The sequence below is a fragment of the Nycticebus coucang genome, chromosome 3 (genome assembly GCF_027406575.1).
Source record: "Nycticebus coucang isolate mNycCou1 chromosome 3, mNycCou1.pri, whole genome shotgun sequence".
Classification (NCBI taxonomy): domain Eukaryota; kingdom Metazoa; phylum Chordata; class Mammalia; order Primates; family Lorisidae; genus Nycticebus; species Nycticebus coucang.
In genome coordinates, this window is record NC_069782.1 from 102,909,131 (window position 1) to 102,981,219 (window position 72,089).

Consider the following 72,089-nt stretch of genomic DNA (forward strand, 5'->3'; position numbering starts at 1 on the left):
CTTATCACTTGGTCCTCCTTTTTTTCATCCCTTTTTTGCTCTTCAACCTTCTCACCCTTCTGGTCCTGTAACCCTTAGTCCACAGGCACGAGAACTTAAAGAGCAAGAGGAAGTGAAAGGAAAATTAGGGCAAGGAAACAGATAAAAGAAATCACCCAGGAGGAAGAATCAGCAGAAAACTCCAGGCAACATGAAGAACCAGTCCAGAACAACCCCACCAAGGGACCATGAGGTAGCTACTGCAGAGGATTCCACCTATACAGAAATGTTAGGAATGACAGAAAGGGAATTTAGAATACACATGTTGAAAACAATGAAAGAAATGATGGAAACAATGAAGGAAACTGCTAATAAAGTGGAAATAAACCAAAAGGAATTTCAAAAACAGAATCAAATAAGAGATGAATGATATGAAGAATATAAAAAGGATATTACAGAGCTGAAGGAAATGAAACAGTCAATCAGGGAACTTAAAGATGCAATGGAAAGTATCAGCAACAGGTTAGACCATGCAGAAGAAAGAATTTCAGAGGTAGAAGACAAAGTTTTTGAGATAACTCAGATAGTAAAAGAGGCAGAAAAGAAGAGAGAGAAAGCAGAACGTTCACTGTCAGAAATATGGGACTTTTGAAGCGTTCCAACATACGAGTTATAGGAATTCCAGAAGGGGAAGAAGAATGCCCCAGAGGAATGGAAGCCATACTAGAGAATATTATAAAAGAAAATTTCCCAAATATCACCAAAGATTCTGACACACTGCTTTCAGAGGGCTATCGGACCCCAGGTCGCCTCAACTTTAACCGAGCTTCTCCAAGACACATTGTGATGAACCTGTCCAAAGTCAAGACAAAAGTAAAGATTCTGCAAGCTGCCAGGAGTAAGCGCCAGTTGACCTACAGGGACAAATCCATCAGAGTGACCACAGACTTCTCTAATGAAACTTTACAAGCAAGAAGACAATGGTCATCTACCTTTAATCTACTTAAACAGAACAATTTCCAGCCCAGAATTCTGTACCCTGCTAAGCTAAGCTTAAAAATTGATGGAGAAATCAAATCATTTACGGATATACAAACATTGAGGAAATTCGCCACAACAAGACCAGCTCTACAGGAAATACTTCAACCTGTTCTGCACAATGACCACCACAATGGATCAGCAGCAAAGTAAGAACTCAGAAATTAAAGGACAGAACCAAACCTCCACACTGATGCATAAGATAAAACTAAGCAATGGAGTCTCACAAAATGAGACGAATAGAATACTACCACACTTATCAATTATCTCAATAAATGTGAATGGCTTGAATTCCCCACTGAAGAGACATAGATTGGTTGACTGGATTAAAAAACACAAGCCATCAATTTTCTGTCTGCAAGAAACACACCTGGCTTCAAAAGACAAATTAAAGCTCCGAGTCAAGGGTTGGAAGACAATTTTTCAGGCAAATGGAATTCAGAAGAAAAGAGGTGTTGCAATCTTATTTTCAGATACTGTGGATTTAAAGCAACTAAAGTCAAAAAAGACAAAGATGGTCACTTTATATTGGTCAAGGGAAAAATACAACAAGAAATTTCAATTCTAAATATCTATGCACCCAATTTAAATGCTCCCAGATTCTTGAAACAGACCTTACTCAGTCTGAGCAATATGATATCTGATAATACCATAATAACAGCGGACCTTAACACTCCTCTTACAGAGATGGACAGATCCTCTAAACAGAAATTAAACAAGGACATAAGAGATTTAAATGAGACCCTAGAACAACTGTGCTTGATAGACGCATATAGAACACTCCATCCCAAAGATAAAGAATATACATTCTTCTCATCACCCCATGGAACAGTCTCCAAAATTGAACATATCCTGGGACACAAAACAAATATCAACAGAATCAAAAGAATTGAAATTTTACCTTGTATCTTCTCAGACCATAAGGCACTACAGGTGGAACTCAACTCTAACAAAAATGCTCGACCCCACCCAAAGGCATGGAAATTAAACAATCTTCTGTTGAATAACAGATGGGTGCAGGAAGAAATAAAACAGGAAATCATGAACTTCCTTGAGCATAACAACAATGAAGACACAAGCTACCAAAACCTGTGGGATACTGCAAATGCAGTTTTGAGAGGAAAATTCATCGCTTTAGATGCCTACATTCGAAAAACAGAAAGAGACCACATCAACAATCTCACAAGAGATCTTATGGAATTGGAAAAAGAAGAACAATCTAAGCCTAAACTCAGTACAAGAAAAGAAATATCCAAAATCAAATCAGAGATCAATGAAATTGAAAACAAAAGAATCATTCAGAAAATTAATGAAACAGGAGTTGGTTTTTTGAAAAAATAAATAAAATAGATAAACCATTGGCCAGACTAATGAGGAATAGAAAAGTAAAATCTCTAGTAACCTCAATCAGAAATGATAAAGGGGAAATAACAACTGATCCCACAGACACACAAGAGATCATCTCTGAATAATACCAGAAACTCTATGCCCAGAAATTTGACAATGTGAAAGAAATGGATCAATATTTGGAATCACACCCTCTCCCTAGACTCAGCCAGGAAGAACTAGAGCTCCTGAAATGACCAATTTCAAGCACTGAGATCAAAGAAACAATAAAAAATCTTCCAACCAAAAAATGCCCTGGTCCAGATGGCTTCACTCCAGAATTCTATCAAACCTTCAAGGAAGAGCTTATTCCTGTACTGCAGAAATTATTCCAAAAAATTGAGGAAGAAGGAATCTTCCCCAACACATTCTATGAAGCAAACATCACCCTGATACCAAAACCAGGAAAAGACCAAAACATAAAGGAGAATTTCAGACCCATCTCATTCATGAATATAGACGCAAAAATTCTCAACAAAATCCTAGCCAATAGATTACAGCTTATCATCAAAAAAGTCATTCATCATGATCAAGTAGGCTTCATCCCAGGGATGCAAGGCTGGTTTAACATACGCAAGTCTATAAACGTTATCCACCAAATTAACAGAGGCAAAAATAAAGATTACATGATCCTCTCAATAGATGCAGAAAAAGCATTTGATAAAATCCAGCATCCTTTTCTAATTAGAACACTGAAGAGTATAGGCATAGGTGGCACATTTCTAAAAGTGATTGAAAATATCTATGACAAACCCACAGGCAATATTTTACTGAATGGAATAAAACTGAAAGCTTTTCCTCTTAGAACTGGAACCAGACAAGGTTGTCCTCTGTCACCTTTACTATTCAGCGTATTGCCGGAAGTTCTAGCCAATACAATTAGGCAAGACAAGGAAATAAAGGGAATCCAAATGGGAGCAGAGGAGGTCAAACTCTCCCTCTTTGCTGATGACATGATCTTATACTTAGAGAACCCCAAAGACTCAACCACAAGACTCCTAGAACTCATCAAAAAATACAGTAATGTTTCAGGATATAAAATCAATGTTCACAAGTCAGTAGCCTTTGTGTACACCAATAACAGTCAAGATGAGAAGCTAATTAAGGACACAACTCCTTCACCATAGTTTCAAAGAAAATGAAATACCTAGGAGTATACCTAACGAAGGAGGTGAAGGACCTCTATAAAGAAAACTATGAAATCCTCAGAAAGGAAATAGCAGAGGATATTAACAAATGGAAGAACATACCATGCTCATGGATGGGAAGAATCAACATTTTTAAAATGTCTATACTTCTCAAAGCAATCTACCTATTCAATGCCATTCCTATCAAAATACCAACATCGTACTTTCAAGATTTGGAAAAAATGATTCTGCGTTTTGTATGGAACCAGAAAAAACCCCGTATAGCTAAGGCAGTTCTCTGTAACAAAAATAAAGCTGGGGGCATCAGCATACCATATTTTAGTCTGTACTACAAAGCCATAGTGCTCAAGACAGCATGGTACTGGCACAAAAACAGAGACATAGACACTTGGAATCGAATTGAAAACCAAGAAATGAAACTAACATCTTACAACCACCTAATCTTTGATAAACCAAACAAGAACATACCTTGGGGGAAAGACTCCCTATTCAATAAATGGTGTTGGAAGAACTGGATGTCTACATGTAAAAGACTGAAACTGGACCCACACCTTTCCCCACTCACAAAAATTGATTCAAGATGGATAAAGGACTTAAATTTAAAAATAAATTTAAAAATTTAATAAAAATCCTCAAGGAAAGCATAGGAAAAAAATAAAAATCCTCAAGGAAAGCATAGGAAAAACACTGGAAGATATTCGCCTGGGGAAAGACTTCATGAAGAAGACTGCCATGGCAATTGCAACAACAACAAAAATAAACAAATAGGACTTTATTTATTTCATTTTATTAAACTGAAAAGCTTCTGTACAGCTAAGGAGACAATAACCAAAGCAAAGAGACAACCTACGCAATGGGAAAGGATATTTGCATATTTTCAATCAGACAAAAGCTTGATAACTAGGATCTATAGAGAACTCAAATTAATCCACATGAAAAAAGCCAACAATCCCATATATCGATGGGCAAGAGACATGAATAGAACTTTCTCTAAAGACGACAGACGAATGGCTAACAAACACATGAAAAAATGTTCATCATCTCTATATATTAGAGAAATGCAAATCAAAACAACCCTGAGATATCATCTAACCCCAGTGAGAATGGCCCACATCACAAAATCTCAAAACTGCAGATGCTGGCATGGATGTGGAGAGAAGGGAACACTTTTACACTGCTGGTGGGACTGCAAACTAGTACAACCTTTCTGGAAGGAAGTATGGAGAAACCTCAAAGCACTCAAGCTAGACCTCCCATTTGATCCTGCAATCCCATTACTGGGCATCTACCCAGAAGGAAAAAAATCCTTTTATCACAAGGACACTTGTACTAGACTGTTTATTGCAGATCAATTTACAATCGCCAAAATGTGGAAACAGCCTAAATGCCCACCAACCCAGGAATGGATTAACAAGCTGTGGTATATGTATACCATGGAATACTATTCAGCCATTAAAAAAAATGGAGACTTTACATCCTTTGTATTAACCTGGATGGACGTGGAAGACATTATTCTTAGTAAAGCATCACAAGAATGGAGAAGCATGAATCCTATGTACTCAATTTTGATATGAGGACAATTAATGACAATTATGGTTATGGTGGGGCCTTGGTGTGTGTCACACTTTATGGGGCCAAGACATGATTGCAAGAGGGACTTTACCTAACAATTGCAATCAGTGTAACCTGGGTTATTGTACCCTCAATGAATCCCCAACAATAAAAAAAAAAAGGTGTATAAAGCTACCAATAGGAAGATACCCTTTATATAAAGTTTATAAAGTGGTATAGTTAAGTCTTCTAATATTTAAATTTGTGATGGAAGTTAAATGTGCATTAGAAGAATAAAAAAAAGAAAATATTAAAAAAAAAGAAAATCATGAGTCAGCATTGATTTTCTAATAGTAGTAATTTTTTTTTTTTTTTACTTCAGTTCACTTTATAATAGTATTTTGTCATTGGGAGACATTTTCTGAAATGAAAATTAAAACCCATCAATTCTTTTGGGCTGATTCCAAATATCGACTATCTAATACTTTTTATTGTTCCAAAGAAAATTGCCATTCACCATATATGAGAGAATAAAACACTTGTTGATATGAAGAAAATCCAGATGACTTTGGGGTGTGTGTGACAATTTAGGGATATCTAAAAATTGATCACAAATATAATCTGTATAATATTTTCAGAATTTAAGAGCTGGATAAGACTTTAGCAATCGTGCAGTTTCTCAGTGTAGTTTCTCTGTATGCCTAGTCATAAAAATTACCTCGGCTAGCAATTAATACAATGATTACTAAGCATCTCCTCTGAAGCCGAAGTTGTCAGATTTGGGTCCAGAAATTTTTATTTTTAAAACTACCTAGAACATTATTTCCTAAATTCCAGTAGTGATAAAAATCATCTTAAACATGCAAATATCCCAGAACCATGAAACTCATTACATCAGAAACTTTAGGGGAAAGGGGCCTCTGAAATTATATGTTTAATATGTTTCCTACATGTTTCCAATCATCAGGAAAGCTGGGAAATCCTGGTAAATTTAATAGATTTATTTCATAAGCTGAATAAACTGAGAACACAATGTTATCCAAAATAAATTTGGATAACACAATGAGGAAGTAGGAAAAAATTAGCATTTTTGTGAGGTAGATATTTTTTTCTTTATTGCTTTTTCAGAGTAAAGAGATCAGGCTCAGGAAGTTCAAGGCTTTCCAGCATAATGAAGCTAGAAAATAACAGAGCAAGGGTTTGTACTCAGGTTTTCTGGTTTTTTATAACTTATTCTTTCATAATGTATTTTCCCAGGGGAGACTGCATAGGCATAGGTTTTACAAATTTTTTGTTACCATTAATGGAGTGATGAACTAGAATTATTATAATACTCTGTCAATCAATAAAGTAGATAGAGTCAGAGCTAGAAGATTGACAATTGTGCAAATAAAACACAATGAGCATGCGTTGGGAGGGGGAAGGAACATAGAAAAATAGGTCCTCTCATGTTTTAACCTCTACCTATTAGGGAAAGGACACTTCCATGTTTGCATCATTCTCCATTCCTTATTCCACAATTTACTAATTCCTTTTCTAGGTTTTGTGAAAAAAACCTAGGAATTGGTCACAATGGAAATGTGACCAATATATTTGGTCAGAGTACAATATGTTTTTTGAACTACTTTTCATGATTGAATTATATTCCTATGAGGAAAGGAGCAAATCTGGGGGCTGGAGCCCTGCTTCAGCTCTCTTTGCCTGTTACTGGTTAACCAAGAAGGTGTGACTTTCTGCCCAGAGACCAGACTTTATAGTATAAATGAAAAGAGTAAGATGACTCCCTAACTAGTGTTGTCTACACTTGAGCTACTCAACTCGGTTATATGTTTGTGTATAAAACATACATGGTTTTATATGCACACCCTAGCACCTTATGCAAATAATATAATTTTCCATGTGTGCATTACAGGGGAAAGTTTAGTTTGAAAATAACCTGTGATAGACAAGCCATTGTTTTATGAGGCTGCAATCTACAATTCATTTTCCAGAGAGCTTTGATTGTTAAACAAGCAAATAAACAACAACAACAAAAAAAGGGTTTTCTTAATATTCCGAAATCTGCCTCGGCTTCCAAATTGGGTGCAAGTTTTATTTTTTGGAACTTTTGCCAATTATAACTTTGATAACTCTTGTAAGATGATATAAGCTAAAAATGTCATAATATGAAATTGCCACTTGTTTTCACTCAATACATGCATAGGTATATAGACATATTGGGTGGATAGGCTTTATAGGTTTAGACTAAATTTTCCTCTAAAAACATTCATGAGATATTTATATGATAATATCTTCCCTTCTTTTCCAAACTCCTTCAAAATTCAACTCAAATTTTACCTCAGTTTTATCTGGATGTTATATATATTTTTATGCTATTCTGTCACATAAGACATGAAGATAGAATCATTAAGTCAGTTATTCTAATATTAGACACTTTTAAAGAGTGAAGATTGTACATTTTTTTTTAATTTAAATTTCCCAGGTGCTCTCCAGTGGGGCACCTGCAAAATAAAATAGGCTTAACAAATGTTTGATGATAGCAGTATGATTGCCCAGAATGATGGCTAAGTCACTAGAAAAGTGAAACATATAGTCTTATACTTACTAAATTATACATGCAAACTGGAATGCTCAACTAAGAATTTGAAATAAGTCTAGGAACCAACACTGCATTTGAAACACACATGTAAAAGTGGTCAACGAATACTTTAAACACTCATAGATACCATACATAATTTATACTGTTTGATATTGCAAAGATGAGTAATACCCTTAGAGATCTTACAGGCTAGTAAGAGGGGAAAAAATGTAAACATAATGTAGGCAATATAATAGAAATCTGTATAGAGTAGACTTATGTGAAGGGAATGAGCACTGTCAATACTTTGGGAAGTGGTTGCAAAGGACAAATCAGAAGAAACTTCACAGAGAAGATACTGCTTGAACTTGATCCACAAGGGAAACTGAGGAAAGAGGATAAGACATTTCATAAAAAGGTAGCCATTGCTACATGAAAACATGTTTTGTTATAAATGAATGATATGTTGCATTCACGGAGGTAAGAAAATGAAAATGAAAGGGCTGGCAAAATAAAGAAGAATTATATTTACAAAGTGAGAAACTGGAGCATTTTTCAGTAGATAATGAAAAGCAACAAAGGGACATAAGCATGGAACTAACATAATCAGATTCACATTTGGAAAAGACTACCCTGGTGGGAGAACAGAAAGTGAACCAAAAGGTTACAAATCTCATTATGAGATTATGAGATATCAATGAAGCAACCGCATCAAAGTTGCACATGGAAAATGATAAGGACTTTACATAAAGGCCATCACAGGGTCTTTTGGAAGAGAAAATTTAATTATTTAAATTGTAGTCCATTTTAATAATTGTAAATCTATTATTTAATTAATATAATTGTAGAATTAACAGTTCGTGAATGCTAAGTGGAGGAATGAAATTAAGAAATAAATAAGATTATATCCACAGGATTTATTTTGATGACCAGATGAACAAAGAAGACTGAAATAGGAAATAGGATATAGAAGAAGTTTATATTTCCTATAAACTCTGGAATGATCACAGCTAGCACTCACTGAAGAGTTATCAAAGTATATTATTGGATTCAACCATATGGTTAATGTTTAGATTAAAACCTTGATTCTAATTGGTATGACCATATCGTTTGCTCTTAATAACTCTGATATATATTTTAATACCTCTTTCTTTCACAGTAAAAAATTTCCAAATTTGTATGACAAACCAAGGAAACAGGTCTTAATCAAGAACCATTTAGGCTGTCACCACAATTTCAGACTTCCCAGACTTCAGAATTATAAAATAAAAAATGTCTGTTTGTTTTTGCTCTTCATTTATGGTATCTTTGGAAGCAGACTGGAATGACTAAAACACTTCTTAAGCACTACTTCAAATGTCTTGTCTGCCCATCAAAGTATTTTTCATCCAGATATGGAATTTATTTCTTCTGTCATGAAAAGCAGAATTATCTAAAAAAATAAAAAATAGCTAACGCTATTCTAATATCAAATTAATCTAATGGTTACTATTCATATTTACATTTTTGCATATATGCATAGATATTGATAAATATATGTAAAGCTATGTGCTTTAAATACATTAGTGAATTATCACATTATTGTGCTATTTTATGTATAAAGAAAATAAAGTTTAGAAAGGTCACGTGTGTTACCCTGAAACTCATGTTAGCAAGGAGTTTAACTAAATTAGATCTCTGATCTAACTCAAGTCTTTGTTCTTGATAACTATGCTCTGTTACCTTTCAATTATAGGCCTTTTATTTTTACAGAAATGAATCTGGGACATTAAGATTCATGAATATATATTTGTTTGAACATATAAAAATAGCTAAGAGACATAAATATCATCAAAGATACTTTTTAAAAGTTTGTCAAATAACATCTTCTTTGAATAAATAATTTCCTGCCTTTGACAGTTTGATGTTTGATCTAAAAAAAAGACAAAATATTCAATTTTCTTATTTTTCTTTGACAATCAATCAAAATGGCATGGTTTTAGTTACCTTGGTTTTCCTCAAGCAATTAATTAGATTTATCAGTCAACACTTCAACTTAGCACTGTTTGAGGATTGACAATTGAAGACAGCTGAAGGCAAATAAATAATCTGAGATCTATGTTAAAATGGTTTTTATGACTTCTGCAACATGCATATCTGAAGTGATATAAAAGCATCATGGGTTTTTCTTTGAATTTTTCTCTTCATATACCATGTTTGTCACTTTCCTGAAGAATATTATTGTGAGTTATTTAATCATTCTGTAATTTGCTTATTGTCTTTTTAAAAAATACTAATATGAAGCCAACATATAAACAATTACCCACCCACATGAATGATAAAACATAAATATAGTCTAGCAAGGTTGGGGGTGTTTGGTGGGAGAAGGGAGGGCAATTGGCGGGCTGTCACTGAATGTCCACAAAGTGAAGGTGTTCTGTATGTCCCCTGGGTGAAGGGCTCTTCTACAATTTGAACTTGACCTTGGAAGTGAGAATAATGTAACCTACAAATTTGTACCCTCATATTAATTTGATTTTTTTTTTTTTTTTTGAGACAGAGCCTCAAGCTGTCGCCCTGGGTAGAGTGCCATGGCATCACAGCTCACAGCAACCTCCAACTCCTGGGCTCAAGCGATTCTCCTGCCTCTGCCTCCCAAGTAGCTGGGACTACAGGCACCTTCCACAATGCCTGGCTACTTTTTGGTTGCAGCCATCATTGTTGTTTGGCGGGCCCAGGCTGGATTTGAACCCGCCAGCTCAGGTGTATGTAGCTGGCGCCTTAGCCGCTTAAGCCACAAGCACGGAGCATTAATTTGAAATAAAAAAAAAATAAAAGTGAGTTTAAAGAGCTGAAGTAAATTAATTGTTCAATTGTTTTATAAATAATTATGGAGAACAATTATTATAGTATCAAATATTATAAAACATCAAAATTGATGGTAAATTTGGGCCACTAATTAACATAAAAATGAGAACAGCATTTTAAAGGCTTATTTCTAGACTCATAGGATTTTGGATTATTTTCTATTTCTAGTTAACTAAAGATAAAAATCCATCTATTCTTTCTTTCCCTTCACACAACAGAGACTGACCTCATATTTATACTACCATCTTCCCAGCTGATTTGCTGCAGTCAAACTGACTAAAAGAGTGAATCATTGGGTAAAGAAGGCACTATCTAGAATGGCACTAATGCCATTTTAATGTATTGTTTGGAAGAAATTACTGCTAAGACATAAAACTTGACTTTGGAATTGCAACACAAGGCTTCTGAAACTTCAAGGCAGACTCAACACAGAGGGAGTATGCCCTATAAATGGTAGCTGTTCCTGGACCATGTACCCTCTGTAGTAAGTACTCCCACAGGGGGGTCAACAGCAAAACACTGACATCTAGTCCCTGTAACAACTGCCACATCTACTTTTCCCACAAAGACCAAAGAATTAATAGGTAAATTATATTCATGAAGTCTTTTGGACAATCATTTTTGTTTTCTGAAATGTATGTGCTTCAAATCACAAATCAAGCTTCATTCATTGTCTTCTTTTATTTTTAAGAAGGACTTTTCTTCATCACTTAGGATAGTATTACCCTCAGGATAACAAATTTTTCAACTAACAGCTATTACTGGATAATAGTCATGACTAACACTTGAGGACACAGATTCCCAGGGCTTTTGCTAAAGGACTGAATATCTTAAAAGCCCCTATTCTTGGAATGAACTTAGGACCTTTCTAGGCTTTGGAGAGTTCTCTGAGACCTGAAGCAATTCTGCTGGGAGTAGAATTTCTGCTCTTGGCAGTCCATGGAGCAATGCAAGGCCTGGGCAACTGCTCCAAGTGACTACTGGTTCACAGTGATGAAGAGGCAGCAGCCATCACATAAAGGTGGTAAGATTCTGGGGCAGCCAGTGTCTGGTATGGCCCTGTGGGGCCTTCCAAAGAGCTAATGGTGTGAACAAACACTAATACAAAAACCGTAAAGCCAGAGTCCCTTCCCTAAGCCCAGCATGAGACTGAAATGTTAGCCAGGGACCCAGAAGCAGCAGTGGCTGTGACATGGTTAGGAAAAGAGAGCCCGAAAAGAACCCAGGAGATGTGTTTAGTAGTACATGTGCAACAAAATCTGTAAAGCTCTCAGAAGCACTTAGGAGCCCTTTTCAGAAAACTAATTTGCAGCAAATTGATTTATGGCAGTTTAATCTGTCATAAAAAATAAAAAGGAAGCTGTTGATCCTGCTTTTCATATCAAAAAGTATAGTTTATTTTGTTCAGGATTTTTCCCCCAAATAGATTTAGTGTTACAAAATTGTGAAAACCTGATTGGTTTAAAGTGTTCCTTACAAGTACAGAGTAAAAAGTAAACAGAGGAGGTGGCGCCTGTGGCTCATGGAGTAGGGCTCCAGCCCCATATGCTGAGGGTGGTGGGTTCGAGCCCAGCCCCAGACAAAAAAAAAAAAAAAAAACTTCAACAACAACAACTAAAAGTAAACAGAGGAAATTTACCAACATCATTTGAAGAATTTAAAAACTCCATTCATGGGTTGATGAGTACTTGGGCTTCTTCCATGACATGGAATACTATGCAGCCTTAAAAAGATGGAGACTTTACCTCTTTTATGTTTACAGGGAGAAACCTAGAACATATTCGCCTGAGTAAAGCGTCTCAAGAATAGAGGAAAAAATATCCAATGTACTCAGTACTTCTGTGAAACCAACTTATATTTACTCATACTTTCTTATGAAAGATAGAACACAAGTATAGCCCAGGATGAAGGAGAGAAATGGAGGGGGAAGGGAGGGGAGGAGAGAGGTTTGATAGAGGGAGGGTAAACAGCAGGACCACACATATTGCAAGGGTACAAGTCAAATCTGTCAAGTGTAGAACATAAATGTCTTAACACAATAATCAAGTAAATGAGGCGAAAGCTATATTAATTAGTTTGATGTAAGCATGTCAAATTGTATAAAAAAAATCAACACATTGTACCCCACATATGCATAAATGTATTCATGATCTATGTGTATATGACTTAATAAAAAAAAGAATTTAAAAACTCTGAAAACTTATTAAAAAGATGTATTCCTAGGAGTCACACCAAAACTACTGAACTATGATCACTAGGTATGGGGGCAAAAATCTTTTATTTTAATACGTTCTTCACAATTTTTTTGAAAATTTAAACAAAGTTCTTCATGTTGAAATCTGCCTAAGAACTAGCTATTGAAAACACCAGTAATATACCCCTGTTGAAATAGAAAAATATCTAAATTCACATCGAATCTATCATTTGGTGTCAAAGTAATATTTATTTCAACTGGAGATCAATTTTGATAATGCAATTTGCCAGAAAAGTAAAAGCTTTAATTATGTACAGTTTTCAAGAAAGTAAAGATCATTTATCTGAAAATGTTAAACACACATTATAGCATTCAAGGTGACATTGATGTAACATTTAGAAATAATTAAAAAAATGAATTATCAGTAGAATCTAATTCATATGGAGGAACATTTTCTATACTTATTAAAGACACTATTGTATCTTAAGGTTGGTATTTTAAATGGTGTTATGAAATACAGAGGTAATATAAGAGGCTGGGATGCAAAAGTGCTCTTTAGAATTCTATGCAATTTTCATAAATAAGATTATTATTCAGAATGGATTGAATATTTAACTAAACATAGTTGGCATAAAAAGAATATTTTAGATAGTCTTTGTTTTATTTAAGAAAAAGTATTTCTAATTTTCTCAGAGTGAAATAACATTTATACTTTCCAAGCAGTTACACTATTTTCAAAAAGCAAATTCTATAATAGACTGCTTTCATCATCTAAAATATTCATTCTTTAATAATTAAGAATTATTTTAAGATGCATACTAAGATACTAAGCATAAGAAATTACTGTTTTGATCCTCTGGCCTTCACTTTCTCTTGTGAACATTTCTGACAGTTTCAAATGTGATACAGGGAGATGGGGTTGCATTTAAGACTATGCTAAATCAATCAGTGTTATGCGTAATCTTCAAAAATCTGGGCATGGCTAGCTCATATTGTTGTGACAGCATTCATCACTTTGCCAAAGAGGACAAAATGTAATTTGTCAGCAAATTTCTCTTCGAAGAAGAAAACAACTGAGACCATTGGTTAAACTATAAGTAAGTTACTTATTAATACATATTTTGGCTTTGTGAATTGCAAAACAGAAACTCCTGTGATAAATATATGACATTCTTTATTTCCTATACACAAATTTAATTTCTTACCTCCAGGTTAATGGAAAATTCAACCAGAGTCTTTCATGAAGTAGACTCAGCACCCCAGATTCACTGGGTTTTGTCAGGATTCTGGAATCTCCAAGAGTATGAAGTCTTGGAGAAGAAACCTATGTATTTTTTTAGCAATCCATGTACATTGTCACCAGGTTGCAGCTAAGAAATACCGGTTTATATTAAAATTGGTGCCTACAGGTCCCTCACCTCAGAAACTTTCGTGCAATGCTAGGGAAACTGGAATCTTCCGAAAGGTTGAAAAGCCTGGTGCTTTAAAAACTTCTCTAAATATGTAGCAGAAACAGCTCTCTTTTAAGCCAAGCTTTTTTCTTTGGATGTTCCCTAGAAAAATGAATGGTCCAGTTCTCATTATTCAGGATTTGACAAAATTCTCTTCTCCATGTACTTGGGGAATCTTCTAATGTGAAGGAGACACTTTTCTCTCTCAAACCCTAATCTTCTAAAGAGGCTTAGGTTTGAGGCAAGAAAGCCAATAAGTAAGAAAGAAAGCCAGTAAGTACTTATATTCAAAGTGCCTTTTGCTTTTAGCACAAACATATTCCATAAGGAAATAAAGCACAGACTTACCTTCTTGAATGGGTATAAATGGAAGGGCAAACACACACCAAAAAAAGTACCTAAAATTAACTTATTCAAAATATTTTTGTTCAAATTTTAAATTTCAAGTATATGGTCAATATCATTAGTCATTGGGAAAATGCACCTTAAAGTCACAGTAAAATACTATCATTAGAATTGTATGTTAAAATCAAGAAAAAACTGATGATACCAAGAGCTGGTGAGAAGGCAGAGCAATTGGAACTTTCATGCAGTATTGGTTAAAATAAAATAAGTTAAAAAGACACAGTAACTTTAGGAAAAAGATCGGAATGTTCTTATACTTTCACAATCACACAGCATGCTCAATCCTGGATATTTATTCAAGTGAAATGAAAACCTATTTACACACACAAATCTGTACATATATGATTATTCTGGCCTTATTTGTAATTACAAATGATTGAAAAAAAAACCCAAATGTCCTTCACCAGATGTCTTTCAACTTGGGAATGAATAAATTGGCAATCCACACAATAAAATAATAAACAAAAATAAAAAGAAATGAAGTACTGCTACCGGAGATAACATAGATTGACCTCAAAACTTATGTTTAATGAAAGAAGACAGACTCAAAATAATGTACATTGTACATTGTTGTGATGCAAGATCCATGAGCTCTTGGAGAAAAGTTCAGGTCATTTCCATCTAACTTTACACACAGATTTTCAGCACTTCTAAATAATCAACTTGGTTAATTTTTTGTCCAGTTGGTAAAAATTCATAATGAATAATCCTTCTGACATCAAAACTGGTTAGCAATATCATTTTGACCTCTAATTTGATCTGACGGAACATTCGTGGTCATAGAGAATTGACTGATTTCCATTGTGCACTTTGATGCTTTGTTTCAGGGTCATATTGGTACACTTATATTTTATAACCAGTGATAAAATGGCACAAAACATCATCATGCCTCTCCAAAAGGTCTTGGCAAATGTCAACACTCCGTTGCTTTTGTTCGTCAGTGAGCTTCTGGAAGGCAATTTTTACACACACCTTTCTCATGCCAAGATTTTCAGTTAAGACTTTCCTAACCTTCTCTATCGATGTTTACTTGGTCTTCTATGCTTCTCACATTTGGCAGATGACTATGATGCACAATTCAACAGATTTTTGCAATGTTTTCATCAGTTCTACTTGTTATGAGCACCCTGAACTTTCTTCATCAGTGACTCTTTCTCTCCCCTCAGAAAAATATTTAATCCGTTTGTACACTGCCATTTTCTTCACCTGTAATCTTCGATTAACATGTCCCTGATTTCACTTCCACTCTTGCCAAATTAAACAAGAAATTTAATGGGGTTTTTTTGTTGCTCTAATTCAAGCTCTGACACTCTCACAATGGTACATAAAAACACACAACAAAAATAATAGATGCCACTCAGCAAGATGCCACCACACGTTAACACAAACACAGCTCTGAGACATTGATATACCAAGGTTCTGAGACCTTACCAAGCTTTCTGTACAGTGCTGCCAATGTAAGCTCACAGTGGCAAATTCAAACATAATTACCACATCTCATATGCTACGTGGCCTAGGTGTGTAGTAGTCTATCACATTTAGGTTTGCGTAAGTATACCCTATGATGTTTCCACAACAAAATTTCCTAACAATGAATTTTTCACAATGTATCCCCGTTGTTAAGTGACACATGACTATATATACTTTAAATAATGCCATATGATGCTTAAAAAAGATTTTTGGTTTATTTGTAAATTTCATTATTTTTCATAAATTGTATTCAGTTACCATTTAGTAGCAGAAAAATAGTTTATACCTTTTGTGGGATCAGTTACACACCCTTTATTTCAACTTTATACTATCTCTTCAGTCTTGCACAGTCTTTCAAAAACAATTACAGATGATTGAGTAAATTGATTCTCCTTCTACACTTACCCTGTTTGTTTTAATTTGCATATGCTCAAATATTCCAAATACTCTTTAACTTATATTTATAGTAGACAGCTAGTCAGGCTTTTATTATACTAATACTTCAATTACATTAATTTATCTCATGGTCAAGGAAGTTATAAAAAGTTAAGAATCATTCACTCCAATGCTATCATTACATTCATGAATCTCCTCACTTAGTAGCCAAGTTATTTTTCCCTCTGCATAGTAAAATTTTCATTGTTTTTTGACTTTTTAACAATGGCCATTTTTACTGAGTTAAGGTGTTATCTCACTGTGGTTTTAATTTCCATTTCTCTAATGATTAGTTATGTTGACCATTTTTTTGAAATGTTTATTGGCCATTTGAAGATCTTTTGAGAAATGTCTGCGTGTGTTGTTTTTCCACATTTTAAGGAAATTGTTTATTTTTTTCTTCCTGCATTGTCTGAATTCCTTGTAGATTACTCATTTGTCTTTGACTAATAGTTAAAAATATTTTCTCTCATTCTGTAGGTCATTTATTTACTGTTCATTGTTTCTTTTGCTATGCAAAAGATTTCTTAATATATAGCCCAGTGTAGTGGCAAGCATCTGTAGTCCAACCTACTTCGGAGACTGAGGAAAGAGAATCAATTAAGCCCAAGAGTTTGAGTTTGCTGTGAGCTGTGATGCCATAGCACACTACCGAGCAAAAACAAACAAACAAACAAAAAAAGGCGGCACCTGTGGCTCAGCGGGTAGGGAGCTGGCCCCATATTCTGAGGGTGGTAGGTTCAAACCCAGCCCCAGCCAAACTGCAATAAAAAAATAGACAGGCATTATGGCGGGCGCCTTTAGTCCCAGCTACTTGAGAGGCTGAGGCAAGAGAATTGCCCTAAGCCCAGGAGTTGGAGGTTGCTGTGAGCTGTGTGATGCCACAGCACTCTACCAAGGGTGATTAAGTGAGATGCTGTCTCTACAAAAAAAAAAAAAAAAATTCTTAATATAATTCTCAGTTATTTGTAATTGTTTTTATTGTTTTTGCTCTTAGTGTCTTAGTCGTAGATTTTTTGCCTAAGCCAATGTTCAGCAGAATTTTTTCTACATTTTCTTCTACGATGTTTCTGGTTTCTGGTTTATATTTTAGTGTTTAATCAATGTTGAATTAATTTTTGTATATCTTGAGAGAAAGAGGTTCATTTTCATTCTGCTGCATGTAGCCATCTATTTTCCCCACACAACTTATTGAAAGGGACGCACATTCCCAATATATGTTCTCATCTGCTTTGTCGAAAATTGGTTGGCTATAGGTATTTGGCTTTATTTCTGGGTTCCCTATGCTGTTCCATTCACCTATTTTTCTACTTTTATGCCACTATCCTGCTGTTTTGTTTACTATAGCTTTGCAGTATAATTTGAATTTGAGCAATGTGCTGCCTCCAGATGTATTCTTTCTGTTAAGATATCTTTGACTATTTGGGCTCTTTTTTGCTTCTACTTATGTTATATTTGGTTCTAATATATATATATATATTTCAGTAGATTTTTCTAATTTTGTGCAATTGGTATTTTGATAAGAATTGTATTGAATCTATAGATTGCTTTAGGCAGTGTGATCATTTTAACTATATTGATTTTTCTAGTCCATGAGCATCAGATGCTTTTCCATTTGTTTGTCATCTATGCTTTCACCAGTGTTTTGTATTTATCCTTATAGAGATAGCTCCCTTGTTGGTTAGGTATATTCCTAGATACTTTAAATATTTTGCTGTCATTGTAAGTGAGAATCAGTTTTTCATTTGATTTTCAATTTGGTCCTTATTGTATATATAGCAACACTGATTTTCCTATTGATTTTATAACCTGGGACTTTACTGAATTCATGTATCAAATCAAGAAATATTTTGGAGGGACCTTTAGGATTTTCTAGTTATATAAGGTCATATGTCAACAAACAGTGGTAGTCTGATTTTTTTTCTAATTTGATTACCTTTTATTTCTTTGTCTTACCTAATTGCTCTGGCTAGGACTTCCAATGCTATGTTGAGCAGAAGTGGTGAAAGTGGGCATCTTTTTCATGTTCTAGTTCTTAGAGGGAAAGCTTTTATCTTTTTCCTATTCAGTATAATGTTGTTTGTGAGTTTGTCATATGTGGATTTTATTATTTTTAGATGTGTTTCTTCTATTTCTAGTTTGTTAAGTGTTTTTATCATGAAGTCATGCTGGATTTTATCAAGTGCTTTTTCTGAACTATCTATCAAAATAGTCACGTGGTTTTGTTTATAATTCAGTGTGTAGTGCATCACATTTATTGACTTGCTAGATATCCTACAGAACATTTAGGCTCACATTTGTTCAATCATGAAACATATAAGGGAGATAATAAAATATTGGTGAAATATAATGAGAAAGCCTTTCTTTCCTAGGCAATCAAGATGAAATTTCAAATGGTCTTTAGACCACAAAAAAAATTGCTAAGATAGAATCAGAAAACTTTTCATACCCAGAAGACCAAAAATCACATTACAACAAAGATATTTGCACCAGAATGTTTATTGCAGCCCAATCCACAATTGCTAAGTCATAGAAAAAGCCCAAGTGCCCATCAATCCACGAATGGATCAATAAATTGTGGTATATGTACACCATGGAATATTATGCAGCCTTAAAGAAAGATGGAGACTTTACCTCTTTCATGTTTACATAGATGGAGCTGGAATATATTCTTCTTAGTAAAGTATCTCAAGAATGGAAGAAAAAGTATCCAATGTACTCAGCCCTACTATGAAACTAATTTATGGCTTTCATATGAAAGCTATAACCCAGTTATAACCTAAGAATATTTGGGAAGGGGGAGAGGGAGGGGGGGAGGGGAGAGGATGGACAGGGGAGGGTGATAGGTGTGATTACACCTGCATTGCATCTTACAAGGGTATATGTGAAACTTAGTAAATGTAGAATATAATTGTCTTAATACAATAACTAAGAAAATGCCAGGAAGGCTATGTTAACCAGTGTGATGAAAATGTGTCAAACTGTTTATAAAACCAATGTATGGTGTCCCATGATCGCATTAATGTACACAGCAATGATTTAATATTAATAAAAGAAAAGAAAACTTTTCATTAAGTCCCAGCTAACTTAATATGCTAGTCTCTCCAATTTAAATATATTTTATGCCAACATGTAAATGATATGGAAATTATATATGTCAACCCAGTTCAGAATATGTTAATCAAAGATGGCAGTAACCTAGAGGTAGATGACTGTAGTGCATCCCATTAACACTATAAATATTTTCTAAAATAAAAATACAAGGGATGATTTCCCAGACTCAAATTAGTATGTTGCCACTTAGCATTATCAAAGTATATTTTAAAAAGCACTAAACGAGTCTCTACCTTAAATTTAATTAGCTAGTCTTCATTATTCTTGTTATTATCTATGCTAAAACATATACTGATGGGCACCCTACCAAGTGCTTATCCATATTTTCCTGGGTATTCAACAAAGCCTGAAGTGTGGGAAATTCCTGGTATAACTGTGATGTCACTGCTTTATACTTAGTGATAATATGTGTATCTAGATATTCCATTAGAAAAAATATATATTTTAGAAAAATTATTTGTAGGAAAATAATTTTCCTGGACAGATTAATTCAAATCAAGGCTTGCCAAAGCCCTTCCCCAAATAATTGTCACAGCACATAGACTATTACTAACTCAAAATACTAACTCAATGAAGTTAATTATATACATCAACATTTTGACTAGAGGCAAAAGTAATTAAAGCTGACTTTAGCAGCTAACAAACACCTAAAGGAATTTTAGAGTGATAAGTTTTTTACTCTGTTGCTTTTAATGGCCTTCTCTTATTTTAAAGTTATTTGTGTTTTAAGTATTTTGTTAACCAAGTATTCTTATCCAAAATGTGATAGTATATCACATGGTTTCTCATATGTGAAGGGATTTACTTCTCATAATTGTTTTCCAAGCATAAAGATGTGTTTACAATAATTCACATTCAATCTATGCTCCATTCTAGTTATAACTTTGGGTGCCTATTATTGGTGTAACCAACTAAAGATGTTAATGGCTGAAATGTGTAAAATTTAACATATTTTAGCTAAGTCTTATTCATACTCTTAGTCACAGAGGATATTTTACCTCAACGAATGTTGGACAAATTTGACTTTGCATGTTCTAAAATAAGAATTTACATAAACACTAGAAATAATGTGTATCCAACATGAATCTGGAGTTATGGGCAAGACATATAAATAAGACATAAGAGCATCCTTCTAGGAACAGTACTATATCTCAAGTAAGGAATGCCCTACCATTCCTCTCAGTATTTCAGAACTTAAATGCTTACCCAGTGTTAATTGTAATAGTGTGAATGAGAAAATGACGTGTTCACTTTTTTCTTAGTATTCCTGTCAAAAGCAAAGCACTAAGGGCTCTGAACTACTAATACAGTCATCCTCATTTGATCTCCAGTATAATGTGGAGAAAAGGCCTCGGGTTTTCCAAATCAGTTCGCTAGTAAACAGAATGTTAGTCTGTGTACCTTAATTAACTCCGAATGTTTGAAAAGAGAGATGAAGCCCAAGGAATGTATAATGGATTACTTAAAAGCACCTAAGAAATTGCATGCTATAATTAACTCTTCATTATAATATTGTTATTTATCTCACTGAACCAGCGCCTCTCCAATGACAAAGTATGAGGCTGGCAATTCCTCAGGAATTCATTATTGTTTTCTTGCCGTAGAGGATTCATAAATGGATTAGGTCTTTGATTTTTCTGTGTGGCTGCTAATATTTTTTAGGTTGTTAAATTGGTAGAGTGGAAAAAAATTAAACCTGAAGGTGACTTTCTGCACTATGTAATTGTACAAATTCCCTGCTTAAAATTTCTGCTCCAAAATTTTATCTGTAAAATGAGGCAGTTGCTCTAGACTAAGTTTCCCTAAATGCCACTACCCCTGTCTTCCTAGGAAATGCAACAAAGAGTATTAGTTCTAATATGCTGTCTTTCTTTCTTTCTTTTATCCATTTCTAAATTGCATTTTCTTCTTTATCCTTTTTCACAATATTGTTTCCCAAGGGCACAAGGGCTATCAAGAAATGAAAAATTCATGCCTTCACATTTCTTCCAGAAAGTTGAATAAAATCTGGTGTACCAGTATGTAAACAGGAAACTTTGGAAATGGAAATATTTCACTTCAATTTGGAACACTGAAGTACAGAACTATTTACTTACTTCACAGATACAAAAAGACATAATGAGACCTACAAAGTAGAGGAACTATATTATCTATGTTTATTTATATGTACATATTATACATTGATTTAAAATAATATGTATTTTTAATTAAGATAACTCTTACTTGCATCATTGAAAATTAATCCATCGTGGGAATTAGTTGTTCATCTCTTCATCTGTCACTATTCATTATGGCAGACCCCGTGTAACATGTTGCTATTAAAATATTGGGGAAAGCAAGCAGACGCTCCATTTACATGTAACATACTGTCTAGTTGAAAAACGAACAAAAATTAAATACTGACGAGTAAATGTATAATTAAAAAACCATAATAAAACTCAGAAGACAGCATACTGTAAATACACAGAACATTGGGATATGATCTAGAGGTTAAGAATTAGTGAAGGTTGTTTATGATAGGGACATTTGATTTTATATATGAAATACACATGAAGAGAGATTCACAAAATTCCTTATAAAAAGATACAATAATTATGTACAGTATCTTTTTTTTATCTCAGGACCAATGGGAATCTATTAAAAGGTAGTAGTGAAAAGATGACAGGCACTGATTTTTGTTTTGAGGAGAATACTGCACGGTCTGGAGAAAGCAGTTACGGCAACATGTGTTGGAAGGTATTGGAGAAGCCCAGAAATACCTGGTTTTGCCCAGGTATTTCTCCCAAGGGTAGGGAGAAAACCTGGCAAAACGTGAGGGTGGTTTTGATAAAGGCATGAGGAAAGGATTAAATAGATTTTAATATTGTGAATAGGATAGATTTTCACAGAATGTTAAAGAAAAAATGTAAAGAATATATTATTATGAAAACAATAGGTAATTTTGAAGATTTATATAATAATGACTCCTAGAATATCCTCAGTATTAAACACATTAACCCTTGATTATATATGTGTGTGGAGGTTAGTTTTTATCGACATTTATCAATGGATTTTCACCGCTGTTAGTTTTTATCTCATGTAGTTCTTCATAGAAGCCCTTAATTTTAAAGCACATTGACAAAGGCCGTACACATATCCCTTGGTGATAGAGTAACTTAGAGGACTAATTCAATGTCACCGCAAACGTTTTCTCTGAAATAGTCTGCATGTGTGTTTCAGAGTGACAGGCGTCTCCATGCTCCCTCAGCTTCCGACACCAACATTAGCCTTATAAGAACTCAGCTATAACCTCCAGCCCCAGGCTGGTGGGCCATTATTACCTCCCGCCTGCTTAAGAAGCCCTTTCTCTGCCTGCTCATGTGAAAGCTTTTCTGTTCTATATTCTTTTTCTTTCTGGTCTTCCACCCCTTTTTGTGTTTGTTTCTTGGATAAAAGACTGTAAACATCTGGGACACGAATTTCATTTGAAAGCCAGAATGATTCTGGGGTAAGATCAGTTTTCTGGGGTACAGAATGTAGACCAAAGCACAGTGGGGGCTGACCAGTCAGATCTAAAATTATAAAATATATTTCTCTGTCAATCAGAGGCTGTGACACAGACCGACGAAGTTTCTTCTAAAGTTGTAGGAGATCTCATTTTAGAATTTACATGAAAAAGTACTAATGTTATTACACTGAAATTTTGGTTAATTTATACCTTAATCAATTAATATGCTAGATAAATACCTTCAATTTTGCTCACAATTTTTTCATCTATTCTCCCAGTTACCTAACTAAAGAAAGTAAATAAAAGACATACTTTCTAATTAGGACTTCATAAATGGAACACAATATTGACTAATTATTTTTTAAATGAGTATTTGATCATTTTATCCACAAAATACAAACAAGACTCATATTCCTTTCTGGTGAAACTGTTCTCTTCAAAAAATTTTATGGGAGGGCCTTAAAATGTATCAATTAGAAAACATGTTACAAAGAAAACATTTTAAAATTCATAAATACAAACCAGTGCTTTATACAAGAATTCTCTACAAAGTTCACTGATCAATGTACAAAATAATGTGTTTCAACTTAATATAAGGCATATCCAGTTAATGTTATTTTGTAGCATTATTTTTGTGTTGTGGGAGACATTCCTCTTTAATGATCCTGATTTTCCCTTGATTCTGTGGAATGATCAGAGTATCTGCTAGATTCTTCCCAGTGCCTCTCAGCACCATTCTGATAATCTATCTTCATCACTGCTAGAGCCTGAGTGCTTTCTGTGTCCCTTGACTTTGATCTGTTTTTTTCTTCTAAAATTTTCACTGTCCTTATTTCAATGTCTGTGCTTCTCATTTTCAGAAAAGGAATTTCTTCTCTCTCCTCTCTTCTTTTTGTGATCACCACGCTTATTCTCCAAATCTCTGTGCATTTCTTGATTTCTGTCATTCACAACACTACTGAAATTATTTCATTCAGGGGACACCTCTGTTGGACATGTACTTTGTTATGGGATCTCTCCCATTTGAATCTCTTGAATTTCAACTTTGGTGTTTTTCTGACCATCTCTCTCTCTCTCAGTCCTTGTTTCCTGGTGCCTGTGTTCTAGTCTTCTTTCTTCATGTTTCCTGTCATTTGTCCGTTGGCTCCTGATCAATTTATCTGATCTTCTGGTCTTCCCTTTTCTCTTCTTCCTTACACCTTTAGCTGAGGCAGAGCTATGACTGCCGGTTGATGAAGAATTGCTCTCTTCACTGGAAGACTCTGAGCTGCTATTGCTGCTGTCAGAATCAGAGTCGGAGGAGTCAGACTCTGAAGAGGAAGAGGATGGGGAGGATTTATTTTCCTCAATATCTGATTTCTGTTCCACAATGACCTTTGGAGTATTTTTTTTTTGGGGGGGGGGAGGATGGGATGCGGTACAATACTGAAAACAGGAAGATTAAATAAACATGTTTATGCTGAACAGGGAAACCCTAAACCATCTTCTACATCAACCTTTGGAGTATTTTTGAGATGCTCACGCAATTCATCTGTTAAACCTCCAAGACCTATTGAAGTAAAAAAGTTGATGGCAAACCATGTATTTCTTGGATTATCTCAGGGTAATAATTCTTCAAAGAATGGCTCTAGGGTTTCATCCTTTAAACTTGCATTAAGTTTAGGGAGACTCATGTATTCACAGTTCCTAGAAAAATATTTTGACAAAAATTTTACTGGATGATGTGGCGGTCTTTCACTCAGTTTTATACATTCAAGAACACTCCATGGGAGACAATCAGTGTATAATAGGTGAGCAAACATCTGAGCAACATTTCTCAATTTGTTTGTTTCCAAAGGATTCTGTGCACTTTTTTTTTTTTTTTTTGCACTTTTTTGGCCAGGGCTGGGTTTGAACCTGCCACCTCTGGCATATAGGGCTGGCACCCTACCCTTTTGAGCCATAGGTGCTGCCCATCTGCACTTTTCTAGCGTGAAAAATCTCCCAGCTAATAAGCCAAAAAAATTCTCATATGTCCTTTGTTGAGCACAGCCATCAAGTATCATGTTGCAGAGTTCTTTTGTTTGACTTTCAGGGAGATTCCATTTTCAGCAATTTGTGAGCACATTCTTCCAAATCTAAATTTGTCTAAATAGCAAGATAAATTATATGATGAAATGAGAGTAGATTAATTTCTGTTTTGTCATGAATAGTCACTTTTTGTCCTTCTTTCTCTTCTTGTCCTCTTCCTCTTCTTCCTCACTACTTCCAGCATCTTGTCTGTTTGAATAACTGCCTCCTTCACCAAGAATTTCCTTCTTAATTGTTTTGTACTTCTCTTCATTCTCTATAAAATTAGGCTCCATCCTGAAACCATTAAGACCATCTTATGGATTGTAGTTATCCTCCAAAGGGAGCATATGGATGAACTGATCATCTTCTTCCACTAAATCAAGTCCTTCTAGAATAATGGGGTGGTCCTTGAATCCATCCTTCAGTATAGCGAACATTACTTCAGTCATATATTGAATTCTTTTGTCAATTTCGGACTCATGCAGAATGTTTCAAAGGCATTCACATATAGCATTGATTCTTCCTGGAGATACTTGCATTAATTTGAGGTCACATTCTTTGAGAAAACCAATAGCTACTTCAACACTATTATCTATTAGTCATTCCAGGAGCAAAGTGAGCATCTCTAAGCCTAAAACTTCATGTGCCACATTTTTGTTAATAAGATGGGCCACAAATTTTGAAGCAGTTGAGAAAAGTTGCTTCTCATTTCTTCAACTTCCTTTTCAAAAATTAAGAATTAACTTTTTGAGGATTAATTCACCAATTTGTAGAAAATTTGAGTTTATAATTTTCAGTAACACTGCATAAACATGGGTGAATAGTGGAGATGCATTCTGTGCTTGTAAAATAGATCTGGAAAGCAGGCCTCTTCCTCTAACTATATTTTCTTTAAAAAGCTCTTGAATAACAAGACTTACATTGGAAATGTTGACTTTGTTGAGAAGACCATTGATTGACTTCTTCAGGGCCTCTCAGCTCATCATCTGGTATGCTGAGCTGTTTTTATCTGTAATCTGTTCTTGCATGATCCTGAGCTTTGCAGGGGAAATGCATGCTCCACGAGTGCAAGTAAGGAGAGGATCCGGCTCATACTTTTTCTTCTTTGCAGTAGGTTCATCCTTCATCCTCAGCAGAGGAACTCTGGGTTACTGACGGTTCTGGACTTCTTCTTCTAGGAGATGGAGATTACCAGGACCTTTTCTGATCTGCATTTCTCTTTCTCTACATTTTTCTCAGTCCCTACTTCATGCTCCATGCTACCATCATGAAAACATCCCCTTCTCAAATGCTCATGGTTTGACTTGCTATAATCGAAGTCATCTCTATCCTGTGGGGATCTTCTTGTTCTACATATCCATCTTCTGGAAAGGAGGTCCTGTTATCTGAATTATGATTTTTCCTCCTGTTATGACCAGAAGAATGTCTTATCTGTGTCACACTATTTTTCTTTTTTTTTTTGCAGTTGATAAATAGATCAAAGTTTCCTCAAATTGGTCCAAGTACTCGATGATGGTCTGAATTCCTTGGCAGTTTGCTTCTTCTGTCTGCAAATATTACTCAAAGCTCCACTGCACCACCATTACACTGGATGTGCCATATTGATTAATTATTGACCTTAAGCTAAAAGATATTTCTTTCAAATAACTTAATTTGCGTGGAAATGATCATTGGCACCTTATATAATTTCAGTCATATTATTTTTGTCAGTTAATCGGGATTTATTATGTAAGTTCCAACTGTGAAGTTAACACTAAGAAAATAGCAGCTAAAAAATAATTTGGAGACCATTCAGTGGTAATAAGTACACACACGTGCAATGGAAACATATAATTTAAAGATTAATTTTCTCCAAATAAAGATGCAGTAAATTAAAATCCAGTAAATTCATTTAATATTTATATAATTTAAAAAATTCATTTTAATTCCAGTCTTACCACACCCTTATTTCCTAAACCCCAAATAAAATCCTAAGTCTGACCTGAGCTGCACCACAGTTTTACTCAAGAAACTTTGTTTTCCCTCCTGCAGTTTCTCTTCTTATCACACAGGAAAACATACTAGCCATGAAGCCATGAAGATCAATTAATTTCATTTTTTAGAGACAGAGTTTCACTTTATCACCTTCAGTGGAGTGTTGTGGCATCACACCTCACAGCAACCTCCAGCTCTTGGGTAGGCGATTCTCCTGCCTCAGCATCCCGAGTAGCTGGGACCACGGGTGTCCGCCACAATGCCCAGCTATTTTTTTTGTTGCAGTTTGGCAGGGGCCGAGTTCAAACCCACCACCCTCGGTATATGGGGCTGGTGCCCTACCCACTGAGACACAGGTGCCACCTAGATCTATTAATTCTTTTAACATTGTTGAGATACGACCTCTTATTTCCACTCTTATTACCATTATCTTGTTAGACCATTATAAGCTTCATTCACTTTACTATTACAAAAGACTAAAATTTTCATTTGTTCATTATACTCTTCCTCCAAATGTCTAAAATGAGAGACTTCATAATAAACTTTTACGCTACTGTTTAATGATATCAATTCCTATATAAAGTAAAAGAAGAAAATGGGGAAAGAAAGCAAACATAAAATGGAAAAGCGTAAACTTCAAAAAATAATCTCACCTTGAAAGTTTAGGTTTTTAATCTAAAACAAATTTTAGTAAGCATAAGAATAACCTGAAAGTATCAGAAAAAGTCCAGAATAGAAACTCTCATGAAGTTTGTCTGGGGAGGTTCACTGAATTCTATAGTATGATTCATATCTTATGTTATTCTGGCACACCTGGCCCTAGAATACACGTGGAGAAACTTAATTCTAAGTCTTACTCAGCCTTAAAGTTTTGTGAACATTCTGCTCTAACTAACCAAAATGGATTTGCAATTTTCTGACTCTGTTACTATGCTAGTCTATTTTCCAAAGTTTTACTTTCTATATTTGCTAACATTCTGCAAATTTCATAAGCCTACTCACCTTCATGTACATTACAAAGTCTTTCCTTGTTAGTCCCAGCCAAAGGTTATCTTTTCCCACTTTCCCACTGTTAAGAGTTCTAGTTTCATGACATTTATTGCATAGTGCCTGCAGTTTTCTATTACTATGTAACAAATTACCACAACCTTAGCTGCTCCAAACAACATCCCCCTATTAGTTACAGTTTTATAGGTCAGAAATCCAGTACAATGTTCCTGTGTCCTCTGCTCAGACTATAAGCAAGGTGTTATAGAAAGCTTAAGGTCTGCGTCTACGTATGTGTTGTTGGTAGAATTTGATTCCTTTGTATTTATAGGCTCAAAGTCTCTACTTCCTGCAGGCTCTCAGCCAGGAATCCTCTCAGATTCTTAAGGCTACACCCAGGTCCTTCTATGTCACCAATAGAAAGCTCCTTCATGTGAATCCATCTCACTCTTGGAATCACTCTGTCTTGCTATCCTTTTAAAAAATGAAGAAAACTATTTGCTTTTAAAGGATACATGTGATTAGGTCAGGCCCACGTGGTAATCAATCTCTCTATCTAATGTCAACTCTGCTACATAATATAACCTAATTATGGAGCAAAATTCTTAATTCACAATTCCAGTGATTATGCAGAGCAAATACAAATCTTAAAGGACATCTTAGCATCCTTCTGTTTACTCTTCTGAAGTATATTTTTATTTTTCTCCTTTTTAATTATATGCTCCTGGGAAATAAGAACGATTCATTGTACATCTTATACAGCACAAATCACCTGTTCTAATGCTTCACACACAACATCCAATAAATCCTGTTGAATGAATGGGCCCTTCATGTGATCATCTCTTTGCTAATTAATTAAATTTAAATAAACCAAGAAAATTAGTCATGGCAAAAGTAAATATATAGACATTTACTCTTCATGAGATTAAAGCAGTTAGGAACCCTACATACTGAGGTCTCTATCTTCATCTTAGTGAATAATAATGCCATCTATCAAATTTCCTTGGTATCAGGAGACATAACAAAAGAAACTATGCTAAAAAGGAAGCAGAGAAAGGACTTAAAAATGAACAACTCATAAATGTACTGGGGACAACTTTTATAAGTTATATATAAGTAACTGGAGTAGAAAAAAGGTAGGAAGGAAAAAACAATATTTTAAGTAATAATGGGGTACATTTTTCCAAATTTGATGAAAAGTACAGAGCCACGTATCTAAGCAGTTCAATAAACCCCAAGTATAAGAACACTGGAAAACAATCACACAAGGCACGTGACATTGGAATTCTATAAAATGAGTTAAAAAAAAAAACTTAAGATGAGGAAAAATGTTAAATGTGTATAAACAAATAACCAAAAAAGAAAGAGAATTTATAAGAAAAATCTTCCAATTATGAAAACTTCAAAAAAAATCTTCTCTGGAAAGTTCTACCAAATATTTAAGGAGGAATCAATATTCTGTATCATTGAGTACAAAATACTGAAGTGGAAAAACTATATTCCTACTCATTTTATGTGACCACAATTAACCTAATTTCAAAACTAGACAATGATATTGAGAGATAACTGAACAGTACATCACATATCTCATGAATAGATATATGAGTAGGGCGCCGGCCCCATATACCGAGGGTGGCGGGTTCAAACCCAGCCCTGGCTGAACTGCAACCAAAAAATAGCTGGGCGTTGTGGTGGGTGCCTGTAGTCCCAGCTGTTCGGGAGGCTGAGGCAGGAGAATCGCGGAAGCCCAAGAGCTGGAGGTTGCTGTTAGTCCTGTGACATCATGGCACTCTACCAAGGGCAGTAAAGTGAGACTCTGTCTCTACAAAAAAATAAATAAATAAAAAATAAATTCTCAATAAAATACAAACACATGGAATCTAAAAGCACCTAAAAATATAATGCTTTATTACAAAGCAGAATTTTCCCAGGAAGAAAAGATTGGTTCTGCACTTGAAAATCAATTAATATAATAATTTATAATATCCATAGACTAAAGAAAAATCTTATGATCATCTCAATAGATGAAAAAACTGTGACAAAATTAAATTCCCATTCTGGATATCTTTGAACAAACTGTAAATAAAGGTAACTTCATTGTCCTTATATGAAATTAGAAAAATTCTTATAGCTAACATCTTAATGCTGAGTGGTTGAACTCTGCCCCCTGCAGTCAAGCACCAGGCAAGAGGGTCCGCTCTTACCACGCCTATTCAACATGACATAGAAGGTCCCAGCTAGAGCAATAAGCTGAGAGAGCAATGAAATTATCAAGATTGGAAGTGAACAGGTAAAGGATAAATGTGTCAACATAAACACTATTATGCTTCGAAAATTCCAAAGAATCTACAAAAGCTACAAGAAATAATCAGTATACTTACCAAGATACTGAAAAGAAAGATAAGTATATGAAAATCAATTACATGTGTACATACTGACAATCAGCAATTAGAAACAAAATGTGGAAAATATTACCATTTACAATTGTATCGCAAATAAATACACAAGAATAATAAGACAAATTTGAAAAAAGGTATATGCAAAACCTGTACACTGAAAATTATGAAATATTTTCAAGAGAAATTAGAGAAGACCTAAAGAATCACATACCCACCCATGGATCACAATACTCAATATTGTTTAGATGGCAATCCTCTACATACGTAACAGAAACTTACAATTAATTCCCATTCAGCATTCTAGTAGAGTTTGATTTATTTTGGGTTTTTTTCTTTTTCAGGAATTAAAGATCTAAATTTGAAATTTATCTTGATGTGCAAAGAAATCTAAACCAACAAAACAGCTTTAAGAAAAAACAAGACAAGATAAAACAAAGTTGAAATTAAATTACTTAATTTCAAAACTTACTTTAAAGATACATTAATCAAGTCAGTGTGAGTGTGTAAAGACAAACAATTAAATAAATGGGACAGAAGAGAGTCCATGATAGATTCATATATGCCGTCTGACAATTAAGTTTGCAAACTCATTCTAGAAAAAGTGCTACCCCTCACTGCTGAATATCACTGTGGTCACCTTCAACCACTCCCCTTGGAATGTTCTGCATTAGTGCCAATGCCTAATCCACTCTTCAAAGCCATTTTGGAACTCTTTTTCTGAAATAGCCATCAAAGCTGTTGTTGTATTACCCTTGATGTCCTGAACATCATCAAAATATCTTTGTTTCAAAAATTTTTCTTTGGGCAGCACCTGTGGTCAGTGAGTAGGGCGCCGGCCCCATATGCCGAGGGTGGCGGGTTCAAATCCAGCCCTGGCCAAACTGCAACAAAAAAATAGCTGGGCGTTGTGGCGGGCGCCAGTAGTCCCAGCTGCTCAGGAGGCTGAGGCAAGAGAATCGCGTAAGCCCAATAGTTAGAGGTTGCTGTGAGCCGTGTGATGCCACGGCACTCTACCGAGGGTGGTACAGTGAGACTCTGTCTCTACAAAAAAAAAAAAAAATTTTTTTTTCTTTATCTTTAGGTAAAGAAAATAGTCATCTGGGGTCAGATCATGTAAGTAGAGACAGTGTTCTAATACAGTTATTTGTTTACTGGCTAAATACTCTCTCACACAGGGCCATGTGAGCAGGTACACTGTCTTTATCCAAGAGCTGTGAGTTGTCCAAAATTTTCAGTTCATTTTTTTCCTATGTGTTTCTCTATCCATGTTTGCTTGGTCGGCTATGCTTTTCACAGTCAGCTGATGAGGCTGACACACAATTTGATAAATCTTTGCAATGTTTTCATCAGTTTTGATCATGACTAGTCACTGACCTCTCTTCATCAGTGACAGTTTCTCTCCCTTGGAAAAATGTTTAATCCATTTTTATAATGCCATTTTCTTTATGGTATTACCCTCATAAACTTGAATCAACATTTCCCTGATTTCATTTACACTCTTGGCAAGTTTAATAACAAATAACAAATGTTTGTTCATTGCTCTAATTTAAGCTCTGACATTCTCACAACCACACCAAGACATGCAACAACAATAATGAATGACCTTCAGCAAGACACTGCCACATGTTGACATGAGCACAACTGTAAGACCCTGATATACGAAGGTCATGAAACCTTACAGAATTGTTTGTACAGTGCTGCCAATGTAAACACATGGTGGCAAGTTTGTGAACTTAATTGTCAGACTTTGTACAGACTATGATCACATAATATTTGATATTGGTGCAAAAGCAACTAAAGGTAGAAAAGGACTTTTAACATATGGTAGTAGAAGAACCGCATATACTTACACAAAAATATAAACTTCAATCTACGTCTCACATTAGGTATAACAGTTAATTCAAGATCAGTTGTAGACCTAAATATAGTAACCTAAACTATAAAATTTCTAGAAGAAAATAAGAGAGAAGAATAAAGGCCAAGAAAATCCTTGTGATTTTAGAAAAAGGCAAGATTTCCTTTGCATGACAAAATAAGAATCATCCCTAAATGAAAAAATTGAAAAATTGAACTTCGTCAGAACTAAGAACTTTACTTTTAAAAATACTCTAAAGAATGGGGCGGCACCTGTGGCTCAGTCAGTAGGGCGCCAGCCCCATATGCCGAGGGTGGCGGGTTCAAACCTGGCCCGGCCAAACTGCAACCAAAAAATAGCTGGGCGTTGTGGCGGGCGCCTGTAGTCCCAGCTACTCGGGAGGCTGAGGCAAGAGAATCGCTTAAGCCCAGGAGTTGGAGGTTGCTGTGAGCTGCGTGAGGCCACGGCACTCTACCGAGGGCAATAAAGTGAGACTCTGTCTCCACAAAAAAAAAAAAAAAAAATACTCTAAAGAAAATGAAAAGGAACAAGTTTAAAGAAAATGTTTTATTTAGTTTCTCACATGCTAAATTATAATTTTTTAGAATAGTTAATAAAATCTAAAAAACCCAATAATACAGTAACAACCTAATTATTAATGGGGGAATATATACTTTACCAAAGAAAATAAAGAGTTGTAAAATAAGCTTGAGAAAAGATGTTTAACATCATTAGTCTTTAGGGAAATGTAAATTAAAATTCCAATGAGATACAACTGCATACCTATTAGAGAAACTAGAATTAAAATGATCAGCCAGACCATATGTTGTTGAAGTTGTAAATATAAAGGGACTCTCATACACTGATGGTACAAATCTAAAATAGTACAACCACTTTTAGAACACAATTTAGAAGGTTTTTAGAAAGGTAAATAAGTACCCACCAAATGATTCAGATATTTTTGTCTTGTATATACACCTAAGAAAAGAAAAGTACAAAAGTATATATACAAGAAGAAATCACACAAATGTGCACCCTAGATTTGTTTTTGTTAGCCAAAAACTGGATTATTATCCAAATGTTCAGATAAATAGTTTAAAAAAATGCTGATCAAGAATCTAAAGGAAAGTACTATTTATACATAGAATAACAGGAATAATTTTTTTTGTTTTTAAGACAGAATCTCAAGCTGTCACCCTGGGTAGAGTGCTGTGGTGTCACAGCTCACAGCAATCTCCAACTCGGGCTCAAGCGATACTCTTGCCTCAGTTTTTCTATTTTTAATAGACATGGGTCTCGCTTTTTGCTCAGGCTGGTCTCAAACCCGTGAGCTTAAGCTATCTACCCACCTTGGCCACCTAGAGTGCTAGGATTACAGGCGTGAACCACTGCACCCAGTTAATGTGAATAAATCTTAAAATAATTTTACTAAGGAAAAGAGGTGAGATCCCCAAGAAATAAAAAGAGCATATATGGTATGATTCCAAGTATGTACATTTTTATAAGACATAAGTAATATATGGTGATAAAATGCAGATCGACTATTGTCTAAACCCAGGGAGAGTGGAACAAGGAAACATGTGAGGTAGACAATACCAAAGAGTGCAAGGAAACTGTCACAGTGACAGCTTTAGACAGGTTCTTTATCTTCATATAGTCATGGTGATGGTGATGGTTTTACTACAGGTATCAGAGCTTATCAAATCACACACTTACATTTGTGTATTTTATTACATATCACACTTGTGTCAATTATATGTCAATAAGTTTACTTAAAAGTGAAGCTAAGAGATGGAGAACTGAGAGGCGCTCCCCCTGAGGCACATGGAGCCCCAGTAAGAGCAAGTACAAGTATCCCCCAGCAGCAAGGGCATGCAGGATAGGAGAGTGGGCAACATCCATGAAAGGCATTTGGAGCATTCACCTTTGGGAGGCCCAGGGCAGGTAGAAGAAAGGAGAAGAACTCCTTGAAAAAATTCAGGTTTTCGGCTATAGAAGACTGAAGTTAGCTAAAGTTAGCCAAGACAAACTTCTGTTAGGCATGTGAGGATTTTATAAACCACAGGGCCACTCCTGCTCAATTTATAGGCAGCCACAATGGTGTTAAAGAAAAGGCTTGGGTATGGAAAGTCGAGAATGAGATGGGACAGCAAAGAGAACATCCCAGCAAATTAAAAACCTGGCAGCTGAGCTACAATGCATAGAGCAATACCCCACAGTTCCCCAAATTGGCAATTTCTCTGTGAAGCACAAGCAGCTCTCTGGAATCACAGCAGTGCTTAGGACCTAAAGCATATGTATCAGAAAGTCCTGATCTCAGTCTCAAAACATTTGAAGCCACTGTTAAAATGATTCAAACCAAAGCTTAAAAGACCCTGCTAAATTGTAGTTCACTTGCCCCCATCCCAGTCTAGCAGTCTGGCTTATCAAAGAAGGTATGTGTTTCTTTCTGGAGATAAATATATCCTAGTCTCTATCGTCATCTACGCTTTGTTGTTTCAAATACAGATGGGTGATTCCTAGTACAAATTTATTTTAATTAAAATACCTAAGAAATTATGACAAATATTTGAAGAGGTAATGCCCATCAAATTTAAAAAAGAAGTTAAGTGATATTAGCTTTCAATGCCAAGATCGCAATAAACCACAATCAAAGCAAATAGAAAACCACACCTAAGCATGTCATAATAAAAACACAAAAAATCAAATATAAAGTGCAAATATTAGAAGGACCCACAGTATAAAATTGCTTGGCTATTCATACTGTTATCATTTGATCCAGCAAAACCAATACTGGGTATATACCCGCAGGAAAATAAGTAATTTTCTCAAAAAGACACCTTCACCCAAAAGTTCATCACAGCACAATTTACGAAGATATGCAATCAACCTAAATTGATGAGTGGACAAAGAAAATGTGGTATATACAATATATAGATCATGGATTAGTACTCAGCTGTAAGCAACTCAAATGAAACTAGAGAATCCTAACCTAAGTATCACAGAAATGGAAAAATAAACACCACATGTTCTCACTAATAAGTGGGAGCTAAATCGTGGACATATACCACCATACAGTGGTGTAAAGGACACTGGAAACTAAGAAGGAGGGGAATGTAGGAGGTTAAGGAGGGATAAAAACCCACCTGTCAGGTACTACCCTGTTTTCCCGAAAATAAGACAGTGTCTTATTTTAAGGTGTGCTCCCAAAGATGTTCTAGGTCTTATTTTCAGGGGACGTCTTATCTTTCCTGTACCCTTATTTTCGGGGAAACAGGGTACATACACTACTCTGTTGATGAGCACCCTAAAATCCCTGACTTCAGCATTAAACAAGTCATCAATCTAAGAACAACACTTGTACCATCTTAATATTTTAAAATTAAAAAAATACTAAAATGAACAACAGGATTCCATAATTTGATCAAGACTTTCCCAAGAAAAATAAAATAAATTAAAATTAATAATCAATATCACAGACTTTGAGTAAAAGATTGGTTCTTTTTAGTTGAAAAGTTACTTGTAATAAAGCCACTTTCCTCTTTTCTGAAAGAAAAAGTACCCACAGGAAATGGCACACTAACTTCAAGGGCAAAATAATATAAATGATGATTTTCTTATTTAAACTAATAAAGGTGAAAAAAAAAACAAGAGGGCAGAAATCATCTTTCCAAGTGCTAGAAGAAAGAAAATATCAATCTAAAAGTTTATATCCATTGAAAATATTCAAAAAGTAAAGTAAAATTTAAAAAAACTTAGAATAATAAAAGCTGAGAGAATTAATCTTCAGTACACCTGTGCTAAAGAAATGCTTTTAAAAACCCCCACTTAATCAGAAGATAAATAATATGATAAGAAACTCTGGCTATGCACGAAAGAAAAAGTAAATAAAACTGTGCTACTATAAGGTTCTACATGTCTGTTCATTAGTACAAAAATATTTGATGTTTTAACTTAATGAAAAGCAATTACTGGAAAAATAACCAAAGAAATATAGCTAAAATGTCAATACAAGAGATAATACATACTATAATAATAGCTTTAACTTAATGAGAAGCAATTACTGGAAAAATAACCAAAACACAAACATCACTAAAATGTCAATACAAGAGATAATATGTAGGATAATAAGAATAATGCTCAATTCGTCCAGGAAAAAGACAAGACAAATGGAAAGAAGAGAAGAACAAATAGGATATATTTGTAAAGAATAGCAAGGGGAGAGACTAGAAATGAACACATCAAGTATCACATTGAATTTAAATAAAACAAATATTTGCAAGAGCAGCAGACTGTATAATTAAAGCATGAGAAAGTATATTTTAAAATAAAGATGCTTTCAGTTTAGACACTGATAAATGGAAGAGATTATGGCAGAAAAATATACATGGTGCAAAGATTAACTATAAGAAACTTGGTTTTGCTAGATTAATATGAGACAAAATAGATGCAGAGATAAAGATACAGACAATGATAGGGACATTGTTTAATAGTAGAAGAATCAGTGTATCCAGAACACATGACAAGATCAAATGGTTAGACATTAACAGAACATCAAAATATGTGAAGAAAAACTGCCATAATTAAAGGGAGAAGTGAAAAGCTGCACATTTAGAGTTGGAGATGATAGCACATATCTTTCAGGAGTTGATCCTACAAACAGACAAAAAAGTCTGCGAGTAAAGAAGGGTAAAGCAACACTACAATTACTAGATCTGACTGTCTTTCAGATCACTACACACATGTAACTACAGAGAACATGCTTCTTTCAAGTGCTCAGAAACACCCAGGAAGATAAACTGTGTCTTCAGCTATAAAAGTGTCAATAATTTCCAAACAATTGAAATTACACAGAGTATGTCCTCTGACCACAACTACATTACATAAGATAGTAATAATAATATATCTAGACAATTCTATATGTTTGGAAATTAAACCACAGCCTTCTGACTAACTTTTGTAAGAAATTATTAAAGATATTAATTGAATAATTATAAATGGCAACAAAATTTGTGGAACACAGCTAAAAGATTTCTTAGAGAAAAGAAACTAGAGAAAATGGCGGCGCCTGTGGCTCAAGGAGTAGGGCGCGGGTCCCACATGCCGGAGGTGGTGGGTTCAAACCTAGCCCCAGCCAAAAACCAAAAAAAAAAGAAACTAGAGAAAAAAATGAAAACTAAAATAGTGTAAGGAAATAATAAAGATATATATAAATTATTTCATTAATAAAATAGAAAAATAATGTAGAATAGTCAATGAAACTCATAGTAGTCTTTTTAATAAAATGATTAAAGTATATAGACCTCTAAGTAGACTTATAAAAAGAAAAAAAAATAGGTATCTGATATCAAAAATAAAATACTGTCAACTCACTGCAGATTCTATAGACTATGAGAAAAATAAAGTGCGTTGACATAAACAAAGGTCTTTTGAAACAGCATGAAAAACACTAATTAGAAAGAAAAATATACAAATTGAACATCATAAAAAATTCAGCTTCTGAACAAATCACATTAAGAAAATATGGAAAAGCTAGCATAGTGAAAAAACTATCCCCTCACATATGTCTACAAAAATCATATGTGCTTTTCGGCATTATCCAGAATATGTTAATAAATCTTACAAGTCAATGAAAAAAATCCTAACAAATAAGCACAGGCACAGTGGCCCCAAACTGGAAACATCCTAAATGTACATCAACAGGAAAATGGATGAAAAGATATCATGGTAATTTCATAACACATGATAACACAAACAAAGCTCAAATTTACAACAAAAGAATCCAGACACCAGACTATATACACTGCAGAATTCAGTTACATAAACTTCTAAAACAGAAAAGAATATAATATGGACAGATAGAAATCAGAAAGTGGTTGCTCTGGGTGAGGGAGTATTAACTAGAGAAACACATGAGGGATCTTCTCAAGAGTAGAAACGTTTTTTATCTTCTTCTGAGTAGTGCTTACACGGAAGGAAGGAAGGAAGGAAGGAAGGAAGGAAGGAAGGAAGGAAGGGAAGACCACTTGCAAAAGTATGTACAGTATAATACTATTTTTCTTAATTGTGAAGATATAAAACAGGCATGCATGAAAATGGGTCATGATCATAAGCAAAGAAGGAACTGGATTCAGAAGAACTTGCAGAAAATTGCAGTGGATTTGGTAAGAGGAAAATATGATGCAAATGCAACTAAATGTTAAATTTTTTCCAAAAGTTTTTGGAAAATATTAGCATTTAAAAACTTAGCATGTTAAAAAATGCACTCTTCACTAAAGAAGACATACAGATGGTAAATAAGGAAACCTATGAAGTGTATGAAAAGATGGCCCACAACATATACCATCCGGGAAATGCTAACTAAAAAACAATGAGATACTACTACTATCTACCTCTTAGAAAGGCCAAAATCAACATACAACAAAAAATGCAGGCAAAGACATGAAGCAATAGAATTTCTTATTCATCGTTGGTGTGAATGCACCATGGCACAGTTTAGTAACTTCCTACAAAACTACAGGTACTCACCATATGATCCAGCAATCAGGCTATTTATGAAGTACCCAGAGGAGTTAAAACTAATGTTAACGTGAAAACCTGCAGTTGGATATTTACAGCAGCTTTATTTATAATTGCCAATACTTAGAAACAACCAAGACTATCTTTGACAGGTGAATAGATTGTGGTGTATCTATACAATGGAAAATTATTCAGGGTTAAAATAAATGAATTTTCAAATGAAAAGACATGAAGGAAGCTTAAATGCATATTACTGAAAGAAGCCAATAGGAAACTGCTACATAATGTGTGATTCCAACTCTGGGACATTCTGAAAAAGGCAAAAGTATGGACACACTAAAATGATCGTGGGTGTTTAAGAGACTGGGGATGGCAGGATGAATAGGCGTAGCATCAAAGATTTTCAGGTCAGTACAATTATTCTATACAATACTGTGATGGTGTATTCATGCCATTATACATTTGTCCATAACCCATAGAATTTACAACACCAATAGTGAACTCTAATGCAAAGTATAGATTTTGGATGATAATAATGTGTCAATGCAGATTCATTGATTGTAACAAATGTAGTATTCTGCCGAAGCATATTAATAATAGGTGGGATCAGACGTGTGTAAGGACAAGTTCTATGGGAAATCTGCACTTTCTGTCTCTTTATCTCATAAATCAATGAAAAATACTGCAAGATACTTCTTTCCTTTTTGCATGATTAATTCACTAAATGCACCTGTCCTGAGAAGCAATCTAAAACATCTTATGTGGTCAGCAGTCTATGAAAAATTGAACTGTGGTCTTAGGATGAACAGTGCGCTAACTTTCCTCTAAAAAGAACCAGACCAGCGTGCAGCATGAGTCTCTCCTAAGAACAGGAAGTGAGTGACCATCAATTAATAGCAATAACTTAAAGCTACAGGGTAGACTACACCATTCATAATTCCTGAGGGTTCCCAACCCTCTACCCCTAACTGGGTCCTAAAGTGATCATACGTCCCTAACTGGAGGTCATAATCCAACAATAAACAAAAGCAATGAACACCAGGACACTCCTGGATATGCATCTCTTTGGCACTCTGAATTTAGTAGGGAAAATTGCTCTAGTGGAAATGCTCATATAATTCCAACAGTGTTGGGCATAACTGGTTACAGACAAATAGGACCTCCCTGAGCTCCTTAATAAATAAGGAGAAGGGAGCAAGGAATAGATGGTTGACAGTGTTAGATAGAAACACCACATTCTTGAACTGGTTACACAGCAATGTTCCTGCCTTTCTGCATTACACAGAAATTGGCATTGTTCTGCACGGGGTAGTATCAGTTTTCAGCTTAAGCACTAAAAGAAGCTGAATCTTCCCACCAAAGAAAAACAAGAAAATTATCAATGAACCTTCTTTTACATTGGCAAAAAAGTTGATTGTGCAAAGTTACTGCTGGAGCAGAGAAAGCCTATCCACAGAGCCTTCAGTTAGAGACACCAAGTTGTGGTGTTACAAGCTCACTGCAGAGCACACAGTGTGGGTTCACTAACTCCTTTTGCCAGCTGCACACATCTTCATGTTAAAGGATCATTCCTGGGAATAGTATATAGAAATTCCTGAATTGGGCGTTTCTATATTGAGATGTGAAAATTCACATGCCCAAAGTCAACATATTCAGATAAGGAATACCAAATATAGTATACATAATGTATCAAATGAGACTAGTACCTGTTTGTGTAGGTCACATACAACATGATTTATGTTTCTGTCAATTCAGATATGGTGGGAGGAGACAAGACAAAAGACTGCAATTGGCTTCCAATTTGAACCTTGGGCTAGATGTATTTTATTTGCCCCTTTAGATTCCCTTCCCCTCCCCGCTTTGTTTTGTACCCTGAACAAAAGTCAGTTCACTCAGGCTGACCTATACCAACTGCATCACCTGACTCACCTGCCTTGGTTCAAATGGCAGCACGAGGGGAGATCCTAGTGCAGGACAGAAGTAAAGTTTAGCTTCTCGCCCTGCTCGCCTCCTGCAGAGCTCTGGGATTAGGTGGACCTTTACACAGAGCTTTCCCTCTGAGTTCTGCTGACTCTTCCCCCCTAAACTTGCCACCTGCAGACCGGAGGTGAAATTGGCTCTCTTTGCCGTCAGGTGCTGCATCATTGCTGCCTGTCTTCCACCTGTGTGAATTATCCCTTTATTAAAGTCTTCAGTCACTAGGTTGAGTGTGGCATCTTCTTGCTTCCATCCTAACGGACACCAAGAAAGCAGCTGTTCTTCCTGCCAAAATAATTTTCAATGATGTTGATTTTATAATTGTAAGTTCAGTATATTTACTTCTGCATAATAGAAGAGCCTTTTAATTTTTTCATTTTTTGAAAATCTTCTGTATTATGAGAAAAATATTCCACGCTGGGATTCTAAGCCTTACCCGATCTGCCGCACTGTTTTCCTTAATTGAGGCAATTTGCCTTTAAATTCCAATTGCCTCTCTAACCAGTGTTCTCCTGCTATCAAATATAGATTTTCATATATGAATCACAAATATGAACGCTATTCAGGAAACACCATATAAAATTTCTGGGATTGTAAGAAGGTAGCTGTTACAAGAACTCCTGGACCTTCCATGTAATTTAAACAGCTTTTTAAGTTTCTAGTTTTGTTAGCTTGTCTCCTGGAACACGCAAAGGATTTAGGGGTGGTGTTAACTCCGCAAATCTGCTTTTTAGAATGTCACCCTTGCTCTGAATTAGATGCTATTACAAATATGAAGAGGTTTCTAGCCTAGGACTGGTAAGATGGAGAAAAGAAAGATAAATTCATTATTATATTAGAAATATGTTTTTATAAGATAATTCAACCCACTTTTCCATTCATATATTTCTGTTTTATAATTTTATGATCAGGGCTATGGTTATGTATTTTACTTATATTTGATTTTTCTTAATAGCCTATTAGGATAGCAATCCTTGCTTATGTGTATTTTAAATATTAAATATGATTTATAGGCTAAGTTGTCTGTTTATCTAGAGCATTCATGTATGCACATAACAAATAACAAATCTACAATTAAATATAAACAATAATTTAAAAAAAAACCCTGTAATTTTCAGGTGGTGCCTGTGGCTCAAGCAGTAGGGTTCTGGCCCCATATACTGGAGATGGCAGGTTCAAACCCAGCTCTGGCCAAAAACTGCAACAACAACAAACAAACAAAAAAACCTATAATTCTATAATTTTCAACTTCTGATTCTTCCCTCTGAAAAGAATTTTAAAAATCATCCCCAGATCCTATATATTTCTTCCATTTTCTTATAAAATAGATCTGATTTCTCATTCCCTACCTTGTTGGTTCTCTGACTTATGAAAATCATAAATAACCATCATTCGTTTTAAATGCAGTGTTAGACTCCCTGGCTTCAAATTAAGGGAAATTATTTTAATGTAATTATTCTAATGATTTCAATATGAAATCAGTCAAAAATGAATACTAATATGCAGAATTGTCAAAATAGCCAAGTTTGGACAAAAGAAAGGCAGACATTTCTTCAATCCTTCTGTTGCTGTGTTACGCTCTAAAAAACAGCACCTATAATTCAGACAGCACTCCTACTGACTTCTTCATGAACACTGAAAAATTTTATTTCAAATAGAGGCAATTAGTCGGTGATTAAGAGACAGAGAGTAATTAGCACAAAAGAGAAATGTCTTTGTTTGTATAAGAGCTGCCAGTCCAACAGAAAAGAAGCCTTAGGAAAAAAAACTTTTTTAAAAAGAAGTTCTAAAGTTTTAAGGTTAATTGATTCCAAAGTTAAAAGTTCAGAACCATCAGTACAAAAGTACAAAGTCAGGCATTGTAAGTGCGCCCTCCATGTGTGTTCACTTGGTTTGGAATACTCTTCCCACATCCTCCCTTAACTGTCTCCGCATCACGCAGCCTGATTGACAAATGGCTTTTCTTCAGACGAGGTTCCCTAATCCTTCCAGCTAAGGTAGACCTCAAATCTTTACCCTGTTTTGTCTTACTCATATTATTTATCAGAACATGAAATTATATTATGATGAATTTTCTTTTTGGTTGCTTATCTGTTCCCCTAGAATATAATAAGTTTCATGATGACAGAGGGTTTATTACGTTCCCCAGCTATATCTCTGGTATTCTTAATAATTCCTGGCACATATTGTATGATTGATGAAATGTTTGCTGAGAGATGAGTACCTGAAGGACCGTCTTTGTTTACAAATATCCCCAAAGGGTTAAAATTATTGGCTGTTTTGAAAGATTTTCTTTTTTGCTAACAGCTGTATGAGTTTTTCAGGGACGTCTCAGGCACACTGAGATACGTGCACCTGATTTACCTGAGGCTTCATTAAGGAATGTAAGTGGTGCCCCTTCTCAGAAGACTTCCTATTAACAGAATTAATCACCTCCCCAGCTGTACTCTGAAAACCCCTCTTCGCGTGTGCATGTGTCTCCTTCAATAGCAAACCACACAGTGGTGGGATTATGGCCAATTCATCTTCGTAATTGCCGCAGTCCTAAATGCTGCCTGTAGAATCAGTGTCTGAGAAAATCACCTGGCATGAATAGCTCAAAACATCACAAGACACAGACTGTCTTCCATGTAAACATTCTCCTTTCAAGGATTTAATGAAGGGCTCTGCCCAGGACCGTTATTGCCCACACCTGAGAGCCAGGGCGCCTTACTATGCCCCACTTTTCTTTATGGTCCACTGCGTGCCATTTCTATACCTGGATGATCAATGCACTTAGATGACTTTCACAGCACAATTTTAAAAATAACAGCTGTCACTTACGGTATTTGCTGACCTTTTATAAGTGTTCCCTGCTTCTACTCCAAACCCATCTAGGTGATAGCATTAGTGAACCAATGGAAATTTCTATAACTTCTTTTTGCCTCTCCATCCTCACACCCTACACAAGAAAATTTATTTTTCAGTCAGCCACAGATCATACTTTTCTAATGATATAGTAAAACCTAAACTCTTCCTTATCAAGAAAAACACTAAATAGGAGAGTTAAGTAAAATTCTTACTATCTTAATGAATTATAAAAACAAACTGAACTCGGGCGGCGCCTGTGGCTCAGTGAGTAGGGCGCCGGCCCCATATGCTGAGGGTGGCGGGTTCAAACCCAGCCCCGGCCAAACTGCAACAAAAAAATAGCCGGGCCTTGTGCCTGGCGCCTGTTGTCCCAGCTGCTCAGGAGGCTGAGGCAGGAGAATCGCGTAAGCCCAGGAGTTAGAGGTTGCTGTGAGCTGTGTGACGCCACGGCACTCTACCCGAGGGCGGTACAGTGAGACTCTGTCTCTACAAAAAAAAAAAAACAAAAAACTGAACTCTATGGTTATTAATTAAGTTTAATATGTACACATTTTTATTTTGTCACAAATCTGAAACATGGAGCTGTAATTGACTTTCACCTCATCTTTGTACTTTAGATTGTAGATGTTGTTTATTAAATCATAGCTGTGTAGAGTATAGATGGTAGATTAAAATGTACATTTAAGTGAAGCCACCTCACTTTCAGAGTTTTTTCCAGGAACTCTAGTACAGAAAATGGAGATGAAGTTTCCATAGATGTACAATGAAAAAATTTAAATTTGCTTTCTAAATGCCACATACATATTCTCTTTAGTGAATAATGGGATTACCTTTTCATAAACCTCTCATTTCCTGGAAAAAAATACTTTATAATTATTCAAATAAATAGAAGTATATTACTGTAGATTCCAAAGCATAAGAGAAATTGCTTGCTAAAATTGTTTCTTGAAAAATAGAAGTCACCTTGTGTTTGCATCCACATAAATGCTCTCCACATAAATACTTTTATATATCATAGGGGCATGTTTAATAGCATTAGCGAACCAATGGAAATTGCTATAACTTCTATTTGCCTCTCCACCCTCACACCCTGAGCAAGAAAATGTATACTATATAGTGAATAAACCAATACTTATTCTTACAATATTTTAATCTAAAATTCTGGTACTAATACCATATTTGGATGACTATTGCAATTAGGCGCACAGTGGAAACAAAATTAAAAATGAATATGCTATAGAATTTTAAAACACATGTAATATGAGAGCTCTGATATTTACAATTTCAGATGCTGCCTATGGTTAGATACATGCACTTAAAATCGATTTTAAAATGGTATAGGAGAATGAGTACAACACAGACCAGGAAATCTCTTTAACTTAACATTCATTCACAAGGGCGACATGGGCCACACCTGGTATCAGATTCACTTAAAAGGATACAAGGCAAGTGTCTTTATCAGCAAGGCTGTGCCAAGAGCCTTGTGACTACTTTACATCAATGACAGTAGTCCTCAAAACAATTCATGGAGCAGTCCACACACACCCCGCCCCCCACCGTGACAGTTCAGTCATGGAATCAAGGCACACATTGCTCTAGAGCAAGACGTGCTGTCTTGAAGACCTCATGCCCCACAGGAAACAACTCTGGAAAATAGCTTGTCAGTTTCTGATAAACACTGACTTAGGAACTCTCTACGGGTGAACTGAAAAGCAGATAATCAGAAAAGACAAATTATGAAAGTATTCTTATTACTAAAATATAAGAAAATAATAGAACCAGAATATCCCCCGTATTATAGCCAGCAATGAATCTAAAACCTGGCCATCAACCGCTACCAACTCACAATGAAAGACAAAGAAAAACAGAGAGGGAAGGGTTATTAGAAAACCAGACTTTTTGTTCCTACAAAAATAGATCACACCTTTCATGCAGAAGAATTGCAAATACAAGCAAAACTCATGAGATAGTCTCTGTTCAATTCGAGATCACCACCATAAAGCAAATATAACAATAATGAAAGTCACACAATTTTTTTGGTTTTCCACTGCATACAAAAGCTATATTTATGCTATTCTGTAGACTATTACGTGAACAATAGTATCGTGTCTACAAATCATTTGCATATCTTCATTTAAAATGAATTTTGTTTCTAAAAATTTCTAATAATCATCTGAGCCTTCAGTAAGTCGTAATCCTTTTCCTGGTGGAGGATTTACCTTACTGCTGATGGCTGCTGCCTGAACGGGGTGGTAGTGAAAGTTGGGGTGGCTGTAGCATTTTCTTAAAATAAGACAAAAATAAAGTTTGCTGCATCAAGTGATTGTTTGCTTCTCAAAATATTTTTCTATAGCACATGACGCTGCCTGACAGCATGTTACCCATAGTAGTAAGTACTTATTTTCAAAATCAATCATATCTAACCCCGCTGCTGTTTTAACAACTAAGTTAATGTAATATTCTAAATCATTTGTTGACATTTCAACAATGTTCACAATGTCTCCACCAGAGTAGATTCTATATCAAGAAACCACTTTCTTTGCTTATCCATAAGAAGCAACGCCTCACCTATGGAATTTTTATCACGAGATTGCAGCCATTCAGTCACATCTTCAGGCTCCACTTGTAACTCTAGTTTTCTTGCTATTTCTACCATATCTTCAGTTAACTACTTCTAAATTCTTGTGAACATTGTTGTTTTGACTTTGTCCCATGAATCACAAATGTCCTTACTGATATCTAGAATGGTCTATCCATTCCAGAAGTTTTGCACTTTACTTTGCCAGATCCATCAGAGGAATCACTGGCTATAGTGCTATAGCCTTAAAAATGCATTTCTTAAATAATAAGACTTGAGAGTTGGAAATTACTCCTGATCCATGGGCTAGAGAAGGGATGTTGTGTTAGCAGGCATGAAGACAACATTCATCTCTTTGAACATCTCCATCAGAGCTGTTGGGTGCTTAGATGCATTGTCAGTGAGCAATAATATTTTGAAAGAAACTATTATTTCTGAGCAGAAGATCTTAACGTTGTCATCTGTTATTCAGTAAACCATGATTTACACAGATGGTCTGTCATCCAGGCTTCCTTGTTTCATTTATAGAGCATGAGCGGAGTAAATCAGCCTAATTTTTAAGAGTCCCAAGATTTCTACTCGGGAGGCTGAGGCAAGAGAATCGCTTAAGCCCAGGAGGTGGAGGTTGCTGTGAGCTGTGTGAGGCCACAGCACTCTACCGAGGGCCGTAGAGTGAGACTCTGTCTCTACAAAAAAAAAAAAAAAAAAGAGTCCCAAGATTTTTGGATTGGCAAATGAGCATTGGCTTCAATGCTCAAGTCACCGTTAATCCCTAACAAGAAAGCCTCTGTTTTGAAGCTTTGAAGTCAGGCCTTGATTTCTCTCAAGCTATGAGTGTCTTGGCTGGCATCTTCTTCCAGTATAAAATGGTTCCGTCTACCTGAAAACCTGTTTTTGGTGCAGGCATTTTTATCAATGTTCTTAGCTAGATCTGGATAACTTGCAGCTTCTATATCAGCACCCCCTGCTGCACCTTGCACTTTCATTTTACAGAGACAGCTACTTTCTTAAACCTCATGAACCAACCTCTGCTACCTTCTAACTTTTCTTTGGCAGTGTCCTTTTTCAGCCTTCACAGAATTAAAGAGAATTGGGCCTTGCTCTGGGTTAGGATTTGATTTAAGGGAGAGTGGTGGCTAGTTTGATCTTCTATCCAAAACTAAAATTTTCTCTATACACATATCAGTAAGAAGGCTATTTCTTTCTTATTTTTGTTTTCACTGGAGCAGAACTTTTAATTTCCTTCAAAAACTTTTCCTTTACATTCAGAATTTGGCTAACTACTTGGAGTAAGAGGCCTACCTTTCATTCTGTCTTAGTTTTCAACATGCTTTTCTCACTACGTTTAATCATTTCTAGCTTTTGATTTAAACTGAAGAGTGCAGATTTTCCTCACTTGACTACATAGACGCCATTGTAGGGTTATTAGTTGGCCTAATTTCAATTTTGTTAAGACTCAAGGAATAAGGAGGCCCAAGCAAGAGAGAGAGACAGGGGACTAACTGGTGAGTAGAACAACTGTAACACATACACCATTTATCAGTTAAATTCCTTCTCTCACATGGGCAGGGTTCATTCTATCCCCAAATGGTCACAATACAACATCAAAGGTCACTGAGCACAGATTATCATGACAGATATCATAATAAAGTTTAAAACAAGAATTATCAAAATGTGACTCAGACTCACAAAGTGAGTGTGCATTCTTCTGGAAAAAATGGCTTGGTGCAAGATTGCCACATATGTTCAATTTGTAAAAAAACACAATTCTATCAAAAAAGAAAGCACAACTATAATGCCTATAATGTACATGTAATCAATAATTTATAATAAAAATTTAAAAACTTACTGATGAATTTTCAGTTTATCAAACATGAGATGTGCTTATTTACCTCTAGGCCCTTGTTCTTATTCTCTTTTTTACTGCCATTACTTGGCGATCTAGTCCTGTAGGTGGCAAATTTCCTGAGATGCTCTACCTAAAACTCCAGGTTCTATTAGTTGAGCATATATTTTACATTAGTTTAACTAAGCATGTATTTTTCCATAAAATCCTAAACTTGCTCCATGACATTACTTTGTCCAAATGCCCTTAAAATAGGCAAGATTAATTTATTTGTTTTACTTACAGTATGTAGCATTTAATTTATTTAGCAAATGCTTAATGTTTAATTACTTTAGTGATACAAATGTATGAAATGTATGAGTTGTACACATTTATTGTTTAATCAAAGAAAAAGAATCCATAGATAGTAGTACTTACTTATCTATCAGAAAATCCCCCATAAATATTATTTTTCACAAACCGGATTTTGACACATGTTATCTGGCAAGAAGATGGAGGTTATACTCCCTGGAAGTTCGAAGAAAGCATTTAGTATATTTTGCCATTTAACTTCAAAATTCTATTTTAACAATCTATGTTCCCAAGGGCAGAAGTGATAAAGTATAATAAAAGAGCTTTACACACACCTAACTGAACTGTCACCCCAGTAAGGCTTAACATATTTATGGACCTTTTTTGGTGACCTGTCTTGTCATGTCTATTACTCCTTTTTACCTTTTAATTCAAAATCCTTTCAATAAATTTGGCATAAATAAATTTGGTACCTTTACTTTTTAACATATACATTGGTTACATTTTCTCACCTTGCTATTTGAAATGTAAAGACATTAAATTGGATTTTTTTAAAAAATTCAGCTATACAAATAAAATATTTCTTAAAAGAAAAAAGAGCATATGCTTCTAGACATGACAGTTTCATATTAATAGTGTTTATAAATATTTTAAAGAAAATATTTTGTGCCCAGCATTAAGGGAGAAACAAGCGAGATACAGTCCCTATGCTCATGAAATCTGTCTCTTAAATAACATAAAAATTCATTGATTCAAAATATATTTCTTAGAAAATTGTTGTGCTTTCGGCAGCCCCTGTGGCTCAAGGAGTAGGGTGCCGGTCCCATATGCCGGAGGTGGTGGGTTCAAACCTAGCCCTGGCTAAAAACCACAAAAAAAAAGAAAATTATTGTGCTTTGTACTATGCTTGGAAGGATAATGTTACATGTACTTATTATCAAGCTATGAATAATTATTTAATATTTAGGATATATTTATAATATCTAAAATGAAAAATTACATAATATATGAATTTCATACTTATCAATGTTGTCCTTAATCATCAATACCAATGTGCAAGTCTTAAGTTAAATATAGGGTTTTTATAGCTGATGTCATAGCTTGAACTACTGAAAATGTTTCTGTCTAAACTGAGACCTTTGACTATTCCTATACAATATTTTTTTATGTCTCATAGGAATAGTGGGAAACAAAGAGTTCGTGTTCACAATTTGTATTCACAGCCTATTCAATATAGATTTGAAAAGCAAAAAGGAGTATCTGTAACTAAAAGAAAAATTGAGAGTGAAATGTGTTTAACGTCAATGATGTACTAGGAATATAGTTATCTTAAAAACAGCTTATCTTTGGAAAGCTAACACATAATCTTGATGTGTATAACTGCTTTAAGCAGATACATTGGGAAAAAAACAAACAAAAATCACTTAAGTCTGAAACAAGACTTACCATCTTTCCAAAATGGAGTATCTTCTACAATATAGCCCTTTATTGTTTAATAAAAGAAATTGTTTAGCAAGTACTGAATTCCTGTTTTAAAAAGCCCCAAATCAAGAAATTTGGGACAAATTACTGCATACCATCTTAGGATTTTAATCTTTTTCATCTTTCAACTCTTTACTAGGTCTAGGCAGCCACATACATACACACACATACACATAGACACGCACAGGTGGCAGCAGAACGCATCTCTATATTTATTTATCCTTCAATAGTAATATAGCGTTATAATATTTCTAAGCAGAAAGTATAAATATTTAAAAGGTAGTTTTGAAATATTTCATCTTTTCTATCTTACATAGGTGAGAGAAACAGGATACTGCAAGATGTCCGTTTCATTTTTCCAATCCAGATCCATATATACATATACACACAGACACGTACTATATGTATATACACACATACATATTTTTATAGCTGAGAACACACATTAAGGCACAGGTTTTTTTATTTTTTCTTATACATATTGTTTTATTTTTTTTGGGGGGGTGGCATTTGAAAATATATCATTGGCAATACCGCTGGGCTCTTAGGCTGTCTCTGATTCTCCAGAGCAAAAAAATTATTACCCCTTCACTTTTTATTCCTACATTAAAGCAACGTTTGTATGCTTAGAATTCTGCAGCAGGCAGGATGCTGAGTAAAGCAGCTGTGAGTCTCAGTAGAGAATGATGCAAACTGTGGGGAACTAGTGAGTCCAAGTCCTACCAAAAAGCAGTTAGTCCCCAGTTCCAGCTGATTTCACCAAATGTGAGCTCAATGTTGCCATAGTTTTAAAAAACCAGAGATTTGTGCAACATCTCCGGATGTTTAAGACACTGTAAAGAGCAAATAAGACAAATATGTGTCCCACCTGATCCAAGTTCACTGCTACTCCTTTCAAATGAACTGAGAAATGGGCACATCTGCTGCAAATAGGCTCTTCTGATCTTTGCTTTACCATCCTCTGAACCGCTTAAAATAAAAAGTATAGCTAATCAAACTGATTTCATATAAATTATCTCAGTAAAAGTCTTCTGTGAATGACAGATATATTATAAATAATAATAAACTAACATGATAAAAATAACAAATTAAAATAATTATAGTACTTTAGAGATACATAGGATTGTGTAAATTACATAGGCAGACTTTCCAATTTGCAAATGAGAAAACCATACTCAAGAGAGAGACTATTAAGTGTCATGTTTTAACAGGAGGATAATAAAGCATATTTTATGCACTGAGTAAGGAATGTGGATGTATGGTAACCAACAGAATGTTTTGATGGGAAAATTATTGTAGTTATTCCTCAGGGCTGGTAAGGTATCCACTCAAAAGGCATAATTCAATGAATATTGGTTGATCAGTTGATCCATTTCAAACCCTGTGTTGTTGGCCCTACTATAGGGAAGCTACATGAACTAGAAGAATCAAATTACTGATTTACAATTTCTGAAACTTCTACAGGCTCCCAGCCCTAATTTCACAGCAAATGATGGAAATGACTATTGATAATTTCTGAGAGAAAGAAAAATGTGTGGAAAATGAGCACCAAGGACAAATAAAATCTACCAACTTAGCAAAAGGGAAAAATCACTGATAAGTGAGAAAACACAATTATCTCTGAACCTATGATACAGCTATGTGGGTGCGCTTGAATATGGTTAACTGAGAGCCTTAGACTGTCTTCTAAAAGATGGGTTGGGCAGTGCCAACCTGGCTGGATTCCTCTGGGTGGTGATAGCTCCCTTCCAGCACCATGGCGACTCCATGCTGGACTAGGCACACGTGCTCATTCTTGGTACTGGGAGCCAACAGCCAAGGGACATCATCCTTCAGACAGATCCAGCAAGATGTTTAGTTGATTATGTTCTAAACAATACTGTATGCAGAGAGCAACATGAACACCTTATAGCAGACACACAGATACAGTTCTTCTTTTCCTCAAATATCTTCTGATGCTATGTAACCAAGAGATTTCTAATATGAGCTCTTAATTTTTAATTTAAAGCTAAACAAACCAAAAAAGAAACCAGAAGGCCAGAGGTCAAGGACTTTTAGAGATAAAAGTAGAACGAAGTTTTCATGAACTTTTTTTATTGGACAGGTAAAATTGCATGCGTTTTATTATTTTCCAGGTTTCTTGACAGAAACTCCATTCCCTTTCCATGACAACTGAGCTTCCTTTCTTTAGCAGATATTTGTTAATGTTCTAAAGCCATGCCTAAAATATGACTTTTCCAATTTGATGTCATTTTCTTTCCTTGGATTATACTTTAGAGAATCTAGCCAGAGACAACTATTTCCATCTAAGATAGTCCCTATTAGTTCCAAAACATTTTACTTCAATTCATTTTATTCACAAATTGTATGAAAAGTATAATTAATTTAATTAAATAATCATCAAGTAACTGTAAAAAAAGGAAGAATAAAAAAAATTCTTGGCCCCAAAGGTTCACAACTTAACAAAATTCAATACATAAAAGATACAACAAGGGAACAGAAAGGGCAAAGTAATAAATGCACCTTGGGCGAAGAAAGAGAGTTTTAAATAACTCCAGTAAAAGAAGGGGTTTGACAGTGGTATCAGCAAAGTGGCAGAGTTAGCAGCTTCGAGTTCTTGTTCTCTCATAGAAACATGGAAAAACAAGCAGCAACTGCTGGAACTAACTTTGTCAGAATGCTGGAAAAGAGTTAAAGGTTTACAACAACCAACCACACATATGCTGAGTCAAGAAAAAGTCCACTTTGAAATGGTAACAAAGCTTTGGCTTATACCTACCTTTTCCCACCCCTGAATCTTGTAGGAAATGGTGCAAAACAGTTTGGTGGTTCCAACGAAACCTAAACATAAAATTACCCTATGACTCAGCGATTCTACCACTACCTACATACCCCAAAGAATTAAAAGCAAGAGCTCAAATAGATACTTACTCATTCAAATAATGCAGCATTATTTATAATTGTCAACAACCTAAGTTTCCATTAACAGATAAGCAGATAAACAAAATGTGATATACATGTTTCTATAAATACAAGTATATTAACATATACATCTATAAATATATACATATATGTATATGTATATATATTAGTACATATATGTGTATATACATATTTCTTTCATCAACACATGGAACATTTTTCAAACTGAATGACAAACATGCCACAAGCATCGAAATCTATGGGGTCCAGAAAAGCAATGTTAAGAAGGAAATTCATAGCCCTAAATGCTTACATTAAAAAAACAGAGGAAACACAAATTAACCAGCTAATGTCACATTGCAAGAAACTAGAAAAACATGAACAAACCAAACTCATACCCTGTTTCCCCAATAATAAGACAGTGTCTTATTTTAAGATGTGTTCCCAAAGATGCTCTAGGTCTTATTTTCAGGGGACGTCTTATCTTTCCTATAAGTAGGTCTTATTTTCGGAGGATGTCTTATTTTCAGGGAAGCAGAGTAGCTAGCTAGCAGAAGAAAAGAAATAAAACCAAAAAAAAAAAAAATAGAAAATCAATAAAACAGAAAGTTGGTTTGAATAATGAGATTATTTTGATTTTTAGGCAGGCCCAATATAATCACAAGGTTGCTTAAATGTTGAACAGAGGGAGAAAAGGAGAACTAGGGAAGTGGCAGTATGAGAAAGACAAGTTCAGATGTTGCTGTCTTTGGACTTGGAGAAATTGGACCATGATCCAAGAAGGCAGGCGGCCACTAGGAGGTGAAAAAGGGAAATAAATGCATTACTTTCTAAATCCTCAGTTACAAATCCCCGTAGTGCTTGTGTAGGAAAGGCTTTATTTCTCCTTAATATATGAAATTTTGTTTTGCAGGAGTAAAAGATTTTTAGCTAGCAGTCATTCTATTTCACAAGTCTTAAAAAAGGACCCCAATCACTTCTGACTTGAAAGGTCCCTGCTGACAGGTCTGCTATTAATCTGATAGGTTTTCCTGTCTAAGTAATTTGTTGCTTTCGTCCTGGAGCATGTAGGGTTTTCTCCTTCACTTTGACTGGTCAGGCTGATGACTGTCTGTCTTGGTGATATCCTACTTATCATAAATTTTCAGTGTTTGGTGAACATCTTGTATCTGGATAGCTAAATCTCTATTCTCTCAACTGGGTTTTCCATACTTATTCCTTTTCTTCTTCTGCCTCAGGGACCCCTATAATTCCTACATTAACATGATTTGCAAAATCTCATATTCTTCACAGTGATTGCTCATTTTTCTTTGTTATTTTATTTATATTTTTTACAGACTGAGTAATTTAAAAATTCTTGTCTTCAAGCTCTGAATTTCTTTATTTGGTCTAGCTGGTTGTTTATGATTTCTGCTATATTTTGAAATTCCCTAAATAAGTCTTTTATTTCTTTAAAGTCTCTTATATCTTTTCTAATTTTATCAATCTCTTTAGTAAATTGTTCATTCATATTGGTTTGTTTGTTTGTTTTTAGTTTCTTTCAGATAGTATTCCACCATCTGTTCAACTCCATTCATCTTTCTTGTCATCTAAAATTTGAATTCCGTATCTGTCATGTCAACAATTTCCTTTGTTTAGAGTTCGTTTTTGAAGAGCTATTGTGATCCTTTGGAGGTGCTAAGACAGCCCATTTTATTTTGTTTGTTTTTAGGTTTCTTGAGTTTTTATGCTAGTTCCTTCCCATCTGAGGCCTCTTCTCTCCACTGCTGGGATCTCTCTTGCTCAGTGAAAATAGGTATGGGCCCCTGGATGACATGCTTAGGTCCTACTCTAGAACCTTGACAGGAAGGAGAGGGGAAGTTATCCTATGAGTCTTTAACTCTGCTGCTCTGCTGTGTCTGGCAGTGGTAGCAGAGGCCATAGGGGTGTATGTCACCTGCCTATGGGACATACATAAATGCCTCCATTCTTCATTCCTTCCCCATCTGTCAGGGGAAAGGGAGAGACAGAAGTCACAGACCTAACCTCTGGGAAGAAGTAGCATCCTCAGTTTGGGATGTTACAATGGCACCAGTCTGAAGGCCTGCTGCAGTGAAGGGGCACTCACACCATTCTGGTTGTAATATCCTCAAGGGATGCCTGGAGCCTGGGATTCTCTCCTCTATCCCTTTCCTACATGTGGTCACTTTCTAATTACCTTCAGCCCTACTTATTAGGTCATCCCACTTCTAGGCCTCCTCTACATAGATTCCCAGTATTCTCATTCTGATTACCAATCTAGAAGTGGATATTTATTCACCACTTTTGATCCTCATTGTGAGAGCAGCATTGGGCAGGCTGCTTCCAGTTTGACATCTTGCCCCCCACCCCCAACCCAGTACCATTTTTCTTAACAAAACATTTTGGTGATGTTATTACTCTCATTTTTGTCCCTCTAACATGGGTTTCTCTGATTTTCCTGGGAGAAATTTCACTGGCAAATAAAATTTCTGGAAATAAAAATCTTTTGCTGAATCATTGGTCTAAGCTATGATATTTCTTGTTCAATCTTCACTCTGAGATGCCTTGATTCCAGCAGCAAACTATTGAGTCTTGAGCCACATATTATATCCAATTTCATTTTTAAAGAATTGCAAATTAAGAGATACCTATGGGAAATTTTCCTCTTATTTGAATGAAACAGAATATAAATATCAGAAGTGAGAGAGGTGACACTACTATAGATTATACAAATATTAAAGAGATAATAAGAGAATATTATAAACAAATTTATGCCAATAAAATTAGTAGCTTAGATGAAATGGATAAATTTCTCAAAAGCTACAAACTATCAAAGCTCATTCAAGAAGAAAAAGGTAAACCGAATAGCCCAATATCTATTAAATAAGTTGTATTTGTAGTACAAAACTTGTTTCACAAAAAAAAAATTTTAAGCCCAGATGGCTCTAGTGGAGAATTCTTATAAACAACTACAGAAGAAATAATTCAATTGCTTCTAGGAAATTGAAAAAGGAAAGAATATTTCCCCAATTATTCTATAAAGTTACTAGCATTACCCTGATATGAAAACCAGGTAAAGATATTTTAAGAAAATAAAACTACAGAACATTTTCCCTTATAAACCAGGATGCGAAAAATTGCAACTAAATTTTAGCAATAATTCAATAACATATAAATAGGATAACATATCATGACTATTTAAATGTGTTATAAACCAAGTATTTGAGGTTGATAAAACATTGGGAAATTAGTCAATGTGGTTCTTCATATTGATAGCCTAAAAATAAAAGTATAATCTTTATAGATGCAGAAAGATTATTTGAACAATCCAGTATCTGTTCTTAATCAATGCTTTTTGCAAATTAAAAATAGAAGAATTTTCTTAGACTTCATAAAGAGCATCTATAAAATATCCATAAAAATATGGTATAACAAACTTCACATCATACTAAAGTTTGACCGGAGGAGTTTATTTAGATGACATAATCTCTGATATATTTAGTCTATCAAATAAATATTGACAGCCACAGAAAGTAATTCGGAGTTTATCATAATATCCTGTTCAAACTACTAAAATTAAGATGAAATTTCCTCATTTTTATGTACCTAGTGCTATGACTCAATAATTATATCATAATCACATTTAAAACTTTTGCTCACAAGTAAGTGCAAAGAGATAATGTAACCAAATAGTTATTGAGGTCTGTATTGTAAAGTCTATTGGAATCTAAAAGGAAAACAAACAATCCATTAAATAATGGCCTAAAATAAGAGCAGACTTTTAATAGAGGAGGAAAGAAAAATGGCCAATAGAAAATAGATATTCATTCTGAGAAGAAATCAGAAAAATTGAAGATAAAACCAAAATGTATTTATACCAATGAGATTTTTAAAACTAAAAACATTAAAAGACTCTCCTTTTGTTCAGAAGTAAATGCAGTGAACTTACAGTTATAAAATTAGTGTGGATACATCTTAGAAATATAACATTGAACAAAAAAGTAAATTAGACCTCCCATTTGATTCTGCTATCCCACTACTAGGCTTCTACCAGAAGAAAAAAAAATCCTTTTATCATAAGGACATTTGCACTAGATTGTTTATCACTGCTCTATTTGCAATTGCCAAAATGTGGAAACAGCCTAAATGCCCACCAACCCAGGAATGGATTAACAAGCTGTGGTATATGTATACCATGGAATACTATTCAGCCATTAAAAAGATGGAGACTTTATATCTTTTGTATTAACCTGGATGGAGGTAGAACTCATTCTTCTTGGTAAAGCATCACAAGAATGGAGAAGCAAAAATTCAATGTACTCAATTCCAATATGAAGGCAGTAGATGAGCTAATACAGTGTGGGAGGTAGGGGAATGAGGGAGCTGGGAGAGGGGAGGAGGGAAGAGGATGAGGGTCGTGGTGTATGCCACACTTCTTGGGGGTGGGACACAATATAAGAGGGACTTTATCTAACAAATGCACTCAGTGGAACTTAACTCTTTGTGCCCTCAATGAATCCCAAACAATAAAAATAATTTTCAGGAAATAATGTCATTTAAAGTGAAAAATATAAATAGTATAGCTTATTATGCATATTACACATAGTAAAACTATATAAAGCAAAGATTTAAAATTTTAATAGGAAAAAGCACAATTTGAAATATTAGTAATTCCCATGAGGGAAAAATGAAGGGCACACAGGAGATATGAAATCAGTAATGTTTATTTTTTAAGGGCATAGACGAAACTCAAATTTACTTTGTATTATTCTTTGTGCCTTTGATAAATTGCTTTCACAGTAAAAATAAAGACCCTATTATTACAGATACACATACATTTAATATTTGTCATGTACTTCTTAAAGGATTAATAGATTGCAGAAATTCTTGTCTTCAGAGAGAATTTTATCCTTTTCTTTATTTTTGGATGTCAAAAAAAGAAAATAACAACAAAAAATTTTAATGGCATAAATGAGCTTTTTGCACCTGATTTAAACAATAAATCTGATTCTTCTTAGGGACTAAATATAAGCACAGATTTGCCTTAAAGATATATGTTTTCATTCTAAATTATAATTTCTAATTATTAGAAATAGGAATTTGATTATCTGCAAGCTCAGCTTCTAATCACGAAGCCTTATTTCTAGGCCTTAGGGAGCAATCACTATGATTCTCTATGTTGCATCACTGTGTGTTTTCCTCCAATTTAGAGAGTTACCTTGGCAATCACTGACTCACATTCCATGCCCCAATTTATCCCCAACTTCAGTGTCATTCTAAAAATTGTTTTGCCTGAAATGCTAAAAATTACTCTTTAATTAAAATTGGAACCCTCTTTCCTTTTCTGATTGTCTTAAGAGCACTTCTTTATTAAATTTATAATAAAGTAGTTTTTAATATATACAAATAGTTTATGGAGTAGTTTCCTCAAACACGTTCTGAAAATAAAATATTAGTAAAACTTGATCTTACCCCCAGTACATCTGAGTACATTAATTTGCAAACAAATGACTATTTCTGTTTACTTAATATAGTTAACCTCTACAAATTTAAAGTGTTAGTTAAAAAAATAAAATTCAACATAATTACCTTTTATGTCAAAAAATGCCCATTTTGTATAATCAATACACATTACTTTTGTGTAAGTCAGCTTTATAAATTCCCTAATTCTTAGTCATAAACTATTTTTGAAAGAAAAGTGAAACAAGTTACATTGTTTTATTGTGTATGATGCAAATGCCAACACAATTTTAGTAGAAAACATGCAAATAACCAGAAGGGAATACAATCATTAAGTATTCCCTGTATAAAGGATGCAGAATCATTTTTCAAAGTAAGTTGTAATTTGTAAATTAGGTATTACAGAGTCTGGATTGGGCTGGATTGAAATAAAGAAATAATTTTATATTAAGATTACATTATTACATCCTAAATAAATTTTATCTGTGTCATCCCTAAAATGTCTGTTTAAAAGTTTATTTGTAACTACCATCATAGTTAACATTTAATTTTAATATGCAAATATGAAATTCTGCTGCCCGATTACAACTTCTATTAATACTGGTAGGAATAGTATAGTTTCACCAAAACATAAAATTCTTATAATTGTGAGAATTAACTTTCATTTTCCAACTATTTTAGGGAATAGATTTGTAATAGAATCTATCACTAAATGGTTTTTCAAAAAAAATGAACATTGTCAAAATGAAAAATAAAAAAATTTCTTTATTCCAAACTTCCTTGGTTTTACATTGCATACATGCTGTAATAACTGACCCAGCAAAAAGACCCCAGAAAGTCTCAGCCTGAGTCCCCACACGTCTCAACCCCCCATTGGGTTAATTCTGAGAACAGGTTTCAGAACAAGGAAGTTCTCTCTGAGTTTCCTGAATCCCTTGCCAGACAATAGTGAAAACTCACTCAAGCAGAATTTCCCAGGTTCTGTAACCCCCTCTAAACTTACCCCAACGCCCTATCAATGGTGAAAGCTTACTCAAGCTGTCCCCATGCCAACTGCCACTCTCTCATGCCAACTGAGCCCCCCTGACTGTAACCCTACCCCTGTGACTGTAACTGGTCACATTCTGCTTCTGTTTTTGCTTGGCTTGCCACGTAGCACAAAAAGGGTATAAAAGACAGCCTGCTTCTCTCTTTGGGGCCGTTTGCCCTTCGGGGCAGCAGCTTACCTGCACAGGTATAATAAATCACCATCTGATTTATGCCTGAAGTGGGGTCCGAGTCTTTCTTACAAGTGGCAAATAATTACAACAATGAAAACTATTAAGTCTTTAGCAACTGTTTTTACAACATACATCTTTTCCTGAATCATAAAAATAACTGCCCATTTAAGTATAAAGAAATGCAGCCAGTTGTTAGGAAGAAACTGTTTTATGATCCATTTCATAAATTTAGAGGACAAAAATCATGCTTTGTTTAAAAGTATAAAATTACTGTTTTACTCATTAAAAAATTTAGAGTGGTGTTTTTTAATGAATTAATTTCTTAACCACTGGGGATTAATGTTAGAGAGACTAAAAAAGATTCTGGTACAGGATATTTCTTTTATGACAAACTACTGTTTATAGGTCAAGTGTGTCAAATATGGTAGACGGAGATAAATATGAAGGTTGTCATGGAGTGGGTTAGCTTGTTACGGAAATGTTCTCTAAGGAGTGAGAACACAGGGGGAGATTCTATTTTAAATTTATAATTCTTCCTGATTCACTAGTACTCTCAAAATAGTTCTGTGGCCAGCACTGGCTCTCTGTTTTTTCTCTTTCTAACATACTTGTTTTTTCCCCCACAGCTATGCACAAAAATAACATATACCAAACAGGACAGAGGAAAACAGTATTTTCCATTTTAATATCACCAAGATGATGGAGTTATCCAGAGGAAAACAAAAGCCTAAAACGTAAATGGATTTAAAGCTATCTTTTGTAAGGGACTTTATATAATCTTGACTCTAGGATGACAGAAACATAAAGAAAAATGTACAAGAAATAGCGAAAACTAAGATTTAAAGTTTGTTCACATAGGCATGAAAAACAAACATCAGGGGATACATCTAAAGAGTTAGACAAGCATTGTTCGTGGCACAGAAAATAACTTAGAGGATATAACACTAAAATAGTGAATATGACCCCACATATGAAGCTTGTGTTAAGTTTCTTCACCTGAATGCTTTTAGGTAATCCCCCAAATGGCCATGAAGTGAAGAGTTTAATCCCTTACTTATAAATAATGGAATTGAAGCTTTCAGAAAAAAAAAAAATTACTTACTGAAGGTGTTTTAGTTATTGAAGGACAGACTCTCAAATCAATCCAGGTCTTAAAATTCCAAATTGAAAAAAAGAAAAAGTATATATCCTACAGATTAGTTGACGAATGCTAATAAACCTGCTAGGTTACACCTGGGAGGGTAGTAAGGGGAAAAAAAGAGATTATGAAAAAGTATTTTTCATGGCTCTTTTCTCACCATTACTTTGTAAATTTAAAACAAACCAACAAGACAAGATTAGAATTAGAAAACCGACAGAATGTTGTTCTACTCCTCCATTCATTCATTTAGTTTTTAATTGAACCAATGTTTCTAGTGATGGGATTTGATCATAAAAGCAAAGTCAGTCATGCTTAACGGAGATGTGTTCTGAGAAATGAGCTGTAGTGAATATTGCAGGCAATTGTAACACAATGGTAAGTATTTATGGTGGACTTGTATGGGGCACTTACCATGACTGTGACCTGTAGGACAGGAAGTTGTTCTGGGTTGCGTGAATGAATGGTGAGTGACAAGGCCTGACATGACTGTACACTACTGTCCACTTTATAAACATGGTACACTTTAACTACACGAAATTTATAAAAAAATTATATTTTTCTTTCTTTAATAATAAATTAACCAAAACTTATTGTATCTTTTGTACTTTATCAAATCTTACATTTTTAACCTTTTGACTCTTTCGTAACAAAGCTCAGCTCACAACACACGTTGTACAGCCATACACATTAAATTAAATATTTTCTTTCTTTATATCCTCATTCTATAGACTCTTTCCTATTTGAAACTTTTTTCTTACTTTTTAAACATTTTTGTTAAAAACTAAGACAAGAGACAAGTGTATACGTTAGCCTACACCTTCACAGGGTCAGGATCATATATTATGTCTTCCACGACCACATCTTGTCCTATGGAAGATCGTCAGGGCCATAACAGACGTGGGGCAATCATCTATGATAGCAATCCTTTCTTCTGGAATACCTCCTGAAATATCTGACTGAGGCTGCTTGATGGATTTCTTTCCTTTTTCTAAGTAGAAGCAACATACTCTAAAAAGAAATAAAAATACAGTATAGTAAATACAAAAACAAGTAAGATAGTCATTTATTATCTTTATCAAGTATTATGTACTGTATATAATTGTATACACTGATACTTTTATATGACTGGCAGCATAGTAAGTTTGTTTATGCCATGATCACCACAAATGTGTCAGGAATTCATTGCATTACGATGTTAGAACAGCTACAATGTCCCTAGATAATGGGAATTTTTCAGTTCCTTTATAACCTCATGGGACTGCCACCATACATGTAGTCCCTCATTGAAAAGTCATTATGCATTGCATTGTTATAGCCAAAGCTAGAGGAATAGAGAAATGCCAGCACACAGAGTCCAAATTAAGCAAGGGTCCTTTATTGATTGGCAGGCCGAAAGCGGGCTCACACCTCAAAGTCTCTCGACCCTCCTAGAAGCAGGTGTGGAACCTTTTATAAGGGGCTTTTGGCAGGGCAGGAGGGAGTTCTTAATGCAAGATGAATTTGACAAGAGCCAACGCCTGGTAAGGGGAGTGCTTACAAGGAGAAGATGGGGTTTTACAGTTATTACTAAACTCTTTCAGCTGAGCTTCCTGTCTTAAAGGGGGAGTGTTGACAGCCCCCAGCAAGACAGAGTTGGGGCATCACAGAACGACCATGTTGTTCTGGAGACAAAGAAGAATCAGTCTTTGTTAGTAGCACAAAAACTGTTAAATTCAGTGAACTCAGATAGCTCACGTGAGCAAAATATCATGAGAAAGATAAAATAAATCAATGGGGAAATGTGTTGGATGGTAGACAAAAGAAATAATCCAGAGCTTTCAGCCTTGAGTTCTGTATTCACACTGCCTGAATGGCCCTGTCTAAAGTCATTGCTGCATAAAGGAAATTCTGGAGGGGGCAAAGGAGGTGCATCAGTTCACATAAAGATCTAGAGCAGTGATTGTTGAGAGGTGTGCTGTGGCATACCGGCGTTTTATGAGAGGATCTTAAATGTGCTACAAAAAAATTTTTAAAAGATAATTAAATCATTTTGAAAGAAATTCAAAGCACAGTAAGCAAATTCTTTTTTAACTCTCTTTTTTATAATCTTCATAATTTAAGTGTGCCACAGACGTTTAACTATAGGTTCAAGTGTGCCATGAAATAGAAAAGTTTGAAAAACACTAGTCTGGAGCCTAGATCTTGTCCTGTGGAAATTAGATTTTATTAGAGGGAAAGGGAATAACAGGACAACATAACATATATAACAAAAACAAAGAAATTAATGTCCCGCAAGACCCCGAGATAGAGAATGCATTGGCAGGGTGAGATTTAACATGGGCAAATTCGTCACAAAGACCTGTGTGAAAAGAGTCCATTTAACCAGAAATGATGAAAAGGAGGCAACAGGGATGTAAAGAATCTTAATGCAGAGCATTTAGACAGGCACATAAACAGTGTATTCAAAAGCTTTAGAAAGGAAGAAGTTTGGCATGTTCTTGAAAAGGAAAATATTTCAGAGTGACCAAAAATTAGTAGGACTGTTTGGAAATGAGATTTGAATGGTGAGAAGTATTCAGGTTTCCAGACCTTGGTATTTTAGAAAGCTGAAGGCCAGTGATCAAGTGACCTGTCTAAAGTCAAATCAGCTTGCCATAAAATAAACTATACTGTAGGTCTTCTAGTCACTCTTAAGAGCTATTTATTTTCTCTATTACTTGGGTTCTAACCATATATTACAGAAACTCAAAAATATATTTAGAATGTGGAGGAATAATTCAACAGCTGACATTTTCCTGCTTATGCTGATAATCAAGTGTTCCACGCAATTACACAAGGGCTACAGAATGACAACCATGTACCAACCTGCATCTTTGCTTCTTTAATAATTGAAATGTCCTAATATTAGAGCTATCCAATTTTCTCAATGTTCTATGATTTATAAACAATGTACAAAGTAAAACAAAAATTTGTCCATTTTGATATTAGTAATCAAGAACACAAAACCAGTACATTTGTAATATGTTGTAACTTTTCATCAAGTACTTGCAGTAGCGATCACGTGGCAGGGAGTACTAGAAATGACACATGCTTCCCCAGAATTTATATTTTAATCAGCTGACTTATAAGGCAGCTAAAGTGCCACAGGGAATTTGGATGGAAAATTAAACTCTGTCCATGTTTTCTATTTAGGTAACTAATTTACACTCACAGTCTGAAAGAACCTTAATATACATCAGTTTTCAGGGCCCTTAGGGGAAGAAACTCAACAATAAGAAGGAAATTGATGAAAAGAACTGGTTCACAAAAAGGTGAACAAATCTTTAGGTTCCAAGTACAGTTTGATGGTTAATTCTTGAAACTTGCCCATGTCTACCAGCTGTGAAGGTTTGGGAAATTTGGGATATGTATCTCATGTTATATATCTCATATTATAGTTCTCCAGTTATTAAAATGCTACAACTCACAGAGCTTATATTTTTGTATTTCCCTCACTAAATATATCTTTAGAGAGACAGCATTTCTTACTTTTTAGCAGGAGAATGAAAACAGATTAAATTGATTTGAAACTCTGCACCTTAATAACTGCGCAACTCTAAGTAATTTTTCTTCTCCAATGTTCAATTCTATAATAAATATAAAACAGGATATTAATCCATTTAATACATAAATACTTTGAGGATTAAATAAAAAGTCACAGGGGAAAAAACCTAATTCTTGACAAGTACAGTTGTTGCCTAATAGGATTACCTATTTTTGTCTCTCAGACTTTATTTGGGATTTTTTTTTATTTTTTTTAGCTTGATTTGGCTAGATTGCCTAAAGCACCAACCCTAAAAGTCTAATGTCAGACATTTTTCATTTTCTATGATTTTCTAAATGCCCACAATTAACCTTTGATGCCACAATGCTTATTTTCTATTTGAAACAGCTTATTTCTCAAAATAACAGAAGAATATTTACATAAATGTGTGTGTATATACATGTTCAGAGTATGGTGAAAATAAAAATTTGAAATTATCATTAATTATTTTTCATTTTAATTAAAATAAATTAGCATCAGATGAAAATAATACCATTTGATTTCACATAATGCTCTTCTAATGAGATAAATTAAAGCATTTTATTACTTTAACTATAAAATGGTGAAACCCTGGAGCACTTCAGCAAAGCTAGATCCAAGCGACAGAGAAGGGAGGTCACAGAGGGGTCGCGTGAACTGTGGACCTTCAGACAATGTGGGGTGCAGGCCCTTGAGGACAGGTGGGAGCGAGCAGAGGATTTGTCAGAAAGGAGTCCCGACTGGCGCTGCTGGATGGCTGAGAGGCGGAGGGAGGGATAAGAACGAGGCTGGCAGACATTCAGCAGCACACTCTCCCGAGATTGTTTGCTCAATCTTTGGTCCCGTTGAATTGCCACACTTGGGGGCAGGAGATGGGCTCAGCACCAGCCAGCAGGACATGATCCAGAGGGGCAGTGAGGGACAGAACTGCTGAGGCTCCCATCCAGAAGGAGAGTTAAAGGACAGAAATTTAGCAAGTAACCTGGTGGATTAGAGCTGCATCAAGAGAGAAGGTTGAAGAACGCACATCAACCCCGCTGAGATGAGCTGCGACCCCAAGGATACAAACGAAAGCACGGGAGTGAGGAGAGGATGGTCAGCTGAGAGGGAACCACACTAGATCTGCAGTGCCCCGAGGTGCAGAGCAGCAGCTGTTTTTTGGCAACAATAGGGCTCACTCCCGGATATTCCAAAGCCACACTCCCATCTCTCTGGGCAACCAGAGGAGGCTGGGCATCTTCTCAGGTGGCAACCACCACGCAGGCCCTGGGAATTTAGCAGGGACAGAAACAAATTCCCACAAAGTTGTTCTGTTCTGTTCTGTTCTGTCAGTAACATCAATCAGGGGCGGGGCTGTAATACAAAAGAAAAATAGATTAATAGAAGTAATGAAAGAGCCTAATTATTTTCAGAAAGTGTTCTACATACTTTAAAATATTCACTTATATAATCCGTAAAGCAACCGAATAAGTTAGGTTCTATTATTAGACACATTTACAGCTGGAGAAACTGGTTCAATGGTTGTTTGCGAGCACTTCCACAAGTGTTTTGATTTTAGGCATTGTATTTTGTTGAATTGATGTTGCCAGTGTCTCACTGCTTCCACGGTACCTCCCAAAGACAGAAAAAAGAAGCCAGTCACTAGAGAAGCAGCAGAAGAAACATAAGGGAGGGATAATCATGCTGTATAAATTTCATTTCCAGGGAGTCTTATTTTTCTGTAGTTACCATCTGAGGATTATTCCTGTGAATTTGTTTTGTATTCTTTTGATGAAAACACTTTGCTAGCTAATTTAGTTGACTCTTTTTTCCCCACCACAAATAGAACTCTAACTGTGTGAAGATTAAAGGATGCAAAGATTCCTTTAAACTCTTTTAACACTCAAATCTAGAGGAAGAAAACCTGTGAAGGAAGCTGCTGAAAACCCTTCCTTAGAACAGGTCAGGCTCTATTTAGATCCTAAAATTTGGTATCTTGAAAAAGATATCTCAGCATTTGTAGTGATCAAAGTTAGAAAACATTTTATTTTCCTTTGCACTCACAATCCTTTCTTCTTCGGAACCAACAAAGAGTGTGTTGCTTAGCTCAGGAGACTGTGCCAAACTTGCTGTATAGACCAAATATGGCTTTTAATTTAAGAGATTCTAAAATAGTAAATGAATGTTATCAGATACTGGAAGGGGTCCCCCCCCCCCGCAAAAGATACCTGGTCAATTTCCCCACTACTTGGTAAAAGTCTGACTGCATTTTAGGGTGTAAATTATCAGTATCACCCTTTTTTTTTTCTCTCTCACAGAACATGTCAGGATAATATATAGCAACCCAATGTAATAGGAAATGTTCATAATTAGCGATTGGAAAACTTGGGGTCTAACTTGGATACTATTTTCTGGAAAAACTAGCAAAAACACTCTAAAAGTAAGGTCCTCCGGTTATGTTGCTGAATTTTCACATTTGCCTTTAAAATTTCCAGGGATAATCAGGCCCAGGTGAGTGATTTTCATAAAACCAATACTGTTATTTTTTTTACATTTATAATGTTAAATCACTTACCCATGTTTGGAATTTTCTAAATCTGCACGATCAGTGCCTTCTCTACATTTCAGCAGATTCACTCAGGTAGATAGATATAATCAGTGGGTTTCTAGTTGAGCATGAAATAAGTGAAGAAGAATAGAATATATATTCACATTATGCTAAAATCACCTTACTATTCCTCTCACAGTCTAAATCCTATGAATCTACTTCCTCACTAAGTGTACTCTTATTACCTAAAAAAATAAAAAATAAAAAAATAGCAGTCTAACAATCAGGTTCTCAAACATAGCTATTGAAGTATTTCATTCACTGTAATGACCTCGGTATACCAGAGTATAAACAGACTACAAAATATTCAAGCACACTCTTAGTGTACTTTTATTTTTTTAATTATACAAACAGTACAAGGAGCTCAACATCCAGCTGCATCTTGACGGGTGTTAGTATTTTCACTCATAGAAAAAGATTCCCCAGAGTGGTGCTGATAGAAGATGTACACATAAAATTATGATGGAAGTTGGTAGGTGACTTTGTTTTAAAGATGAGATCTTGCTATATAACACAGGCTGGACTCTAACTCCTGGGATCAAGCAATCCACCTGCCTCAGCCTTCAGAGTAGATGGGATTATACATGTATACCACTGTGCCAAGCCACTTTTTACATGCTCTAAAAAGCCAGTTTTCCACAATGTTTCAAAATACTCCTTTTCTTACATCCTTGCCAGTCAAAGCTGTTAACATTTTCTTTTATTTTACCAACCAAATAAATGTAATGTGAATGTCAAAAATGTTACCTTTTTCCCAATTACTGGGAAGAATAGACCTTTATCATGTATTTATTGGTAATTTGGACATGGGCTCTTCTAATGTTCTCTTTTCAAAATGTTTTCTTATTTTCTTTTTAGTTGTTTACATTTAATGCATTGTAAATTTATGCATTCAATATTTGATTTACAGTTTGAATTATTTCCCTTGCCCAAAATTTATATCTTGGAGTCCTAACCCTCATTATTTCTAGATACGACCTTATTTGAAAATAGGGTTGTTGTAGATGTAATTAGTCAATATGCATTCTAGTTGATAAATATGGTAGAGCCTCCTCCATAGTGGTTCACCTCCCTACATTGAACGTCTTTTTAAATTGACCCAGTTTTCATAGATCAGACACGTACCACAGATCTGTATCAGTACGGTAGGCCTAGTTCCTTAAGTTGACCATTTTGTTACAGTCCCTTGGGTGCTCAACTTACAGAGGTTCTGCTGTAGTTATTACCACACCCCCTCATTTCCCACTTTCAAGTTCTCTCTCACTACCCTGGACGTCTCTTTTCCACCAATTAAAGGAATAATGTAAGAAGGGGGCTGCCAGCTCACTGCTCCACTGTCATGGCCACTATCTCTTCTGCTGTGTCGTGCCCATGCTGTCATGATAATACCACTAATTAATGCTTACCATAACATGAATCCGGGGACAGTTACAACTTCTGTAGAGATCAATTTATAACTTTCATTCTTAAAGATTAAAATATAATCTCTTTTCAGTAAGAGAAATGTGTGCTTCTAATGAAGAATTCTTGCCAAGTTTAAGTTTTTAATATATATTCCCCTTTGATAATGAGCATAGACATTGTGCTTATTATATAAAGACGATGGCACTGTTACTCTTAGCATCAAATGACATGAATTTCATTTTCTGCCACCTAAAAATTAATGGCACTTTAATTATTACATATAAAGCTAAATTATACTAGATAAGTTATTTATTTACCATTGACCTGGTATTATTCCATTTGCATATTGGTTCAGATATCTGTAAAATAATACTTCATTATATCATTGTTTCTTAGCTACAAAGATATGCCACTCTGTTTTTCAATACAAACAGTAAAAATATTGTGTGTAGGGGACTCCTCTCCTCAACTGAGGATCTAAATGGACCAAAAAGGCGAGCAAGATGGAAACTTACTTTCCTGACTGTTGAGGTGGACCATGGGTCTTCTCATGCCCTTACACTAGAATTTATGCCATTGGTTGTCCAGGTTCTCAGGCCTTTGAACTTGAACAAGAGCTACATCCACCAATGGTTCTCCTATTTCTTCAGCTTATTGACTATAGTTCTTGGAACTCTCAGCTTCCATAATGATGTGAACAAATGCCTTAATGTGATGAGTATGCAGTAGATATAGCAAACTGGTCAGGGAGGTAGTCAACATAAGGAACTAAGCCTTCTGTATGGATACATACATGTGGTGCATGTCTGGTCTAGGAAAATTGGGTCAACTTAAGGAGGTGGTCAACTATGAACGTTCTACTGTAAATAAAATTTGCTATTAATTCTGTTTCTCTGGAGAACCCTGACTAATATTGTTATTTCTTAGCAAATACAAGACTACTAGGTCATAATATATATGGATCAATGTTTATCCATAGCTCAAGAGAAAGACTTCTACTTGGGCTTTTTACCATCTCCAAACCATAAAATAATTTGGAGCCAAATGATTACTCAATGGGTAGAGTAAAATCTTCCTTTCCTCCACCCAATATCCCTTCCAACATAAATTGTATTTATTGTATTTATTTAATTTTTGTTAGTGGCATGATATTAATTAAAATTTGTGACAGTTTTCTTTCTGAAACTTAAATAGATCATATTTTTTCCAGGTAACTGAATAATGAGTTTTTTAGCATTCAACTTTCATAAGTTATTAAGGAGCTCACTTAAAAAAGAAAAAAACAGAAAGAAAGAAAGAAACACCTCATACCATGAGAAAAAAAGAGTGAAAATGTGAAAGTTGGCACAAAATAAAATGGGCTTGTGTTAAAGGGAGGGCAGATGTTGACTGTTCACAGACTCTCTCCTTTAGTCTATCCCCTGATCCAACCTGCATTGACTCATGCCTCAGTCTTCAGGCTGGAGGACTTTGATAAAAAAGCAGGTCCCAACTAAATAAACTTGGAATTTGAAAAGCCAAGACAATGATAATATTAAGAGCCAGTGGGTGGCTTCAGCAATGAAACACAAACATCTTTCAACACTGAGCAATATTGTTGCTTCCAACAATGGAGGGCATCAAGTATTGAACCCTTGGCCTTTATATTACCACTGCCAGCATCAGGCATCAGAAACCATAAGCCAAAAATGAGAGAACTCCAGCAACCAGAACTTTTTCAGGCTGTATAGGTCGCTTCCCAAGTGAAGAGAGTTAGCAAATTGTGCATGCCATATTGATTCCCAAAGAACCAGCTTGCAGATTATATTAGAGATAGGCCCTTGAGAAGGCAATTATGTGGACAGGCAGAGAGGTGCTGACTTATGAGTGTTGTGATAATACTTTCTGTGACCCAAAGTCAGGGTAGCCAGATTATATCCATAGCAATGTCCTTGCCTATCCTCTGCATCTTCCTCAATGCTGTTTATAAATTCAATGCTACTTGACCTATACAGCAAATGTTATTTTCAGGCGTGAGGCAAGAGTGCTTTTAACTACATACCTTCTGCACATAGGCTTGTTTCCAACCCCTATAGAATGTTTTAAGTCCGTGGTTTACTTTTGAAAAGGAAACTTTCCATGACAAATTCAAGCACTAGCTTGTGTATAGAAATTTTTGAAATATAAATTAATTTTGAATAATGCAGTCTCACCTTACACTGTTAAAGATGAAGCTTTTCTATTTAAATTTCATGAAAGATTAAGGCAGCTGTAAAAGAAATGTGGATGGACTCAAAGTAATAGTTTGTATTTAGATATTGAAAAATAGTAAAATAAATAGTTTCATATGCTTTTCATTTGCATATATATGTGACTAAAGACAGGAGTAAAGATCAAGAACCTGAACTCCAAAATGGCATTTCAATAAAATAATCTAGTGACAAATTTTCTGGTATAGATCAACCAATTTCTTTCTTCCAGCATTTCTAGATAAAATATGATAAACTGTTCTTCTCCACCTCCTGCAATTTTAGGAGAAATGCTATTTTGGAAAATACTCACATGCAATCAACTAGATGTTAGCTAGAAGATGAAATCATCTCTTTACCATATCAAATTCAATTGTGCTTCAATTTTAAAAATAACACCCAGTGGCATATACATTATTCTTGAATTTAAATCCAACATTAGACCTGTAAAAAATACAGTATGATAACTTTAAAAACATAAACTTGCAGTTTTGGCATTAACTTAAACTTTGCTATTTTAAACTACAAACAAATAAAATATAATCAACTGGTACTAAGCCAGTTGTGGCACTTACATGGCACCATTTAATAATTAATTTTTTAAAAAAAATTAGTATTGTAGAACCTTAGGAGAATTATCTTATAAAATAATTCCTCAAAAATTTTCAACATCCTCTTCCCCATTGTTCATCCCCTCTCTTACCTTTCCAACCTCTCATCCAGTGATGAGATAGTCAGTAAAAAACTCACCTTTGGTTACACATCTATAAAAAAAGTTTTTATAGAATTCTCACAGTGATCATGAGGTTGCATTTAAGGTAAGACCAAAAAAATTCCTTTATATGAGATTGTCATTTTCCAGTGGATTTATATAATCCTATTCCCTGATATATCATCTCATTTTAAAATACAAAACTGTGTAAAAAAATCATTATTCTCCTTTTTAAACACTCATTCGTAAACATGTACTGAGCATGTTATGTGCAAGACACTGTTAAAAAAATCAAAAAACAAAAGGGCAAAAATACATATAGTAAAAGAGAGTATCTAATGGGTCATGCACTCAAATTTCAGACAGGCATCATTTTATGTGCTTTTAAAATGTCAAAACCCACCAGCTAGCACACCATTTTACCCAATTATCTTTTCCATCGAAGGTGTGATTTGAAGCAATTTGATCAAATTTAGATCATACAAGCCATAATAACACTAATGAAATGAAAGAACTATTATACTAGGCATAATCTGGTTATTTATTAAGTCATAGCCCAAGCAATCCCTAAAACACACTAAAAAGATTCAGAGAATAATTCTCTTATGAGAAAAATTATGTTTAGATTTTGTATTCAAAAACCTTGCTTATAGCACCATGCATATTTTAATTTTCTAATCTCTTTGCATGTAAAATTACATGTCCTGTCATCACCACACACTTTGATTTAAGTAAATCTGTAGTTTTAAGAACTCTTCTGAAACATCTGCCACATTATCTGGCAATAGTATCACAGTCTAGTGCTAGGTAATGTGCTATGTCCAAAACAGATGGTTAGCATCTGTCTTGGAGAGAGCGGGGTGGTGTTGGGGGCGGGGGGAGCAAGATAGATCTTGATCATGATCAACTCTGATCCAAATGTAGACTTACCGAGGCTTCTTACGTGAGTTAGCATTTGAGTATTGTTTCTCTTTACGCTTT

General features: G+C 35.0%; 1 pseudogene; it reads right to left on the reverse strand.

Moving 5' to 3' along the window:
* Positions 1-24,827: 24,827 nt before the first annotated feature.
* Positions 24,828-46,352, reverse strand: LOC128581075 (pre-mRNA-splicing factor CWC22 homolog; annotated as a pseudogene).
* Positions 46,353-72,089: the final 25,737 nt, after the last annotated feature.